At 35.6% G+C, this 62,617-nt stretch overlaps 3 protein-coding genes and 1 long non-coding RNA gene across 5 annotated transcripts in view; 2 read left to right on the forward strand and 2 right to left on the reverse strand.

The window, feature by feature from the left end:
- The window catches only part of LOC133314375 (microtubule-associated protein 70-2-like), a 6,303-nt gene extending 597 nt beyond the window's left edge, over positions 1 to 5,706 (reverse strand). The window contains exons 1-10 of one of the 2 annotated variants that reach the window (XM_061515853.1): positions 5,086 to 5,706; positions 4,868 to 4,953; positions 2,990 to 3,055; positions 2,732 to 2,902; positions 2,452 to 2,622; positions 2,201 to 2,356; positions 1,962 to 2,108; positions 1,731 to 1,802; positions 1,118 to 1,651; positions 821 to 1,014 (exon numbers count right to left, since the gene is read on the reverse strand). In XM_061515853.1, coding sequence (XP_061371837.1) covers positions 821 to 1,014; positions 1,118 to 1,651; positions 1,731 to 1,802; positions 1,962 to 2,108; positions 2,201 to 2,356; positions 2,452 to 2,622; positions 2,732 to 2,902; positions 2,990 to 3,055; positions 4,868 to 4,953; positions 5,086 to 5,290 — 1,802 coding nt within the window. In that variant the 5' untranslated portion in view covers positions 5,291 to 5,706. Of the gene's footprint in view, positions 1 to 820; positions 1,015 to 1,117; positions 1,652 to 1,730; positions 1,803 to 1,961; positions 2,109 to 2,200; positions 2,357 to 2,451; positions 2,623 to 2,731; positions 2,905 to 2,958; positions 3,056 to 4,867; positions 4,954 to 5,085 lie in introns of both variants that reach the window. The other variant, XM_061515852.1, reaches the window with a different exon arrangement.
- Positions 5,707 to 21,134: 15,428 nt separating this feature from the next.
- On the forward strand, positions 21,135 to 41,448 carry LOC133314387 (cleavage and polyadenylation specificity factor subunit 3-II). The gene is made up of 14 exons (XM_061515868.1): positions 21,135 to 21,210; positions 21,293 to 21,470; positions 21,601 to 21,673; positions 22,604 to 22,721; positions 23,197 to 23,270; positions 24,265 to 24,401; positions 25,675 to 25,738; positions 27,786 to 27,851; positions 32,154 to 32,223; positions 35,389 to 35,493; positions 36,615 to 36,756; positions 38,874 to 38,970; positions 40,311 to 40,589; positions 40,635 to 41,448. The coding sequence occupies exons 1-14, from the start codon at positions 21,186 to 21,188 to the stop codon at positions 40,755 to 40,757; spliced, it is 1,551 nt and encodes a 516-aa protein (XP_061371852.1). The 5' UTR covers positions 21,135 to 21,185; the 3' UTR covers positions 40,758 to 41,448.
- Positions 41,449 to 43,179: 1,731 nt separating this feature from the next.
- Positions 43,180 to 44,811, reverse strand: LOC133314381 (small ribosomal subunit protein uS5w-like). The gene is made up of 2 exons (XM_061515863.1): positions 44,050 to 44,811; positions 43,180 to 43,555 (listed from the first exon to the last, which is right to left on the reverse strand). Exons 1-2 carry the CDS (start codon positions 44,719 to 44,721, stop codon positions 43,397 to 43,399), a joined length of 831 nt encoding a protein of 276 aa, XP_061371847.1. The 5' UTR covers positions 44,722 to 44,811; the 3' UTR covers positions 43,180 to 43,396.
- Positions 44,812 to 48,480: 3,669 nt separating this feature from the next.
- Positions 48,481 to 50,449, forward strand: LOC133314368 (uncharacterized). The gene is made up of 4 exons (XR_009751947.1): positions 48,481 to 48,783; positions 48,881 to 48,960; positions 49,496 to 49,562; positions 50,233 to 50,449. It is a non-coding gene; the product is annotated as an uncharacterized LOC133314368 (long non-coding RNA).
- Positions 50,450 to 62,617: the final 12,168 nt, after the last annotated feature.

The raw sequence follows: 62,617 nt of genomic DNA on the forward strand, positions 1-62,617 counted from the left end.
CACTAAAGTTTGTCTTTATTCATCAAAAGGTCCAAATAACAAATATTTCGAATTCTCAACCCTTCATTCTCTTGTTTTATAAAATTTGAAATGAGTTCTAATTTGACTTTTCAATAAAACAAAGCAATCATCGTCAACACAAAACCTTTAGAGGCAAATACTAGGTTCAACTATGAGTGTTGCAAACTCATAACTAAAGATTACACAATGATATGGAAATACTAATATCAATATTCATATTCAAGTAGATTGATCAACATGTTGCCAAAATGTAGAGAGTTTACAGATAAGAAGAAATCAGGAAAGATAGTTGACCTAAGAGGACAAGACATTGCAAAATTCAAAAAAAAAAAAAACCATTTTCCTTTCTTGGTTATACATGATGACTGGGAGGGGGGAACTAACCATGCGTGACCAAGTGGATATGCATGGAATTTTGATCTTGATGGAAAACTGCAATACACAAAACTTTGATGCATTTGCCATGGGCTTTCCCAATCCACTTCAATTACCAAAATAAGAGGTCCAGGTCATAAAAAAGAAATTCTTTTAGGTAGTAGACTAGTGGTGACATTCAGTAGAGGAAAATCCGAAACCAAAGCACATCTCAGAGCCTAAAATCGAGGAAAATGAAAAATCCATGGGGTTACACAGAAATCCCTCATGAAATACTCCTTGAAAGTAACAGTAGAACACGGAACAGAATGAATAAAGTTCCCACTCCCAGCATCACACCATTTGCAGAAAAAAGCAAGTTAAATAAGCAACCCCACCCCCCCCCCAAAAAAAAAAAAAAAAAAAAGTTAATTCAAATAATTACCTTCCAGAAATTAGCTGATGCTGAGCACTGTTTACAGGGGCCTTTACATTGCTGAAACGCTTTGCTCTGTTCTCTTGCACTTTGTCCACACGCATCGCAGCTACCTCCTTTTCCATGGCAGCTACTTCCCTCCTCATCTTCTTTGCCTCAACTTCCATGGCTTTGGTTAATGTGTCTACCTTCTTTGCTAACATCTGACAGACAATGACCATTGGAAACATTTAGCTAGGATTATCATTTATAAATTAGAAGTCAAGGATTAATATCCAAAAAATAAATAATAAACTAAATGGTTACTTCAATAGCATCATCTTTATCTTTTAGGCTTTGATCTTTCTCATGACCAGCTTTCCTCAAGGCTATGACCTCTTTCTGCAGTAGGTCATACAAAACACCTGGAACACTGTCATCTTTATCCACTGTTGGGATGTCATTTGGCTTATCATCTGAATTTCCTTTCCAGTTGTCATTTGGCTCTCTCTCTTTGGTTTCTTCAAGAGATTGGTTGAACGAGTAACTTGGAGGTGTTCCATTCAGCAGAATTTTTCCCCTTTCCATTGTCCTTGTGCCACCATCAAAAGATTTAGAAGTTCCTTTGGCGTGCTTCAAAATTGTGCTAGAAGATAGGGATGGCCTCAGTTGAGAGGATGGTGTTCTCTTAGACAAGAACCCATTAGAGGTTACTTTTGAGATGTTATCAGCTCCACCTAGGGATTGACGACGAGAAGCACCATTGCTCACACTTCTTGCCTCCGAGGTGCTGCGATTACTACTATTAGAACTTCCTCTCATACTCTCCTCGAGCACTTTAAGTCGTAAGTGATATTTTTCCTGAAATTTGTTAAAAAGTTTAGCTTGAATAATGGAAAAAATAATCTTCTAAGTCAATAGATATGAACCAGATTATTACTTTCAACTGTGCTTCAGACTTTGCAGTGCGCTCAACTATAGCAAGCTTGTCACGAAGCTGCTGCATTTCTCCCTATAAGAATGCAGGTCTATAATAAGTGGAAACTATAGTAAAGTGAAGCAAAATGCAGGAAAGTTTATATAAAAAAGAAATGAAAGGAAGAAAAGAGAGAGTAAATAAACCTCAACCAGAATCAAATTGAATTAGCACAATAAATCAAAATAATATTACCTGCAAGAATCGACGCTCTTCAAGCCATTGTTTGACAGGCATCACTTTATCATTAGCATCTTTCCATTCATTTGCAACCACAACAGCTACTCTGTTTGCTGTTACCTTGGCACGGGCCAACTCCCTGTCAAGAGTTTTTCTTTCGTCCTAAAGAATGACAGATAAACCATGCAAAAATAAATATGATCTTAACTAGAAGCAAAATATAATCAAGAATTTGCAGAATATTGATATATTACATTCATCTCTTGAACTTTCCGCTGATAATCTCTCACAGCATTTGCAGCTGCTCCACCTGCAAGGACAGATTCTTCCAGCTCCCTTACAGTTTGGGTGAGCTTTTCAACCTCTGCAACCTTCTGCCTATGCATTTTGTCCAAAATTTTATTTTCTTCCTGAGAGAAGTCATGATGAAAACAGAAGTTAGAAGTTACACATTTATGGTTCTGATGTACTAGGAGAGAAAAAAATCCATACAAGATTGTGATACCTGGCAAATCTCAATCTGTTTAATTAGCTCTTGATTTTTGTTTTGGAGATCATCCACCATGGAGGCCTTAGCCAAGGCAACCTGAACAGTCCTCTCAGCTTCAAGTAGTGCCGCTTCTTTAGATTTGGTAAGACGATCTAAAGCTTTGTTATCATCCTGTAGTTTAGCAATCTGCAAGGAATAAATGGAAGAAATAAAGTCAAAAATCACTTATTATAAGCCAGCCTCAGTCCTTCCATCACTTCTTTCTCCAGGGGATTACGCAAGAACAAGGTAATACCTCTTGCCGAGCAAGCTTGAGTTCAGCCTCCAAAGGAGCAAGAATTGCTTCTATTGGAGGCATGTCATCATCCTTCTGAGCAGCATGGACCCTTCGAAGAGTGGCTTCAGCTGCAAACTGAGCTGCCATTGATGCTTTCTTTTCATCGTTGATTTTCTTTATTTCAAGATTCTGTCAGAAATATTATACTCATTAAATATACTAAAAAACCTAGGAAAACGACTCATTACTAAAGTGCATAGAGGCTCCAGGCAATACTTTGCTTTCTAGAAGAGATTCGGTTAGTTTTAGCTTCCCTTCAACCTTTGACAGTTCTTCGGTCAGCTAAAATACAAGCAAGAAGCAGAAAAGTCACATTTCAAGTTGACATAAAGCATGCAATAATATCAAGAAAATGCAAAACTAGCAGAAGTATCATGAATAAGTCAAAGCATGTAAGAGGGAAATCAGGTACCCTGAGAAAAAACAATGTAAAGAATGATTAACTGAACCAAAAAAAAAAATCATAAGAACAATCAGGTTAGATATATATATATAAAAAAAAAACCTACTCAAAAATCATCACTAGCAGCCAAAATATAATTACTATTTTATAGTAGAAGAAATAAAATTAAGAAAAGAAAAGAAGCACAATGGGGCGAGGACAGGTTGCATGTTTGGACTAGCTTATTTTGTGTTCAAAATAGCCTAAAATCTAAAGCTTACCAAGATGACTTTTGAAAAAAGAGAGGCAATTCTTCTTCACAAAATAATCAAAATCAAACATACTAGCGGTATCCTCGAGAACTGATAAGTCAAACAATAAACTCAATGACTCTAGAACATAACGTAATTTTAAGGCAACAAAACTATTAAATCTCATGACGTCAAATATAGTAGATGACAAAAACATCAAAAGCAAAATCAATATTATCAAGAAGTCAACACAAACATAGAATTAAGAGTGAATGTAGAGAATGCCATGTAAACAAGGGGAAAATAAGAGAAAACTTTCCATTGATAAGTACTACCACTGTTCTTTTTTATCAGTCATTTAAGATAGTAGCACAAGAATTAAGATAGTCAACAAAATGTTTCAAATAAAGAAAAGATATCATGAATTGTTCTTTATTGAAAATTTGAAATACTCAAAATATTATAACCACTCTGTTAATATTCTGTCTCACTTGTTAATACCAAGGGAAAGGTTAGAAAAAAAGTAATGAATGCTTCATTGGTATTTTAAAATGACAATAAAATAAAATAAAAATTAAAAAAAAAAAAAACTATAGCAAAAGATAAAAAGGAATGGGGGGAGGAATAAAATAAAGGTTTTTCTAGTTATCTAAGAACACTTGTTAAGGAATCAAAAATGAAAAGTAAATCTTTTCAAGTTTCAAATGTATTAAATGCTTTACTTTTCATTAAATACTTTCTATTATTTATTCATTTACAAGTGCCTTGGGGCACTCGTTAGTAAACCAAAATCCATAAGATAAATCAGACGGATTGCCGAGTGCAAAGTAAAGCCTAGACAGATATGCAAAACCGCAATGATTCAAGTTATGAGAGCAGAAACTTCAATGAACAAGATTGGATGGATTACAACACTCCAAGCTTTGTCATATCCATAATCGCTTTAATTAAAAAATAATTACTAGGCATTGGGTAACGGCTTTTCCGTGTATGGTCAAGACAACACAGGAAAGAGTCTATCACAATGACTTCAGAGTGAGAGTGCCAAATTTAACTGAGGCGGTTTTTTTTCAAAGGTCAAGCAAAACTGATAGAGAAATTGCTACACATGGCCAAAATGTGAAGATAGAACCAACGCAAATGCCAAAAGGGGGCTTCCAACATTAATGGAATTCCCCAATAAGCAATTAGACAAATAAATAAAAAGGATTCAATCCATTTTTCAGCTGTAACTTCAAAGTCCAAACATAGTAACCGTACACAAATATTTTCAAATATGTCAATAATATGATCATACTATGAAATAAAAATAACAATTTCTTTAATCTGACACCATGACCAGCATGTAAATTAGTAATTAGCATTATAACATAATAAAATAAATGGATAATTTATGACAATCTTTAAACGAACAGCATCAAGATCAACAAAAATAATACTAATTGAGAAATTAGAGGTGACCTCTTCAACAGCCTTTTCTCTGAGTCGTTCAGATAGCCTCAAGGCTTTGATCTCAGCCTGTGCTTCTGATAATTCCCTGTCCTTATCTGCAAACACACACAAAGAAACACAAGCACAATCAACAAACACGAAGCACAAAACAAAATTAAAAAAAATAAAAAAATAAAAAATAAAAAAATAAGCTCAAGAACTCTTCGGATCGAGCAGCATTTTCGCACCTCGAACTTCATTCTCGAGGCGATTGAGCTCCACCTTCACCGGATCCGAACCGTGCAACAGGTTCATGAACTCGTCGGCGTCCATGCTCGGCGGCCTCATGGAGCCGCGCCTCCTCGACGAACCCTTCCCTTCCTTGAACGATCCCGACACCGTAAGCGCCGCCGGCGTCGCCACACCTCCCCCGTCGCCGGAAAACTCCGCCATATCCGATCTAACCGGTGCCTAACCCCTCCTCTCTCTCTCTCTCACACACATCCAAATGCTCACAACACCAGATTTCAAATCAAACACGCACACACAACAAACATTACATATCATATACACAGAGAGAGAAAGTGCAACCTAGAAAGTGATGGTTTAGAGAGAGAGAATAGATGCTTTTGGTTCTTTCTCTCTTATTCTTCTGCTTGTATTGTTTTGTCTTGTTTTGTTTCTCTCTCTAGATTGGGATTTAAATCTGGTTTCGATTGTGTGTTTGTTTTAGAGTGAGAGTGAGAGAGAGTGAGATTTAACAAATGAATTAAAAAATAACAAAATGAGTTTAAGTGAGTAAAGTTTGCACTTTGCAGAGAGAGAGAGAGAGAGAGAAGGGTTTGTTGTTTTGTGTTAATAGTGAGAGTGAGACTGTGTCTGTTAAGAGACACTACACAGTAAACTCTACCATGCTAATAATCTAATCTTCTTCGCTAGTTTTAGAGTTTCTAAGATAAGCCGGAAGCGTAGTGCGCACACCCTGTGAGTAAAGTGGGGATCGTTCCTTATGGGTGCGTAGTACACTTGAGGTGTATGTTAGTAGCATCAGAACATAGCTGGTTTAACGTGTTTGGACAAACTACTACGAACATGTATAATGGTTTTTAATAACGTATTATTGCATATTAACTTGTTGGATTTAGAATGTCTTTCAATCGAAGTAGTTGCCTAAATTAAATGCCAATTGAAGAAAATTTGCTTTTAACTAGTATCTCAACTTTTATTTACAATATTTTCTCTTTCTGTATTTTGTTTACAATTCTTATTGAATATATTTACTTTTACTTATTATTATGATTATTTTGTTTGTGTTAAGCTTGCAAAATAATATTTTAAAAAGTATTAATTATAACTCACTTAAAATTTAACTTTACTCCATGCTATTATTATTATTATTATTATTATTATTATCAGGGACATGATATACTTACCACCATAAAAATTTATTACTCTTACAATCAATCGAATCACCGTTAATTTTCGTCAATTTAATGCTCATAATTTATTGAGTATATTGAAAATTAATAATTAATTAATAAGTGCAACTCAATAATTCTCAATAAATTATAACCATTAGATTGGTAAAAATCAACGGTCATTAATTTGATGGTATGGATGATAAACTTTAATGGTGATAAGCTATGAAGCACCGACACTTCAAAAATCCTGACGTGTCGTGTCTGACACTTTCTGACACTCATCGACACTCCGACACTTCCCGACACTTCAATACTCGTTGCAAAAACTCAAAAAATATTCAAATTTTACGTTGCATTGCATTTTGAGTTCCAACTATTAGATTCTTTAGATTATGATTACCATTTTATTGAGCTTAATATAAACATTTGAGATATTTTATTTCTTTGCAAAATTGATGAGTATTATAAGTTTAGCTTTATTTTTTTGTTAAATTATTGAACATATATTACATAAATTAAAAATATTATATAATATCAAAATGTGTCCTAACTGTTGAAATTTAATATTTTTTAGAATTAACGAGTCGGAGTATCGTGTCGTGTAGTATCACGTATTCCGTGTCGGTGTCGGTGCAACCTAGGTGATAAGTATATTATTCCCCTTATTATTATTATTGTCTAAATAGTTTTTGAGTGAAACGTATTTATGAATGAAATGATAACATCCTTTACACAAATAATGAGGATTTTTGTTAGACCAACTAAAAATTAGTATGCTTCGATTAAAAAAAAAATCATTTCTAATGGATTGAGATGAAAAATTTGTTTCGTTTCGGTTAAAAGGTGTAACCCGTCAAATAAAGTTTTACTTAGTTATTACCCTTTTTAAATGTTTTGTTTTAAATGCATTTATTAATTTTTAAACCTTAAAGTGAGTTTTTCTTTTATTTTTCATTATTGTCATGTGCAAGTGCCCAAAACTCAATCTTACCTAATGACTCAGCCCAATCCTAAGTTAATTAAGTCATGTCAGGGTTTTAAAAAATAGAACTCATATATTTTTGGATCGAATTCGGGCTACACTTAAATTAAAGTTACTTCAACTTAACTTGATGTTACATGATATTTTAAAACTTGTAATTTTTTAAAATTAAGGATAAAATATAAAATTTATTGACTTGGATTAATAGCTTATGGATAAAATGATAATATTTTTATATGGATATAATTTCTTTGGAAATATATATATATATATATATATATATATATATATATATATATGGGTTCGCTTTTTGTCATGTCACATGACAAGACTATTTTCCTGCACACACAAATCAAGTGTGGGTCTCACGCTTAAAAAAAAAAGTCAAACCAAAATCAGGATACGGCGCCATATCCTCAAGATACGTTGCCGAATCCTTGTTGCAGGAATGAACAGTGTCATTCCTGCAACATGATTCTTATATTTCCCTATATATATATATATATATATATATATATATATATATATATGGGATATATTTTTCTTATGTTGTAGGAAAAAAATTATCTCATGTTGTAGAAATAAAAGTATAAGTGGGACCTGCAGGTAAGAGAAGAGAGAAAAAAGAGTGGTGGGACCCAACTCATTTTTGTGTATGTAGGAAAGTTGTTTATCTCATGTAAAATGAGATAAACATAACCCTATATATATATATATATATTATGAAATATCTCTTATTTTAATTTTATATTTTAAAAATAGGGGAGGTTAAACTTACTACCTCCTGAGTTTACTACCTTTGCTACTGAATTATCAGCATTAGATTAATTTTTACTCCTTATAATCCTAATTTTTCCTTCACTCATGCCCTTCTTTCTCTCTCTTGATCACGCTCATCTCTCTCTCTCTCCAAATTCCCTCTCTCTCCAAATTCCCTCTCTTCATCGTTCTTTCTCATTGTTACAGAAAGTTGCCTTATCAGCTCACCACCCCTGCCCTCCATCGTTCCCTTCTTCAAGAACGTGAACCCTAACGTCATCGCTCTCGTCTTTCTTGCACCTTTTTGATATAGACCTAGTTGAACTGCTCACGCTCACCTCTCTCTCCTTTCATCGTTCTTTCTCTTTTGGTTCCATTCATCGTTCTTTCTCTTTTGGTTCCATTCATCGTCACAACCATGAACAACAGTTGTGAGCAGCAAACACTGGCTGAAAACTTCTTTTCATCACAATGCATGCCAGCAAGCATCACGCTCGAGGTAAGTTCTGTTGACTTGGATGAAATGGAGAAGGACAATTCCTCATATTGGCCAATTTATTGTGTTGTTATTGCTCTTATCATGTTGTATCCTTTGCCCAAAAATAGTTTGAGATAATGAAATATTTTGTGCACTAAAGAGTGGCCTGTATCTTAGCTTGTTCTGGTCATTTGGCTACGTACGGAGTGAGAGAAAAGAGTTAGACATCAAAATTGTAGTAAGTAAATTAGTTGACTTAGCCCCCTAGTTGACCCATTAGTACCAAACGATTTGAAAGCAGTATTCACTTTGTGCTATGTTTTTTTTTGTTATATCCTATAGATTTTGACTATATAATAGTCACTTGTTTATTTCAATGAAGGTCAATATGGAAGATGATCCAATTAATTATATTGACTTCAGTCACGATTGTGTGTAAAAAGAAACGGAATACGACGGAGTAGGAAATGACATACCTAATTACGTGGAAGATAACATATCAAATGACTTGCCTAACAATATATCAATTGTCATTCCATTATCACCGACAAAGAATACTAATATTTCCACTGAGGTAGGAATGGAATTTTCCGAATGGAAGGATATAGTAAACTTATATACAACATTTGGTAGGATAAAAGGATTCGAAATCCGGAGACGAACATCCAGGGAGGACTACGTGAAGGTAACATGTATTAGAGGTTATCCACAAACTAAATTGGAAGAAAAAGTGGGTAAATTATGTCAGGGCAAGTCAAGGAGAACATCATCGTCACGTAAGCTTGTGTCAAGCCTTCTAGGAATAAAAAAACAAACATGTGGAGAGTTACACATTTCATTGACAGCCATAATCATGAGATGGTTACTCCGAAAATTGTTGCATATCTTAGATCACACAGAAAAATGCTTGATGCTACAAAATATTTGCTAGAAAAATTCAACAACTCGGGTTTGCCAACTGAAAAGGTAGCCACCATCTTCAAAAGCCATGATTTAGAGTTTGACAGTCAAGATTGTTATAATCATATGAATACGACGGAGTAGGAAATTACCCTCTTAAGTCTTAATCTCGGTTGTTGATTTCATTTATATCTAACGATTTTAATTTTTTGATTGTGTGAGTCATTGAATACAAGTAAATCAATAATTAAAATTAAATATAAAATTTATTATCCCTACATTGATATAAAAATAAGCTCTCCTTTGAAATTTTTGTTGTTATGCACAATACCTGATTTTATACAATTGGTTTAAATAATGGTCGCCTACCAAATAATAATAATAATAATAATAATGGGTCAAATATAATGCCTGCAGTGGGGCAAATAAAAACTTATATCTGTATTAAAAAAAAAACTAATATCTGATCCTACACATTTATTGTCCTGCATGCAAGATGCTTCCTTTTTTATTTATTTTCAGTGAAGCTCTATTTTGACATTAAAAATTTCTTAAAGTGGGATTATCTTTGATTTCACAATATAACACCTCCAAAATGAGGCTCCTCACCTTAGAGTTGGAGGGTAAAGTAAGCTATGAAGTTGGTGAAAGGAAAAGGAGTTGATAAATGGCGCTCCTTAATATCCAAATAAAATAAAATAAATGGCGCTCCTTAATATTTAAAAACTTATAAATTTTTAAATGACTTTCTCAAGAAGTTTGATGGCTAGAGTTGAGAAAGCTCAACAAAAAATTAAAGTTATAATTGAAAAGGTTTAAGTTTCTCAACTTGGTTAAGTTAACTAATTGGCCTTAATTAACAATCAGTTTAAAGACTTATCAAGAGTCTCTTTGGCTTGACTTTTTTTAGCTCAAAATTTATTTTAAAACTAAAGTTAAAAATAAGCTCTTAAAAAAAATTAAGTTAAAACAAAATTAGAACTGTTTGGTGTTTAATTAGAAAATTATGCATGCCCATCAACTGATTGCAAAAATGCTTGACCCATAAAATGTTCGAGTTACCTTTAAAGCCGCTTATGATTAAAATTTATGTAAATAAATATTACCAATTGAGACAACGAGAACATTTTTACCTTATTAAACAACCTTTATATTTGAATACTTTTTCAACAACAAAAAAATTGACAATGGAGATTGATAAGTCCATGATTTGTGACTTTGAACATGTGATTTGATGTTAAAATGGTAGCAGAAAGAATATCTTTTGTTAATAAAAACTCTAAATATTGCATTGAAGTGAATTTTTCTGATTTTAATACTAATGGGCTGATTTTGTATGCTTCAGGCCCAAAATAGTGTTATTCCTCCTTGCAAAAAGAATGAAAAAAAATTGGGCTATTCCTTTGCTGATCAGAAGCTCGAAACGCACAAAGTGAGGAAAGAAAGAAAACAAGTCAGCATTAGAAAAAAGAAGGAAAGAAGAGAATTGGGCCAGAGGCAATTAAATCAGTGGCCCAAAAGAAGAAAAGAAGAGAAGAAAGTAAACAAAAGAGACAGATCAGAATCGTGAGAAAGAGAAAAGAAAAGAAACCCTAGCACAGACCCACCATCGACTAAATCCATCTCAAGCCCTCACCATCCATCACGGTTTCTTCTTGGAATCGAGCAAATAAACCGAAACACCATCTGCTTTTCATCCTAAACAAGAACCCTATCCTTCCATCACGGTTCAGTTTTTTGAATCGAATCAACCCACACAAACCCTACCCGATTCGGTTGATGACACAAAAAATGAGCTGGAGGTCGTTAGTGGCTGGAGCTGCTTTTGTGGTGCGTTGCTGAATCGTGCAAGGGACACCCACGATCGATTGGAGCGAGGAGCGTACGTTTGGAGGAGGTGATTTGGGAGTCAGCTATAAAGAAAGGGAAAAAGGCATTTGTAGGACATTTTGTTCTCTCCCTACCTCTCTTCTCTTCGCTGATTTTTATTTTGCTCTTTGGGAATATTTTTAGGTTTTCTGTTTTCATTCCTTAGCATTTTCTGTTTTGTAATCTTTGATGAGCACTGCTTCAGGACTATCGGCTGTTGATAGCTCCTGAGTTTTATTTTTCGTACAATTTAAAGTCTCTGTTTTTATCATGTTCTCTTGCTGTATTTTAGCTCATCAACCTGTGGTGATGAGCTAATTTTTCCGAGAGTTGGGTTGAAAAAAGTACCCGGAACTCACTGTTATTAGATGATGTTTTAATGTTTACATGGTTGTTTTTCAGCTTGTTTACTGTGCATGTTTATTGCTGAGTTTGTTATGTGATGATCACACATAGTCAGCTCTTAGTGGTGTGAGATTATTGGGAAATAACTCACACTAGACCCCACTGTGAGCACATGGAAAGTTGAGAGAAAAATCTCTCTCAATGGGTATGGCTTCATGGATGAAGTTACCCCCATATAACTTGTGAAAATGGTTCTTCAAGATCCTATGACAACAGTGACATAGGGATGTGCCAACTGTTGTCAGTGGAAGAAAACTGTTGTTGGAAAACAACAATTACCTTAATATTTTCGTTAAGCTGGGAGCAATTTTTGTTCTTTGTTAAAGCATCATAATGACAAATGAGGGAAGGGGAAATTGACACCCAACTCACTTCCAAACTCTGTTTTAAAACCAATTTTTGTCACTTGTTATTTTTATCCAAATCTGAAATTATTTGTCTGTTTCAAAACTTAAAAGAAAATCATTAAAAAATATTTCACAAGTCTTTTAGTTAAGTTCTTTTTTCTAGGCTATAGTTCAAAAGATTCTTTCACCAACTAAGTTCACTCTTTTAAAAAGAGAAACTTTCCACAAAAACACTTTCAGTACATTAGTTTAAAATAGTCCTAGCAATTAATTTTATTTTTTATTTTTAGTTCTGATAGCAATTACCAATTTATTTCAAGTTAGAACGCAAAGATCCTTGTGGGAACGATAACTGGGACTCACTAAAGCCCTATATTACTTGTTGTCGCGTATTACTTGCATAACTGTTAGCAAGGCAACAGAGATTAGTGAAATTATTCAAGCAAGAAGTTGTGGCGGAGAATAACGAACGCAGATCTCGTCACGAGAGTAAGAGGTCATTCCGAAAGAGTAATGAACAAAGTCGAAGATTGGTCTATGAAACAAAGGAAAAGAGTTTCTTACCAAATGTGTGTCCCTCAAAGTTGAAGATGGTGATTGACCAAAAAAAAAAAAATACTAGAAGGGGAATAAAACTAAAAAAAATATTTTAAGAGGCATTTTATTCTTCTTCATAAAAAAATACTTTTTTTATTTAAGGCTTTGACTTTAAGAAAAATAAAAAATAAAAAAAAGCCAGGCTAAACATGTACTAATTCAAATAAGCACATTGGAGGTGGATTTTGAACAGATTTAAAATCGTGAAATTTGAAGTTTCAAAACATTTTAGTTAGTTGAGCTGATATTAATGAAAACGTAATTTCAAATTTACAAACAATAAATTTATAGGTATTTTCTAGTTATATTATCCACACTCGGTCCATTTTTAATCAAGGTGAGACTTATTACTCATTTGAATTTCATTTACAATAGAAAGTTGGCTTAATATTTGGTTTTGTGCTTTCTCTTTCTTTATCTATCTTTATTAAATTTTTCGATGAGCATTTTATTTCTTTTCATTTGGTATTTGTAAGTTTAGAATTAGGTTTTCACTAATATCAACTCAAGTGGGAGATTGTTGGGTTAATGCTCTTTTATTTAAAGCCCAATTAGGCTGATTGCATAGAAAGAGCTCAAGTAGCCTAGAGTCCAAAAAGATTAGGATTAGGTTTTTTTTTTAGGATTAGGGTTTTTTGATACCCACATATAATTCCACTTATTAGCCATCAGCCTCTAGATGATTGCTGCTGCATTGGCTGAGGTAAATTAGTTCTGATAGTGACAAAATGCCTACACTCAAACCACCCCTTTACCTCCTGAGAGATAATCTAGAAGATTTGTTAGAAACACCTGAGATCTATTTGTGCTGTGATGTAGAGGAAATCGATTGAAGGGGAATACACAAGTAGTTCAGTGCAGATTTGTACTTCAAGAGGTAATTTGAACCATGATGAACCGTTGCATTTCAAATCATAATGGTCTATACGCTTCCACATATCCAATTGCGCCAACAAAAATAGGTTAAACCCCTGAACATTTTGTGTCTCTACAAGTCGTAGGGAACAAAAAAAAAATTGAAATGAGAAAAGAGAAACGATTCTTCAGACCAGAATTAGATAGACAAAATTTTAAATTTTGAATCATTGTGAAAAAATAAAAAAAATGGCATGGAGTGAAAGAAGAAAGAAATATTTCTCTAAAATTTAAAATTTGATCTAGTAAGTGGAAAGAAAGAAACTAAAATGGAAACAGACATAAAATTTATTACTTTTAATTTAGATAAACAAATCAAAAATTTAGTAGAGAAAAAATAGAAAGGTTTGTTGAATGGGAAAATATAAGAGAAAAAAGGTTAAAATTGAAATTACCTTGAAATTACTTTAGACATACATATAAAAAATTATGAAGTTATTTATATGTTAAAAAAAGTTAAGATTAAAATATCTTATATACATGTAAAGCCAATGAAGACAATTTTAGAACCACATTAACACGCGAGGACGTTTGGTAGAGAAGAAAAAAAATTTACCAGGTAAATAGAATTACTGAGGAAATTGTGGTAAAGTAAGTTTGCTGGTAAAGTTGGAAAAAAATTGTTTGATTAGACGAAATATTATCGGGTAAATTAATTAAAGTTTTCTTTTATCCATTTTCGCAGTCATCTAACAATACCACATTAGAAGTGGCATTTCTGCTTGTGTTTGTCGGCTGTTTTTGCTCACAATTGATAAAGAATGAGCATTCAAGTTTGCTTGCTAAATTTTTAAATATCTTGAACCAAACGTGAATAAGAAAAAATGTCACTTACAATTGCTTGGGTATCTCGTAAGAATACCCGAACCAAACGCCCTCGTAAGGAAAAAAAATTAAAGTATTTGCCAACTTAAAAACAATAACTCAAAATGGTTATTTTGAGTTTAAAAACTAACGAGTTTAATAAATAATTTTGAAGTATTAAGGAATGACAATTTGGGGTGATAGATTATGTTTGGGTCAACGCGAATTTGATATAAACTTCAATACTCTCCGTATGAACTTAATCGTGTCAAAACCCTTAACATTAATACGGTGTATTTATTACGTGAATCGACACAATGTGATATGGATAATCCATCAATCTCACTTTTCAAAAGAAAATTACTTAAATAATTTTAAATTAATAAATAAAAATGAGATAATTAGGGGTAAATATGTAATTATATACTTATTTTGTTTATCTAGGTTGAGATAAACACGACACAAACATGAATACTTCTAACATGAACACGATTTTTTCTTGATCACTTTTCATAGCCAAATAATAATTTTCCTAAACCCTAAACGCGACACAAGCACAACTTGATACAAATACGAAAAATTCATATTCTGTTAAGGGGTTTTAGATCTGAGTAGAAGAGAGATAAGAGAGATAAGAGAGTTTTGTCCAATTTTTCTTAATTTTCATATGCCCCCCTTGGGCCCTTTAATATGGTTTGTGATCAGCAATGTTCATTACATGATAGTTACATGAAAGTAAACTGACTACTCATCAATAATGATGAAAATGGGCTTAAGTTACTATTGAAAGTAATCCACTAAGTATGCTGGTTGTCTCTTCAACCTATTGGGCCTCTGATTAGCAAGCCCACAACTTGGGGTTGCTACATTCCCTTCTCCATCAAGACAAGCCTTGTCCATGAGGCCTGATGGTCCCAATGAGTCACAGGAAGAAACAGCGCGTGAATGAGGCTGGGCATGGGAACCTGCAACACAAACAGTGGAAGGGATAGTGGGAGGTGAGCTGTCCGACACTAATGAAGAGGGTAGAACTGGCAAAGCCATCTGATTGGCTGAGGGGGAGATAAGAATCTCGTTCCTTGTGTTCTGATTGGGTCTTGTGTCGGTGGAGTGATAAGTGACACTGTTGTCTATAATGAGGGTAGATGGGATTGACTTAGTTGTGTCCCTGTGAGTCCTTTCTTCGATGTGTGTGGGCGCTGGCACAGAAACCATCTGGGAAGGAGAGAAACCTCTGAGAATGGACTCATCCTCCCAAGTCGAGTCCTCCAGTAAGAGACCGTGCCACTGTACCAGAACCTGAGGGACATGGTGTCCTTGCCTCCATATGGTTCGGCGAGACACGATGGCCAAGGGTGTATAAGAGGGTGGGGTGGCTGGCAAATAAGGGGTGAGATCATGAACCTGGTATGTGTGTGCGGGAAAGAAGCGGCGCAATAAAGAGACATGAAAGACTGGGTGCACTCAAGATCCAACCGTTAAACGCAAACGGTAAGCAACCGGACAGATGCGTTCCAGAATTTCAAACGAACCATAAAAATGCAGACTCAGCTTTTGAGTGGAGCGACAGTGGACTGACAGCTGGCGAAAAGGTTGGAGACATAACAGAACCAGGTCTCCGATTTGAAAGGTAATGTCTTTCCTTTTTCTGTCTGCGTGTTGTTTCATCAAAGATTGAGCCTTTTTTAAATTGTTTTTCAAGGACGTCAGGATCGTGGAGCGCCGATGGAGATCTGTATCTACCGCTTCCACAGATGTAGAACCCAACGTATACTCCAAGAGGCAAGGTGGTGACTGACCGTATGTGGCCTGAAACAGAGAAGTACCCATGGACCTGTTGTAAGCGGTGTTGTAATGGAACTCGGCACAACTCAGATAACGATGCCAGGCAGAGGGATTGTCATGAACAAAACACCTCAGGTACTGTTCCAAACTCCTGTTGACCCGTTTCGTTTGGCCGTCGGACTGGGGGTGGTAGGCCGAACTATAGTGTAATAGAGTCCCCTGAAGCTTAAACAAAGTCTTCCAAAAATGACTAAGAAATAGTGGGTCACGGTCTGAAACAATCGACTTGGGTGCACCATGGAGCTTGCCCACCACATCCCAAAATATCAGTGCGACCTTCACTGCTGAGTATTTGGTGGGTAGGCAGCAAAGTGGGCTCCCTTAGTAAGTCTATCAACAACCACAAAAATGGCAGTAAAGCCCCCTGAAGGAGGTAGATGGGTCACGAAACCCATCGAAAGGTCGGACCAGATAAAATCGGGGGTGGATAAGGGCTGTAGGAGACCATACGGGGAATGGTTGGGGGATTTAGCTTTTTGACATATTTCACATTCTTGAATGAATTTTTGAACATCCTGTTTAATGTTTTTCTAGGTAAACTTGGCACCTAGCCGTAGCAAAGTACGGCGGACACTAGCATATCCTCCGAGTGTGGAAGAATGGAATTCATGAAGCAGCAGTGGAATTAAAGAAGAAGCAGCCGAAATGTACAGACGGTTGCGGTGGAACAAAAGGCCGTTTTGTAATAACCAATGAGGCCATTTGGATGAGTCTGTAGATAAATCATGTAATATTTGTGTAGCATAGGGGTCAAGGTGTAACTCAGACTGTACAATGGAATTATACTATGAAGTAGGAGTACTGATAGCCATGAAGGAAGGGGAAACCATCACCGAATTCCCTTCGGGTAGACGTGATAAGGCGTCCGCCACCACGTTCACTTTACCAGATTTATATTGAATAGAGTAATTAAAACCCAGCAGTTTCGCAAGAAACTGTTGTTGCTCCGGGGTTTGAATCACTTGTGATATCAGGTGGTGCAAACTCTGGTGATCAGTCTTGATAATAAAAAATGACCCCAATAGATACTGACGCCATTTTGCAACCGCAGCAGTAATGGCATACATCTCTCTAAGATAAGTAGATTTAGATTGCATCAGCTTTGAAAGCTAGCGACTGAAAAAAGCAATGGGATGGTTGTTCTGCAACAAGACCGCTCCGACACCTACCTCAGAGGCATCAGTTTCGAGGACAAATGGCAGGGAGAAATTCGGTAAAGCAAGGATTGAGGCAGTTGTGAGTAATTGCTTCAAAAGTTGAAATGCATTGTCCGTCAAATCTGTCCAGACAAAAGCATCTTTGGCCAGCAAGTCAGTGAGGGGGGCAGCTACCAAAGCATATCCTTTAATAAAACGCCGATAATAACCGGAAAGGCCGAGAAAAGCTCAAAGTTGAGTCACCGACGATGGACGTGGCCAATCGCGCACAACTTGAATCTTAGAAGGATCGGGAGCTACACCAGCAGCAGATATAATATGACCCAAGAATTGAATTTCCTACACTGCAAAGGAGCACTTTGTCAGTTTAACAAAGAATTGAATCTTAGAAGGGTTTTAGATCTTAGTAGAAGAGAGAGAAGAGAGAAAAGAGAGAAAAGAGAGAGAAGAGAGTTTTGTTCAATTTTCTTAATTTTCATACGCCCCCCTTGGGCCCTTTAATATGGTTTGTGATCAGCAATGTTCATTACATGATAGTTACATGAAAGTAAACTGACTACTCATCAATAATGATGAAAATGGGCTTAAGTTACTATTGAAAGTAATCCACTAAGTACGCTGGTTGTCTCTTCAACCTATTGGGCCTCTGATTAGCAAGCCCACAGCTTGGGGTTGCTACATTCTGTTCGGGTCATGTTAAAAATTTTCACTCCTAAGAATATCCTTAACTTATTTCAAAGATTTTGGATAATATTTTTGCAAAATAGCTTAGAATTGTTCATGTAAAAAAAATGCCTGAAATAGCCAAATAATGTTAGGATACTTTGTATTCTTAGAAAATTAAAAAAAAAAATATTGAACACCAAAAATAAATCTCTAAATTGTTGTTAAAACATCGATTCCATAATAAATAAAATTAAAATTAAAATCCTACCCCACGAGTCCTCGTGAAAAAAATAATTCTTTCATGATAGTATAAAAATTACGTGTTTAAAGTAATTTATTTTAATAAAAACGTTTGAATAAAACTTTAAATTAAAGAACCATTTAAACATATTCAAATAATATATATATGGAAAATAAAATTCTCCTTTTATAAGATAATTCTCTTTTTTTTTTTTTTTGGTAAAAGATAATTCTCTTTTTCTCCAGTTAGGGTGTGCATGACAACCATTCTATTCCTTAGCACTGTTTCTGAAAAGAAACAATTCTTTTCTATTTCTGTGTCTTAGAATAGTTTCTGAGAAAAAAATGTGTTTGATAACATGTTATATTTTTATTCCGAGAATGAGAATTGTGTTTTATAACACAACAAATAATATAATACAAAATTATTTCTTTTAAATATAATTTCCATATGGTGTGGTTGCGGAGGTGGTGGCGGCAGTAGTACGGTAGTGGTGCGTGGAGATGATTGTGGTGGTGGTTGTGGGAAATTTTTAATATACTCCAGGACCATCATGGTCCTTCCACTAAAAAATTGACACATGTATAATTTTTTGTTTTTTTTTCTCTCCTCTCTCCTCAACTTTTTCTCTCTTTCTCTCACCTCCGCCCCACCAAATCCTTTATGCACCGGGACCACAAAAATATAGCTCGTAGTTGTGACGACAGTGGCTGCGGCGATGGTGGTGGTAGTGGTGGAGGTGGTGGAGGTGACGACAATGGCTGCAACAATAGTAGTGGGGATGGTGGTTGGTGGCAGTTATGATTGGTGGCGGCGACAGTGGTAGCGATGACATGGTGGTGGTGGTTGTGATGGCATCGTGGTGGTGGTGGTGGTTGTGACAGTGGTTGCAGTGGTGGTAGGTGACAACGGTGGTGGTGGTGGTGATGACGTGGTGATGGTAGTGACAGGGGTGATGTAATGGTGGTAGTGGTGACGGTAGTGGCTGTGGCGATGATGGTAGTGGTTGGTGGCGGCGGCGGCGGCGGCAATGGCGATGACGGTAGTAGCTGCGGCAATGGTAGTGGTGGTTGGTGATGGTAGCGGTGGCGTCGTGATGGTGGTAGTGGTGGCGATGATGGTGGTGGTGGCAGTGGCATGGTGATGGCGATGGTGGCAGTAACGGTGACAGTGATAGCAGTGGTTGCGATGATAGTTGTGGTGGTTGATGGCGATAATGGTGATGGTGGTGGTGACGGTGACAGTGATAGTGGTGGTGGTGGTGGCGGCGGTGGTGACGGTGGCATGATGGTAGTGATGGGTGGAGGTGGCAGTGATATCGTGGTCGTGGGGGTTGGTGACAATGCCACTAGTGGTACGACGGCGACGGCGACGATGGTGGCCGTGGTCGTGTCAGGATGATGGTAGAGGTGGAGAATGATTGAGAGAAAAAATGTTTATCATTTTGTGTCCGGGAACAAAAAAGCAGAAATTTTCTGATTCTTTTTTCTGTTCCCCAGCACAAAATTAAACCGGTTTATCCCGGAAAAAAAAAATCGATTTTACCAAACGAGTTTTCTATCCATTTTTATTTTCGGAAACAGAAATTAAAAAAAAAATGATTCCGGAAAGGTTGTCATGCAGACCCTTAGAATTTGTTTACATGCACTCAAATTTTTTTTTTTTTTTTTTGTTCTCGCAATGAATTTGGGTTTGTAGGAAACTTTCCTCTACTCCAATAACATAAAAGTATATATCTATCATCTACCCAAAAAAAGTATATATATATATATATATAGAGAGAGAGAGAAATATTTAGTAGCCGGAGATAAAATTATCTCAAACAGCTTTGTACGATTATGATTTAATAGCCGAAGATAAAATTATCTCAAACAGCTTCTTGAAAAGTGATAAGTCCATATAGAGAAAAAATATTTCTCAAGCTGCTTGAGATATATTTATCTCCGGTCACCCAAAAACTACGTTGTTTTGTTTATTTATTTTCTTATATCAATTGATTCACCTCTCCGGTCACCCAAAAACTACGTTGTTTTGTTTATTTATTTTCTTATATCAATTGATTCACCTTTGAATGATTATGACTCTCCTTTTCTCTCTCTTCCTTTGTCACCATTGATCCATCTTCGTACATTTATGATTTAGTAGCCGGAGATAAAATTATCTCAAACAACTTAAAAAATGATAAGCCCATATATATATAGGATTCGTTTTTTTTGCAGTTACTGCAGATAAGTTATGTGCAGTAAGCCCAATACTACGTCATTTTGGGGCAGAAATCATGGTATTTTTGTAATTTTAATTTATTTTAGAGTTATAATAGTGTTTATATTTAAATTTTTTAAGATTTCAATATCAAAATGACGTCATTTTGGAAATAAATGTAGATAACTTATCTGCATTAACTGCAGAAACATTTTCTCATATATATATATATATATATATATATATATATATATATATACTTTCTCATAGAGAGTGTTTTTGATATATATATATTTTCTAGAGGTAGGATATTCTCACTACCACTTTTTTCTACTACCACTTTAATCACTATTGGATTCAAAAGTTATTTTTTTTTTCTGTCTCTTCATTCAACTTTTTCTCTAATGCAATGGTGATTAGAGTGGTTGTGAAGTGGTAGTAAAAAAAAAGTAGTGAAATGGTAGTAAAAAAAAAAAAGTAGTAAGAATATCCTAATTCTATTTTCTAATGTTAAGTGGAAAAAGTTTTTTTCATATCATCCATAAATAATATATATATTTTTTTTTTAATTTCTTAATAGCGGAACTCGTGTATCTTAAATATGTGTGCATGAAAACTCATGTGAAACGAGAAAAACAAATGCCATATATAATACAGTAGTCTAACTATTGTGTTGGCGGCGTTGGTACAATTAAACTTGGGAGAGTGAGTCTACACTCTACAGTACAGTACAGTGCTGGTTATACACTACACAGCATCAATGGCCATTGAAACTCTAGTGTTGGGTATCTCCTTGTTCCGTTTTCTTTCATGTGATGCAATCACAGCACGTTTTTCAATCTCACACTTACTTGGTTTGAATTGCAGGGGCGGGTCAAGAGGTTGGGAAGAGCTGCGTGATTGTTAGCATAAACGGTAAACGAATCATGTTCGATTGCGGAATGCACATGGGCTATTTGGACCGTCGTCGATACCCTGATTTTAGTCTCATCTCTCACTCTGGTGATTTCGACGCTGCACTCTCTTGCATCATCATCACTCACTTGTATGTATCACCACCCCTTAACTACTAACACTCCCTCTTTTGATTCGTGTAATCATCGTCTTGCAAATTATGCTTCCGTGAGTCACAGAAGGAATGAGATTTTTCCTTACTTTTGTGTTGTTGTTTGCAGTCACTTGGATCATGTTGGAGCGTTAGCTTACTTCACCGAAGTTTGCGGGTACAGTGGACCGGTTTATATGACGGTGAGTCAGTGCTATTAGGTGTTTGATGAAATGTTTGACTGAAACTGAAACTGCCGGGGTGGTTGTTTGTTTGTGGTGTTCGAATAGGATGGACTTTTAATTAGAGGCTCTGGTATTTAAGGTTTTCGTGATTCTACTTTGGCGTGAGAAATTAACGTGGGGGCATGTGCGGTGTTTACTGAACGTGGAAGGTGAATGATTTTTGGAATTATGTGACTGCTAAGTTTTCTCTGCGAGAGAGGAAGGGAGTTTAATGGGTTAAAGGAAATCCTTAAGTTAATTCAATTGGAAAATATCTGGAAGGAAAAGGTGTTCTTGATTCAAGTTTTGAATTTTTTCTAGAGAGGAAATATCTGGTTGAATTTTTTCAACACGATCTCCTAGCATGACACGAAAAATTTGTGTTCGGATTGACCCGTTTTCAAATTCGTGTTGTTTGCAAAAACTGAGACGAAAAAATTTATATCGTGTCGCGTGTCAACTTGCAAACACGAAATTGACCCCTGTTAATATTTTTATAAGTTATGTGTCGTGTCGTGTCAACACGCAAAATAAGCAGATCGTGTTTGTGTCAAATATTTTGACCCATTTTCAAATTCATGTTGTTTTCGCGTCAAATTTGTGTCGGGTCGTGTCAACCCGAATTGTAACCCCTAGTTAAAAATGGTTGTTATGTTTTGACCTGCTCTGGATTATTTTTACTGCATATGCATGTAGTCTTGTTCTAATTTTTTTTTTTAGTCTTTTGGTACTGTTTTGGTCAATGCTGACTGGTGGGGTTTCTGGGATGTAATGAATATACTAGAGCTTTGAAGCCAACATTATTTGGCCAAGGGCGTTCTGATGGTGCTTTGAATATTTAAGCATTGGCTTCCAGGTTATAATTTTACAATAGTAAATTTAACATGACTTATATTTGATTTTAACCAGTACCCAACAAAAGCTTTGGCTCCTTTGATGTTGGAAGACTACCGCAAGGTAATGGTTGATCGTCGGGGCGAGGAAGAGCAGTTTAGTGCTGATCATATTGCTGAGTGCATGAAGAAAGGTAATGTCGGATCCTCTTTTCCTTTAATGTATCAATATGTTGGTTAAACAATTATTACTTTTGGTTTAGACATGCCACTAGGAAAAGTTGTGTATATTCACACTTGTCAAGCCTCTCAGTGAACAGCAAATTATGTAATGTATTAACATTAGCGGACAGAGAGTTACTTCGTGTTGAAGTTTGAATTGTATGCAGCTGTTATGCTACAAGTATTTTGATGGGGGATAAATATTCTTTATCTGGTCTATAAAATATGTCATTTGAGTTTTATTTATTTATTTTTTAATTGATAACATTGACAGACTACAATTTTAAAACAGATTCATAAAAAAGATTCTGCTATACTTATCAGTAGTTTGATTTGCGTTGAACACATCAAAATTTCATCCAAAATAACCACATACCTCTGACAGTAGCATCTCAATTTCATATCACTATAATAAACATTTTAATTTGGTTTGATTCCTGTGTACAGTTATTGCTGTAGACCTGAGGCAGACTGTGCAAGTAGACAAAGACCTGCAGATACGTGCCTATTATGCAGGACATGTAAGCCTTTGAACTTCATCTCGGAAGCCATATCTCATTTGCATTAATAAATTTAACACCAGATACCTTGGTGAATCTCTCAACATTAGAGTTCTTGTTTAATTTTTGTCAATATAAGATAGTAGAGCGTGAGATGGCAAAAAATTGGCAAATCAAAACTATATGACAAAATCAGAACAAGATGAAAGTGTCTGATAGCATTCAAGATTAGGATTTTAAGACTAGAATGGACAGCTGGTAATCTGTGTTCTAAGATTAAAAAGTTAGTTTAATAATATCAACAGGTGAGGATAAGGCTTAAGGATTTAAGGTTTTTTTACCTTAAAAGGAAGAATGGTTTTCACTGTGGCAAAGAAGGAAAAAAGTACCAGGTTCTGTTGTCTGGCAGTGAGCAGTTGCCTGAGAGTCTTAGATATCAGAAGAAGAACAAGACCTTCAAAGTTTTTTTTTCCTGATTAGTCCACTTGTGGGAAGGGAAGCCTGAACAGTTGCCTGATCTTTTGATTTTGCTCCTGGTAGTACTAAAGGGAAGCCTGGTGCTATAAAGCTCCTGCTAATGCATGAGGTCGAGGGAAAGGTTGGACCCACTATTTCGGTCTATTGGAAGCAACCTTACCTTTTGTCATGGTTACTTTCCCTATCCAGGTCGTCTCTTCCAGTTCCATTATACATCTGTTTATGATCTTATAGTTAAGCATCACCACTGATTTATTGAAGCTTTTGACATTCTTCTACCCATAGCAAAACTGATATGTCTGTAACATATCGTACCTGATAATGCAACTAAGAATTATTAATCATGTCATGTGAAGTAGCATTCCTTATAACATAATTTATCATTTTATTTCAGGATGTACATGTAATTTTTTTTTGTTATTATGGCTACTTTCTATATCTAGTCTATCTTGATAGCATAGAATCTTGTTCTTTCAATACCTTAAATTAATGTTTTAGTACTCTCAGCTGATAATTCCTCCAATTCTGATTTGTTAAGGTTATTGGAGCAGCAATGTTCCATGCAAAAGTGGGAGACACTGAAATGGTTTATACAGGAGACTACAATATGACACCAGATAGACACCTAGGAGCAGCTCAAATCGATCAACTACGACTTGACCTTCTTATAACTGAGTAAGAACATCATTGATTGTGTAAATGCATGTTATAACGATGTTATCAAAATGTTTTGAGGGTGATAAATGATATTTTCTTGCTTGTTTAGCGTTTTAAAGTATATTGATAGTATTAGTTCATTTTCTACAATGAATTTGAATTATGAATATACTTTTCTTCGGTAACAGTATTTTCTTTAAGGTATATGATATGAACCTTGGCTTAGCCTCACTTTAAAAGCTAGCTTGTAAGGTAAGAGACCCCAAAGCTCATATAAACTCCACACTAGAACCTTATCTTTCCGATGTGAGACTCCAAGTCCCATACCTTGCAACTGGATCGGAACATCCCATCACGCTCTGCAGCCCTGGCTTGATGCTAATTTTTTACTAGCCCTAGGTGAATATTGCAATGCTAGCGTCACCAGTCGCGCCACTTGATTGCAATTGGTAGACATAGTGGAAGCTCTAATACCATTTGATACGAATCTTGGAAAAGCCTTATTCCAAAAGCTAGCTTATAAGGTAGGAGAGCCCAAAGTTCATATAAACCCCACATCAAAACCTTATGTTTCCGATGTGGGACTCCAAGTCTCATACCTTGCAACTAGATCATAACAGTATATAATTTTGAATAATACTTTTCTCTTAACTGAATTTTGAATATTGTTAATCTCATATTGATAACACTGTTAGAAATACCATTCCTCGACTTGCACCTAGCAACTTAAACTTTTGGGAAGATGGCTTGAATGTTATCAAACCATATGCGACCAAGTGGTATCAGATCAATAATTGTTATACCCATTTTTCATTATTTAATTAATTTCAATTTTGAGGTCAAATGCATTATGCCACCCTAATTTATTATTCATATTACAGTTTCTACCCTAGTTGAAGTAATTGATTTGTTAGGATTTGATATGTATTATTTTCCTTAATTCCCTAGTTTCTCAGTTTCCTTATTTTCTTAGTTTCCTAATATCAGATATTGTAAATTCCTAGTTTCATATTATGAGAATCATGCATAAATAGAAGGTGCTGCTGAAGATTTCCTCAGTCAATTCACAAATCCTTTTGTACAGTAGTTTTGAATATCCAATCTACAATTGTGTTATGTTATCATGATGCAGTAACATTCATATGTATTTTCACAGTTTTTATTCTTCCCCTATTGAGTAATGGTTTAATCTGGTTTCAAATGCAAAAAACCTATTTTGCGTTTACTGCTTGCAGTTATTAGATGGATTTTCCTGGACACAGTTTTGTTATTCTAACAACTTTTATGTCAGATCCACGTATGCGACTACAATACGTGATTCAAAATATGCTCGTGAGAGGGAATTCCTCAAAGCTGTATGTATTTGATGCACTTACTCTGAAGAATTCATACACTACATATGTTTATGCAATTTTTCGTCTTGTTTTCTTTCAGACATCTATTTAAGAAAAAAAAAATTTGATCTCACTTTCTCAGTCCTTTTTTTAGTTAATTATGTCTTACTTTCGCTGTTTGCATTTTACATTGACCTGCCATTGATTATATTTGAAGTGATCCTTTTAGTATTTTTGGAGAATCCTTGGCTTGTACTCAGAGGATGGACCAATATTTGTTGATTAGATCAAGAGGTTTCGACTGAAGTTAAAAGAGGAAAGATCTTCTGGATGTGTGCTATTTATGCTCCAATTGGTGCATTTGGTTGGACATTGTTAGAATACTAGGACTCGTAGTGATTTTGGAGTTTTTTGTTAGTAATGTTATTGGATTGGGCTTGTTGACCTATATTAGTTGTTTGATTTGGTGTTAGTGGTTTGTTTCTAATACACAGAGTTTCTCGTGATCACTTTCTGTTTCAACATAGTCCCTGCATTGAGATAGGATTGTGTAATTGGCTTCTATTTGATTTTCAGCTTGTGGTATTATCTGGGAGTTCCTTTGCTAGATATGTCAATGGGCTAGAGGAGTTTATTATATTGATTTTCTTATCTCTTGTTTTAGTTACATTGTTTGTTTTTTGTAAGGAGGATGGCTTATCCTTAGGTTATGTACTCTCCATCTTTTATTAAAAAAAAGGAAAGGAAAGAAAAGAAAAGAAAAGAAAAGGGAACTTTATCTGGGAACAAAATTTGTCTGGATTTGGGTTTAACTAGTGTTGCATGTGTAAGGTTCATCGTGTGATTGTGTTCCCCTTAGCATATTTTCTAAGGTCTTAATGTTGATGATGGAGGTGGTGGAATATTTGGAATCTTCTCACAGCTGAAGATAATTGTTGACATTATAGGGATAAGATGGAAACAGAGAAGAGACTCTGAATAATCGATATTGTGATATGAGATTGATACAAAACATTAACCTAACAATCCTATTTATGCTAATATTATAAGTCAAGTACTAGTCTAATTCAACTAGTATGAGCCCAGTGCAATAACACTACTGGCTACTAACATAATGAGATTCCATAAGCAATAACATTTGTAATATTCTAATAGTGATAATGATTTAATGAAATATTTGGAATAGTCACATAGCTGATGATGATGGTGGTGGCATATTTGGACTAATCTCTTTGTTATCATTGGTGAGGAATGTGTTGTTTCTGTATTTGAAACACAGTTTAGAGGAGATGGCAGAAGTTAGAAACCAGGCTTTATGGTGATACATTGTCTTTGTGGGATTTGTTTACTTAGTTTGAGCTTAATGCTAAGGAATTGATTTTTTGGCTTATTCACAGTGCTCAGCTTGAGCCAGCCAATTAAGTGGGGTATCTTCAATAGATATTCAGGAAGTTTAGTTGGCCCTTTCTGTCAATATATACATTTTCTTGTAGTCCCTTTGTTATATTGTTTTAGGAGGAATCCTTTTCTTATCCTCTACTCTCATCTTTCCTTTTGTCTCGATTTTTATGTGATTTTTCTGTTTTTTTTTTCAAATAAAAAAATTGGCTCATAACTTTTTGTTATTCGACTGCATTCTGCATGTATGCTTGATCCAAGATTTGTTTCTCCTGTAGCTTTTATGATGAGCTCTTTATGTATCAAAGTAAAAGCAAAATGTTTCCAAGGATCCAATATTTATGATTGTTAACGTTTAATTTTAAGATAAATCTAAAATATTTTATTCAATAAAATTTATTATGACTAATTTCTATGTTAGATATATTGACAGCTGTAGCATTTTTTTTGTTCTTAATAAGGCATAGTCCTTGTGTACATTTGGAAGAAAGCAGGATAGTGCTGTGTTAGGTTGGATTAGCATGTAGTCATGTCAAGTTACAATTTTTTTTTTCTTTTTCCAAAATTTTCTGCTTGTGTCTCTTTTACTTTATGTTTTCGTTTAGATTCAAGTTCTCCTGAGCTACAGTTACTCTTATGTTGGTACTAAGTTTCAAATTGATTGATTTAGGTTCATAAATGTGTTTCCGGTGGAGGAAAGGTGCTTATTCCTACATTCGCTCTTGGAAGAGCCCAGGTATTCTGATTAAGATGGCCATTCATCTCACTGATTGTAATTTATATATCTGTTTAGGATGAAGTGCAATCAATTATTACACCTTTCTCTTCATAATGATTCCATGATGTAGTTATGATTTCCGCTTCCCATCCCTAAACCCTCCTCACAAAAGACAAGAAAAAGAGAGAGAGAGAGAGAGATGAATAAGAAATTAGGGTTACTTCTTACCAGTACTTTTCGGGGATTCTAAGATCTTAATTCTGTCCTTAATGTTTTATGCATTTTATACAGTGTGCGTTTATTGGCTTTGTATTTGTAATTGTCTTAGTTGAATTACCTTAATATAGATACTGCATCGTTGGCAAGATATTGTTTCCATGGCTCATCATTCTATAATGTTAATTATATTCCCTTGCTGTTTCCTTAATTGAATATTAATTATTTTATATATCATAAAAAATGGATTTACTGAAAAGCAAAAAGTTGGAATCCCTTCCCAAAGGTCTTTTTTAGTGACTTTTCCTATTATATTTTTAAGTCTTCATCTATCCCTTTCAGAGTGCATTTGGATAAGCTTTGAGAGTGCTTTTATGATGTAGCTTGTGTTAGAACTTTTTCAAAAGATTCTCCTTTTATCTTTTGAGTAAAGCATCAAATCTGCTTTCTTTTGTGTTTTTGCTTTTTAAAAATGCTTCTCCAACTATCTTGAGATTTTTTAGAAATATTTTTTAATTAAAAAGTGCCCAAACAAATGGGCTCTCTTAGGCTATCTTGTATTTGATACTTGAGTATCTGCTGGTCTTATTTGACTAAATCGCCTTTGGGAAGTTTCTATCATCTTCTCCACTATAGATGCTATTCAAACTTTCTGTTGGTTACATTCATTTTTAGTCTTATATTTTCTTGTATGTCCACTCTAAATTGCCATTAATTATTTTTAGAGATATAATACAAAACCATTCTTGTGTCTTCACCTAATAGCTTAAACTTTTGGGAGTTAGTTTATGAAACGGCATAAGAGCATCTATGACCCAATCGTCTAGAGTTCGAACCTTGCCGTCCCCAGTTTTCTAATAAAGTTAAATTTTAACACAAGGTAGGTGGGCATATGCATATTCCATGCTTCAAGCTCAAATGGCTCTTGCATGAGGGGCTTGTTAAACATATATAATATAAAAAAACCATTCATGTGTCTTCACCAAAGAGCTTAAACTTTTAGGAGAGTTGGTTTGTGGCATGCTACCAGAGCTTCTATGACCATGTGGTTTAGAGTTCAATCCTTGCCGTCTCTTATTCTTCTAATCAAAAAATAATTTTTTGCACAAGGTAAAAGAGCTTGTGGATTATCTCTATGCTTAAAGCCCGGATGACTCTTGCGTGAGGGGGATGTGTTAGAGATATAATACATAACCATTCATGTGTCTTCTCATGATAGCTTGAGCTTTGGGGAGATTTGGTTCATGACAACTATCATAGAGCATTGCTAGTTTTATAGTTGTTTGGTAGAAGTTTCCATTGAATTTGATAGGCATTATGTGATTATGAACAACATATGAACTATTTCTCCATTTTATTCGTCTAGCTTGAATCCTATGTGTGATATCCTATCAATCTCAAGTTCCAAGAATAAAAAATAGTAATTTTAAATATTTAAAATATGTAATTATATTTTTGATCTATTGACATGTTTTTGAGAAACGAGTTAGTACAACTTCAACATCAACAACACCTTTATTCCAAACTAATTGGGGTTGGTAGATGAATCCAAATAAAAGATACGAAAGGGTAGAAAATAGATATAAAAAAAAGCGAGTTAGTAAATTTAATTAAATAAAAAATGAGAATATAATATCTAAATTATTATAGAAAAGTGTACAACTAATTGTATTTCATCCAAAAAATTATTTTTCTTAAAACTGTAGATCTATATAGGTTGTGTAAAGAACCTTGGGATACACCACCCCAAAAGCTAGCTCAAAGGGTGGGAGTGCCCAAGGGACTATATATCTCAACACGTCCCCTCACACAAGAGCCCATTGGGCTTGAAGAGTGGACAATGCAACAGGCCCAACCTACCTGTGCAAACAAAGAAATTCCACTTGAAAGAAAGTGAGGGGCGGCGAGGATCGAACCCGGGACATGAGGCTCTGATACCATGTAAAGAACTTTGGGATACACCACCCCAAAAGCTAGCTCAAAGGGTGAACACGCCCCCTCACACGAGAGCCCATTGGGCTAGAAGCGTGAACAATGCAACAGGCCAGCCTACCCGTGCTGTTAAGAGTGTTAGTGTTAATAGTGTAGAAGTCCCACATTGAGTGTGTCTCTTTGTATTCTTCAATTGGTTTGCTATATAATAGCACCAATGTTGTGTAGTTTAATACAATAAGGATTACTATCATTTCCTCTTGTATCTATGAGATTTAACATGGTATCTAGAGCCTAACAAGAGGAATCTTAATCCGTTTAACTTAGTTCTATTTTCCATAATTTCAATATGGTTATAGAGAGATATCACCCTCCTTGAGGGATTCCCGTTGCTATTTCTTTTTCGGGTTTTTCTTAGTATGCTCTGTGACTGCAGCTTAGATTGATCTGTCACATCAGAAAAGAATGATCCTTGGGAAGTTGTTGGGTTGACTACCGTTGTCGTTGACCGACCACCGTTGACCGCGTCGTCCACCGTTGACAGCCGTCTCCGGCGACTTTTCCGGTGACTTTTCCGATGACTTTCCGGCGACTTTTTCGGCGATCCACCACCGTCTCTGATGACTTTTTCGACGACCCATCGCCGTCTCCGGCGACTTTTTCGATTCAGCGAAGCTTTGTTTTTCTTTAATCTTCTTTCTTCCCAAGATGGAGTATTTATACTATTCATCATCCATCTTGAGGGGAAGCACTGTCCATGTTGCTGATGGTCATTCCAGCACAATTGTCTTTGCCGATGATAATTCCGACACTGTTTAGAAGTTCCTCTTGAGGGGGAGCACTGTCCATGTTGCTGATGGTCATTCCAGCACAATTGTCTTTGCTGATGATAATTCCGGCATTGTTTAGAAGTTCCTCTTGAGGGGGAGCACTGTCCATGTTGCTGATGGTCATTCCAGCACAAATTGTCTTTGCCGATGATAATTCCGGCACTGTTTAGAAGTTCCTCTTGAGGGGGAGCACTGTCCATGTTGCTGATGGTCATTCCAACACAATTGTCTTTGCCGATGATAATTCCGGCACTGTTTAGAAGTTCCTCTTGAGGGGGAGCACCGTCCATGTTGCTGATGGTCATTCCAGCACAATTGTTTTTGCCGATGATCATTCCGGCATCTTCCATGTTGATATTCATTTCGACGCCATTTTTAGCACATTGTTGATTTTTGGTTTCTCATTTAGGAGATTTATTTTGATGTTATGTTACTTGGTCTTTCTTGTAATAAGCTTGTAGCATAGTCAAGGGAAAACCACGGCTGCTCACCAACTGTTAAATGAAATGTCTGAGAGGGATCTTGATGCTGATGTCCTGGTCAGCTCAGTTGTCTTTGCCGATGATAATTCCGACACCATCCATGCTCTGATGTCCATTCCAGCACTGCCTCTTTATCAGCTCTTCAGACTGATGGTCATTCCAGTTGATTTGTTGTACTTAGTCATTTCATTTCGTTGATGTAGCATTGTTGTTTTTGGTTCCTAATGAGAGTATTATTTATGTATCAAGCTTGTAGCATATGATCTATATGCTACAGCTTGAGGGGGAGTGTTAAGAGTGTTAGTGTTAATAGTGTAGAAGTCCCACATTGAGTGTGTCTCTTTGTATTCTTCAATTGGTTTGCTATATAATAGCACCAATGTTGTGTAGTTTAATACAACAAGGATTACTATCATTTCCTCTTGTATCTATGATATTTAACATGTGCTAAGAAACTCCACAAGAGAAAGTGGGGGGCGGCGAGGCTCTAATACCATGTAAAGAACCTTGGGATACACCACCCCAAAAGCTAGCTCAAAGGATGGGAGTGCCCAAGGGACTATATATCTCAACATGTTATATAATTTATACTAATTTAATATTTATAAAAAATATTGATTATTTAGCGTATTTCCTGTAGTTCACTTATAAATTCTATTAAAGATGTTATAGTTTTTAATATATTTTAAAATATTTATTAAGAAGGATTTTTATTTTTATTTTAAAATCCAGTTTGACCTAGGTTGGATTAATAAACCATGAGGGACTTACTATTCTGGTTCAGTGAACAGTTTAATTATCAAAACATTCATTAAGATTTAATGGTTGTCTTATATTTATCAAGTTATTATGATATGTAGGAACTATGTATTTTGTTGGATGACTACTGGGAACGCATGAATTTGAAGGTTCCTATCTACTTCTCAGCAGGTTTGAAACGTCTAGTGTCCTTTTTTTAAAGATATTCTCATTTATGCCTAATATCATTGCATTTTTTTTGCTTTTTCATATTCTCAAATCCTACACTGAAATTTAGCTGTTGTGGCTTATCTGGTTTTTGAAACTGAAGCATGTGTTCTTAATTATAGTGATCATATTGGGGATGAGATTTACCAAACTTTTGCAATCAATTGCGATTGCCGCTTTGAGACTCAAGGGTAGAGGATTCAACTAGAACACGAGCAAGGGGCACATCCAAATCAGAAGGGGGTTTGGTTGGAACACATAGCAAAGTGGACCAAGCCCTATTAAAATTTGAGACAATATTTGATCACTTGTGATAGAGTACTCTGGGGCAAACCATACAAGGTCAACATCATAAAGTAGGTATTGGGCTGCTCAAGCTCCTGGGCAGGAGTAGCAACCGGGAGCAGAAGTTTGTTGAAATCATTTTAAGCCCCATGAATCTAGCCCAATTGAGTGGCATAGAGTTGTCAAACCTCCGAGGAACAATGACATTTGTTAGGTTTTGGCATACACCATAAAAGCTGTTAGGGATGTTATCATAAAACCATTCATGTATCTTAAATCTTCATCTCACATATTAATCTTTTGGGGTAGTGGGTTCATGACATGGTATTAGTGCCTTTGTGATTAAGTATGTAGAGTTTGATTCTTGCCACTCTCATTCTTCTAATAAAAATTTTGAGTTTCAACACAAGGTATATGGCTTGTGCATTGTCCATGCTTCAAGCCTAATGGGCTCTTGCATGAGGGGACATACTAGAGATGTTAATATAAAATTATTAATATATCTTCACCTAATAACTTAAGCTTTTGGGCTAATTGGTTCATTATAGAGGCATTTGGTGTCATTGGTATAAAGGACTTTGATGCCCATTTGAACTGTTTAGGTGCGGGCATCAAGTTGGTTGCGGTAGCGAGGTGGTCCACATATTCTTGACTGCTAAGCTAGAGCTTGATATCAGAAGCCCACGTGTCATGGTACCATTTTACTTGTCATTGGATAGTGGAGCATTGACTTAGTTGGTGAAAACAGACGGCGTAGCCTTCGTAGGGTCACTAGAGGCAGTGGAGGCCAGGTTCAGTGGAAAAGGGTCAATACACAACTAAACAGGGGTTGCAACTTGCAAGGGCAGGAAGGAACATTGTAGAGGAGGGAAAACACAGAAGGACAACATATTTATGGGGAGAGGAGAGGCTGGCAAGTGGAGCACAACAAACAGAAGCCCCAAAGAACCTCCCACGTGCTGGCACACTGATAAGGACCTTCAACACTAAAACAGAACTAATAACACATACAAAGGAATTTTTGGCCTGAATAATCAGATTTTATATATCCATGGAAATCAAGAGACAATTACAACAAAATGAAAATTAAAATGAACTAGAAATAACACTAACAGTAAAGGAAATAATAGTAAAGGATAATGTGAGACAAATGGAGAGACCTCACTCTCTCCCAGGTTCCAATCCAAGTCCAAGATTCCCCATGCCCTGCTTGCTCCTTATTTAACTACTTCAGCCCCTGCGTTGATTCACACCCTTCCCACAACTGATTTCGCCATAACAAACTATGGAATATTCTTTACTGACTCAGCATGTTTATGGGCCTTCGTTATTGGGTTTGTATCACACGCTTTTGGAGAAGCGTGCGAGAGAGACTCACAAAGAACATCGAAGGCACATGGCTTAGGATCTGTGCAAGAGATTCTGACTAGTAGATCGGCCAATGGCGAATCTGTCCATCGTGATTTAGGTTGGAAGGTCACCAGGAGACTGCCAAAATGATTACACCGTAGTGATTGGCTGGCTAACCTGAGTGGAGAACACCAGTGAGTGATGGGTCCACTGGGTAAACACAGTTGAGGATTACCTCTCCTTCGGGCTTTGATAGTTTGATACCATGTTAAGAGAGAGAAAGAGAGAGGCATTTGTAGCAACGTGTGCATGATACCCAGCGATAACTGAAAATGTATAGAAATACAGTAATAAATACAAGGACCCTAATTACTATAATTACGTGATTTGATTTTGATTTTGCTACACCGATACAATAAACCTAGACACTATTTACCTAGTTTCCAAGAATTACAATATATGATTTACACAACAAGAGAATGAACTTTATGTGGCCTTCAAACCTGCTAAAGGTCATTAGTATTGTCCCTAGAGGGTGATCTGGATTTAAAAAAGAGGGCCAGCAAGATAAAAGTTACCCCATTTCCGAGAATGTCTACAAAACTGAAAGATGGAATTAAAATAATAAACACCAAAAGAATCTCTAGTCTAGTCCCAACAGTGCCATTAAGCGCTTGTGAAATCCAATCCTAATGAATTAAAATAAGGAAACTTCCAACTCTGAGCTTTCTTGATAATTAATATTGTTGTATGTCTGTTCCAAAGAATGACAAAATCATGTGAAGGATATTATCTGCAAATATGCAGCTGATGTAAAGGGGAAAGCCCAAAAAAAGAGAGAGAAAATGATTCAGAAATTGAAGCATTCACGTGAATGATTTCTCATAAAGACAGTGTAAACCATAGGTATCTAAATTAAGATGACCTTTATAAAAAAATGATCAAATTGATATATGCTGCAAACCATAGGTATCTAAATTAAGAAACCTTTATATATGCTGTAACTTTATATTGCTAACATATTCCATATTTTTGTGAAATCCATGCCATAGAATAGTATCTGAATTAGTTATCTGTATACATAATCTTCAAATTTTGTAATTTATAATGAAAATTTTCGATTATTTTTTTCAGCTTTCCTTTTCATTTCCACAGAAGACAGCTATACTAACATAATTGCAAATTTACAATTATCTCAAATATATTAATCAGAAAAGATATAATATGGTAAGGACTAAGGAGTATCTTTTAGGAGCATGCACTATAGGAGTAAATTATATATTATTCTTCAAACGAAAGCCTCTTTTGCTGCACTCTATTCCTGTGTGTAATAATTATCATTGTCCTGTGAAAAAGAATCAGATTAAGTTAATATGATACAGCTTAGTATGTGACTTTTTGAGCTGTCTATCTTCCCCAGTGATGTTCCTCCCATTATTTGTTGGTGTCTATGCTTTATATTAGAACTAACTACTTGAATATGTATTTTCTCAGGATTAACTATTCAAGCTAATATGTATTATAAGATGCTTATTAGGTGGACAAGCCAGAAGATTAAAGATACATACTCTACACATAATGCATTTGATTTTAAGAATGGTAATTTCGATTTTTTTATATTTGAATTCTCAGGAATTTCAAAATTTCATCTAGCTTTCATATGTGCGTTCATGCAATAATAATTTGCAATGATTGGGTTATGCTGTGATACAGAGCCTTGATGTTGGAGCATTACTGTGGTTAGAGATTACAGTTCCTTATATTCAATAGTTTGAACAGTTTGTTTATATGAAGAAATCATTTTTCTGAATGATTAAGGGATTTGAAGGTGGAAAAGAAAAAATGAAAAAAATTTCTTGACAGCACAAAGTGTGGGCTTTGGGGCTGATTGGGTTTTAAAGATTAAAAAGCTCGGTAAGAAGGGATGTTGGTAAAGGGTTTAAATGTTGTGGGATAGAGGAGTGGACTTCATGGCTAAAATAAGAATAATTGATTGGCAGCTGTGGATAGTACCCTAGAAGGCAAGATGGAATAAATGTATTAAAGGTTTTATGAGAAAACATGTCTACCACCAGATCATTAGGCATGACATCCATATGACACATCTTTTGATGATACGGAAATATAAATATTTTCATACATGGTTCTAGAAAATCTAAATTTGTTGAAAAGAAGAAATAAAAATAAAAATAAAATTAAAGTGTGTGTGTGTATATATATATATATATATATAATGATGGTGTTTGCCTTTCTTTTCTTTGTTCATTTATGTCCCATTTGGAGTTTGCCTCTTTGCTATTTATTTGGGTTCATTGACCGCCACCCCAACTAGTTTGGGATATAAGTAATGGTGATGTTGATGTTAAATGATGGTGTGTCCTCTAACTTTGATGGACAGGATGAAGAATAATGAGAAAATTATGTCCTTTGTCATATAAGGCCTTGATCGTTCATCTTTAATCAAATTTGTATCGAGGTTTCGAGGTCAGATGGTGAAATATTGAAAGAAAAAAAAAGAAACTAGAAGTCCTAATGGAGTATCATGTGAAAATAGAAATTGTGCTCTGTATTAAATTTTTTGTACAGTAAAAACTTAATCAAATCTAGTCATAAATGAAAATTTCATATGAATTTTATGAAAGTTGAGATTGAAGGTATAATTTGTTGCATGGATATATATCAAAGTTCCATGTCTCACTCATCTGGTTTGTATGTTGTAGTTCACAAATTTGAAAGGAATATGATAGATGCTCCTGGTCCTTGTGTTCTTTTTGCCACGCCTGGGATGATAAGTGGTGGATTTTCACTTGAAGTTTTTAAGCACTGGGCACCGTCAGAAAATAACCTTGTCACTTTGCCTGGGTACACCCTTATCTCTTCTCTTTCTTTACTTCCTATCTTTTTATGTTAGCCATTAGATAAATAACATGATGAGCGAAATGCAGATAAATGTCTCTGATACGACATCTTTGAAGGTGTACTCTAGGAAGTAAACCCACTGTGTTTCCCCTTTTCCCCATTTAAATCTGATCCAGTTTTAATTTCCCACAATTAATGTGTTACATTCCGAAGTTTATAGATATCAAACTGTTTTAATGCTGCCACATTCACTTAATGATATATAGCTCTTCCTATTAAATCTTAATAAATTTGGTTAAAGTTTTCTCTCTTGGATAAAGTTTAGGAATTAGGATTAATACAACTTGGAGCTTGGTGGTAGCAGCATACAAATTGATATTTGATATGACTGACATATTTTTTAGAAGGAAAGAAGATTTGAGATGCAATTGATTGCTGTAGATGGGTATGGGTTTGAGATTGATCTTTACATCATGGGGATGATTCACATGCTTGTTTTGGATAAAAGGGAACAAATTTTGGTCGCATGCCTTTCCCTTATATTATATGGCGCACAGCAGGTGGACAGCATGAATCAGGGCTTGTATCTGTTATTTGTTTCTTGTGTGGGAAACTGGAAACTTAAAGGCTTCAGGTGGCTCTAAGCATCCTCGTAGATAGCTTTATTTGTTGTCATATTTTTTGTCCTATTTTGGCAACAAGTATTGAGGTGAACAATATATAAGGCAGTTTGAAGACACTGGTTTCCTGGGTTTTAAATTGTAAATAGTTTTGATTTCGGCACCTTTTGTTCAGAGACCCTTTTCTCTTTCTTCAGAAGACCTTTTCAGTTCTCAAGTGTGTCCTACTAAAGATTAACTTGGGATAAGAAAATTTGCGTGGTTCTGATTGGTGGTTAAGAGACATGCTGGGTTTGCAGATGTTACTGTAGTTTACTTGAAATATTATCTACCATAAGGTCAAGGCATTTTAGTATGTGGTACTTAACAAAGTATTTAAACTGATGACCTCCTGCAAGCTATGTGACTTTTCGAAGCCTGCCCTGATATATTTAATTGTGTTGAAAGAGTTCTGAAACTAGTTGTCAATTGTTTTTTTCATTGCTTGATGACTTAGTGTCAACGGTTTGCTTGTTTTGTGGTAATATAGGCTGTCATTCTGCACATGAAGACATGGTGATTAGTTTTCAGGGCATTGGTAGTGTCAAAGACCAACTCTCCTGAAAGCCTAAGCTATTATGTATAGGTACAGACATGTTTTATAGCTCTAGCAGGTAGGAAGGACTATGATTAGTGGAGACAGTGCTATGCTTGTTTTACTGTTTGGTGTTCCTATAACAGATGGGGATGCTGGAATTTTAGGCTCAGATTATACTATGTCTCTGGGACTGTCTTTTATGTTCCTAGTGCTACCACCTTTGTGTTATGAACTTGGCCTTTTTGGTGGTTTTTCTATTTTCAGATGATCAGAGAAACAGGGTTACATAACATACCATTCCTCCTTTTTTTCCCCTGATATATCTTATCCCTTCTCTTCAGTATTTTTTTTAACCTCTTTGCCCAGTATTATTATATGGTTAAAGCCGTAGATTTTAAGAAGGTTGAGATATGCTTGCACATAGGAAGCCCCTTTGAGTTTGGAAAATTTATCCTTTACTGAAAACAACTCTCCTTGTACACATTTTTTTTTCATGTCTCTTTCCGGTTTCTATATTATTGGTCACGAGAATTGAAAAGTTATTTTAAGGTTTCTGGAACAGGAGGTTTCCTCTTTAATCTGGGAGTCCAGATTTTTTAGGGCTTAAATGCATCATCTTGTTGATGTTATTGGTTGCCAATTAGAAATTACTATATGAAGATTTTTATTTTTCTCTATTTATTTATTTATTTATTTTTGTACATTTTTTTCTTATCTTTAATTTCTTCATTTTGTGGCTTCATCTTTCTGCACTATGTCACAACCTATATTATGTGCATGGACATGCTCCCCTTCCCCATTCCTTTTCCTTAGTTATTATTTTTATTTATTTATTTATTTTTTAAAGAAGAACATGTATAAATCCACCCTATTTTGATGTACTTATTGTGTTCTATAAATCCATTACTTTGTTACTCTTGTAGGTATTGTGTGGCTGGAACAATAGGACATAAATTAATGTCAGGTAAGCCCACCAAAATTGACCTGGATCCTGATACACAAATAGATGTGCGTTGCCAGGTACGTTTTATCTCCTACCCATTTATTTACAAGGAGATATATCTTGTGTGCAAGCAATTCAGTATTTTTATGAACTTCAGCATATAGAATATAGATGTTCCACTTGCATAGACAAGAAGTGTTAGCAGCATATGGAAGTAAATGAATCTGCCTCGTGATAAAGATAATATGATAATACTAAAACCATAAAACGAGCTTCACTTCCACAGATATTATATCAATGTAACTTCTTGAGTTTGATGTGATGAGTTTGCATATGACTTGTTTTGAGGACAAGTATACAATTGAAACCATTTTTCTTTTTCTCTTTCTTCGTTGGATAAACAAAATCTTACTTCTTTTGCTTTTGACATTATTATAGTGTGTAAAAAACTGATCTTTAAGAAGTTCATGCTGCACCTTCAACTAAATGCTTTTGTCGCCTACTAAAGTTCCTCTATTTTTCTTAGTATTGATTTGAAAATTTATGCGCTTTAGAAATAAGGGCAAGAATACATTGTAATACTATGGAAATTGTTAAAGAGATAGTAATATAAAACCATTGAAAGCCCATTGCTTTAACAGTTTGAGCTGTGAGGTGAGATGATTGTTTACCATGATATCAAAGCCTTCGTAACCATGAGGTTACGAGTTCGATCTCACCGCCCTCCCCTTTCTAGTGGAATTAAGTCAGCTCAAGGTAGAAAAAAAATGGCTGTGCAATATCCTCGCTTCAAGCTTAAAGAGCTCTTGCATGAATGGGTGTTGTAAAAAACCATTTCAACCCAAAACCTTAAGGTGTTGAGTGAAGGCCTTTTTTAATGGTTTATATTATTCTCTAACACATCCCCTCACATAAGAGCCCTTTGGGCTTGAAGTGTGGATATTGCACAGACTCAAATTTTTTTGTTTACCTTGTGCTTATTTTAATTCCACTCGAAAGTGGGAGGTGGTGAGGATCGAACTTGTGACCTTGTTGTTACTGAAGCTCTGATACCATGTAAAGAACTTAAGAACCATTTCAACCCAAAACCTTAAGGTGTTGAGTGAGAGCTTTTTTAATGGTTTATATTATTTTCTAACAGGTGTGTTAAAGAGATATAATATAAAACCATTGAAGGCCCATCACTTAAGAGCTTGAGCTGTTAGGTGAGATGGTTTTTTATCAGAAACCAATGCTTTTCTAGTCTTGAAATGCTTGAATTTTTTATTTTTTTTTAAAAAGAAAAAGGCAGATAGTTAAAAGTACATTTTATATAAATTTGAAATTGAAAAGTGTGTAGTACAGATTAGCATGGAAGGTAATTGAGTCAGTTCATTTAGTTTCTGGGATAATTTTTACTATTGTCTTGAATTGACAGGTTCATCAGTTGGCTTTTAGTCCTCACACCGATTCTAAAGGGATAATGGATCTTGTAAAATTTCTCTCCCCGAAGCATGTTATACTAGTGCATGGCGAGAAGCCTAAGATGGCTTCTCTTAAAGAAAGAATTCATTCTGAACTGGGGATTCAGTGTTATGATCCTGCAAATAACGAAACTGTATGCATTCCTTCCACTCACTATGTAAAAGCAGAAATCTCTGGCACTTTCACTCGCTACTGCTTAAATCCGAACTTCAAGTTTCAGAAATGCAGTTCGGTGGATATTAACTCTACTTCGATAGGCAGAAACTTAATGCCTGAGCTTCAAGTTGAAGATGAAAGAGTAGCAGAAGGAGTTTTGGTTGTGGAAAAAAGCAAAAAGGCAAAGATTGTACACCAGGATGAGCTTTTGCTCGTGTTGGGTGAAAAGAATCTCGAGTTTTAGTTTGCATATTGTTGTCCGGTACATATTGGTAATGGATAGCTTAATTGACAAGTGCTCTCGGCTCCAATTCTTATCTTCAAAACTTTTTGGTAGTGACTTATCAGGAGGAAACACGATCTTGGAGAACATATGCAAATGTAATCATTTCATGCATCTCCCTTGTGAAGCATTATTGTTCTTGCAGGATTCAGGAAAACTCTGTATAGCATTTTATTTCTGCTGTCTTTGGTCAGCAGTGAACAAGAAGCTTGCAAGGAAACTATTTTCAGCAATGTAGAGCATAAATATTTGGCCCATATATTTATGTCAGAGCTCTGAAGCATGTACATTAATCAACACAACGATTTGATAGAAGGAGAATCAGTTTAAACAGAACAACATCATTCTACTTTTCTTTGCAGGGAGTTTGATTTGAGAATAGACTTATACTCACACATTGAGCGAATGGTGGAAACGGATTCCAACGGGTGAGTTGATGACATTGTTCAGGAATTTGGTAGTTTCTTGCTGTCTGTTTTAGGCTTTAACAAGATTCAGATACTATTTACTCTTAATATAGCTTCAAGCGCTCATGATGCAGGAGAAAGGAAATTGTTGTGATTGTTTACGAATTCTATACAATTTTTGTAGCGATTATTTTTATTTATTTTGTGTTATTCTGAACATCTACATGTTAGCGAAGAATTATGGATCCGTGTCAATCAATGAATCGTATTTAAGTTTGGTTTTGTTTTTTACTTATTTATTTCAAAATTGCCCTTGGTATAACTGATTTTCACAAAAGTAAACAAGACCTGTGGTGTTGTTATCAAGTGTGATTATTTCGTTAAAACATTGAGGAAGGTTATACTTACAATTTTTTTTTTACAACTTCTTACAACCATATCTTAACACCGTTGATTTTCGTCAATCAACGGTTATCATTTATTATGAATTAATAATTAATTTAATTTACAATAAATGATAACCGTTGATTGACGGAAATCAACGGTGTTAAGATATGGTTGTAAGAGGTTGTAAAAAAAAATGTTCTAAGTATAACCTTTTTCTAAAATATCAGGCAAGAGAGCAAGTGATATTTGTATTAGACTGATCATTGAAAGAGTAGTTATTCAAGCAGCAATTTTAGAAATAATTGATTCTTCATATCAAGCACCAAACTGAAATGCCTGCAATGGCACCAAATAAGATTTTTCAAATTTAAAATTGAGTCATTATTATTTTATACGAAAAGAAATTATATTTATAATTTTAGTCGTTAATTCTATTTATATTTAAGTGCTTTAATTTTTGAGTTATTTGAACTTGAATATGAATGGATTAAATTTGAGTGCGGCACTTATTATTTCATTGAAAACTAATACGACAAAAAGTAATTTATTTATGGGTTTTATTTTTCTTATGTTACATGAGATAAATTAAATTGTCTCATACAACACACTACAAAAAAAAGTAGGTGGGACTCACTACAAAAAAAAAAAGAGAAAATAAAAAAAATTAATTCCACTCACTTTAGTGTGTGTTGCATGGGACAATTTGCCTCATTAAACATAAAAAAATAAAACCTTTTATTTATACTGTGTCACTTCTATATTTATTTTTACTCATTCATTTTTTTCCTTTTTAAATACTCACATAACACTGAATATGTGCTCGAAAAAAAAATATTTACCGTGCATAGCAATTAATAATTTTCCTTTTTGTAGAAATAACTTGCCCCTTAAAAATTAGTATCAAGTTTTGCCCCCGTTCTCCTAGATTCAGACTTAATAGAGCATTTAGAAACTATCTCGATAATGACAACATGAAATTTCACGACTAGCTTACCCAATTATTCAAAATGGTTGGGCATCAAACCCTGATCGTGTAAATTGACTCCCTTAATTGGTGTAATATTATAAAGATTCGTTTTGCGTGCTGTAATTTTCTTTTATTCTTTTTTCTTCAAGAAGTATAGACCTCTCAAAATATTGTGTGTAAAAAAATGTGTTGCGTTATATTAAATGACAAATACAAACCCCTATATATATTCATTCACAATCACAATAACATGCTAAAAGTCACCGACTTTTGCTCATGTAGGTTGCCGACAAACTTTTCAACATAAGCAGAGGACGTAAAACACTTAATTAAGAACACATGCATTGTCTGATGTACTTAGTAATTCAGTAGCAAGAATGTTTTCTATCAAACACATTTAGAAGCTTGCCTTGCAATAATGATTCTAAGAAACAACCAAAATGCCTTTGCAACGTTCAAAAATTGTATCAAAAATAAAATGAACCTGGAGCAAGGGGAGTGGTAACTGGTAACCATTCACGAGTACGGTGAAGAATATCGACTCAAATAACGTTTTCGTCAAAAATTCATTTTCAATCTGTATGATTATTTCCACTACCACCAACTCTCTGAATTCTGCCATTTAAATCAGGAAGAAAACTTTGCTATTTGGAATTCAGCAAATATCCATTAAATTAAAACTCAAAAGTTTGAAACAACCAAATGCATAAAAAGAAATATCCCACCCCTCAACAAAAGTAAACCACAGAAGCAGAAAAATGTATAAGAACTAGTTCTTAACATGCTTAAGATAAAAAAAAAAAAATGTTTGCATATCCCATAAAATCAAAACTTGTAACTCAAGCCTCCACCCTTTCTTCCTCCAAGATCAGGGCCTTCCCTGTGGGTTTTGCCAACAGATCTGTATACTCTTGGAATGGTGACTTCGAGAAACGAGTCTCCTTCCAGAATTCAGGTGTCAGGAACCCATAGGTTTTCAGCAAACACTCAAAAGTAGCCTGAAAAAACATCACAGCCAAAATCATTGGTAAATAAACCACTAGCAAGGGATTATGAACATATAGATACATGGGTAACAATTCCATTATGCATTTCCAATGGCTTAAAAAACACAGTTCAATTATAACCCTAGAGTAAAAGGTAAAATCATATCAGATTCCATTGCCCAATAATATCAACATTACAGAACATGATGCATTCAATTCAAAACATTCTTATAAAATTAGAACCATCAAAACACAAAAGGACCTCCAAGTATGACTTCAATAAAACAGAGGTAAAAAGATAAAAATTATAGATAATTACATAGTCCCATAATTTCCACCAAACCAGAACATGAAACATTTACTTCAAAACATTTATATAAAAATAAGAACCATTAAAACATAAAACGACCCCTAAGTATAAATTAGAAATAAAAACAATCAACAATATAAATTAACAATAATTGAATAAAAACTTGAAGTTGCAAAAATGAAGAAAGAAACAAAACCTTAACGAAATTGCCGAGGGTCTTGGTGGATCCTCTGGAAGAAGTGAAGACATCCTCAATTCCCGCAAACTGAAGAACCTTCTTGGGCACCCTAGCAGCAACGATTCCGGAACCACGAGGCGCCGGAACCATACGGACGGTGACGGAGCCACACTTTCCGGTGACTTTGCATGGAACGGTGTGAGGCTTCCCAATCTTATTACCCCAATAGCCTCTCCTGACAGGAATAACGGACAGCTTAGCAAGAATAATAGCGCCGCGGATGGCGGTGGCGACCTCCTTGCTACACTTAACGCCGAGTCCCACGTGGCCGTTTCCGTCGCCGACAACAACGAAAGCCTTGAACCGGGTTCGCTGACCGGCCCGGGTCTGTTTCTGAACCGGCATGATTTTCATAACCTCGTCCTTGAGGCTGGGACCCACAAGGGTATCGATAATCTGATACTCTTTGATTGGAAGAGAGTGTAAATAGATCTGCTCAAGGCTTCGGATCCTTCCCTCTTTCACAAGACGACCCAATTTGGTCACTGGGACCCATTTCTCTTCCTCCTCGCGCCGGCCACCGCCTCTTCGTCGCCCGCCTCGTCCCCTGTCGCCGCCGCGCCCGCGACCGCCGAAGCCACGCCCGAATCCGCCGCGATCCCCGCGGTCGCCGCCTCCACGTTCGGCCATTTTTGGTGAATAGAGATAGAGAGAAAGAAACAAAGAAGAAAGCGCGGCGCAGAACAAACCCTAGTTAGTGAGAAATGGAGATTTGGATTTTGGGTGTTGTAGGGTTTATATTTTGTAGGGTTACTAGCGAGCGTGTGCGTTTGGTTTTGAGGTTTGTTCCAAACCGGGATATGGAATTCTTAATCTATGAAATGAGAATTGATCTATCCACACCACCTAGCAAGTTGTATGTTAGGCTTTTTTTTTTTTTTTTTTTTTCTAAACTTGCAAGCAGTTTGAAGTTTGAAGTTTGAACAATTGGGGAAGGATATTGTAACAATCAAGTTATGTTACTACTATGTTACTACCAATCAATCTCACCGTTAGATCGATTATGTTAATTCAACAGTTATATTTATTTCCATCTTTGTATGATCATGATTTCTCAAATTTAATACTTTATATTTATTTTCACCTTTGTATGGTTATGATTTTCCATATTTAATGCGTTCACTTTAAATATGGGAAATCATAACCATACAAAGATGGAAATAAATATATCCGTTGGATCAACATAATCGATCTAACGGTGAGATTGATTGGTAGTAACATGGTAGTAACACAACTTGGTTGTTACAATATCCTTTCCCTGAACAATTTTATCATTCCCTCGTAAACGTAGGGCATGTTTGGTGTGATGTATAAGGTTTGATAGTATAAGCTTATATTATACGTCATCACATTTTCACTTATTTGATGTAACCATTGTATAGTATAAGCTTATACAGCAGAACCCCTTAATATATCAAAATGATGTATAACTTAATCAGGCCTAAGGGGGTGAGATTAGGCCTAATAAGGGGTTAATGTATTAATATTGCTTACAAGTACAATTTTCACTCAAAATGGAAATTTAACTGCAACTAGGATTTTGAAAGTGATTATTGTGAACTTGAATTATGAAAGCATGGTCAATTTTGGTGGATTACGTTTGGTAGCTGTTTCAAAATTGTAATGTTTATCAATGATTGGAAAGTTCATATCATGGTTAATGAATCCTCTAATCAGTGGAGTCAATTACATCTGAGGTACCTAGGATAGCGAAAAGCTCGAGGGAGTTTCCTCATATGGGTGTTTTGACGAACTGTATAAGGGGTACCACTTAACATGATATGTATGAAAAGCATGATGGAATTGATTAGCTGTATACATGACTGTTTAGTTCCATGTTTTTGTTGAGTACGTTTTAGAAGAATAGACCTTGTGACACTTGATTCTAGGAAAGTATTTAGACAGTATCTATAGAATAAGCGAATATGCTAAACATCTCATATAAATATGGCAATTAGGAGTTAGTACATCAGAATTTTTGTATCCCTTACTTCTGTCCATATAATTTAGCTCCCTCTATAGAGTTTAAAAACACACAGCTTTCATTATATGTCTCTCCTTTTCTCTTACCTCAATCAGGTATTTCGAGCTTAATTAGAGGTGGCTCCTAAACCATGCGTGCTTGGTGAAACCACTACTCATCAATGTAATTCTTTCTTTTCCGTAAAATAGTATCAAATATCATACTACTCACTTGATTGATACTTTAATTTTTTTTTTTACCTCTAAGGTGATGGACTAAGGTCCTTAGAAAATAAGAGCATTTGATGGGAGGCTTAATTAAATTCTCGGTATTGAAGCTTTGTGATTTCATGAAGACTTTTCTAATTTGTAATTTGGAATGTGATGTGTTCTGTTTTACTTGCTTGATTTTCTGAAGGCTACCAAGTTATGGAATTCTGTTTGTGATGTTTATCAAGTAAGGTAATTAGTTTTGAAGTCTGAATATAAGGAAAATATGTGATGTGTTTAGTTAGTGAACTGAATTTTATCATATGTAAGGAATAAGTTAGGAAGTGGTTGTAATTCCAATTTGTAACATGTAAACTGCAAAGATGAAATATTTGTAATTGAAGATCAAAGTTAATCAGCCCCTCTGTTTGCGCAAGTAATAGGCAGGTGTTGTCTAGTTTGTTTAATTTGTCTAATTCGGAATCGTGAAACACTGTTTGTGTTACCAATTGTGAAGTAACCTTGTAAATTGAACTGTTAACTTTTCAATCAATTATGCATAAAACTCTAGAGTCATCTTGTAGGTAATGACGTGCATTTTTAGTATAGTAAGTATAGCAGGTACATAAGTAAGAGGACGACATGTACAACTGCTGTTAGTGCAATTTTTATGACTAAACTATCGGGACACAAAGGATAAAGTAAACAAGATGATTATATGGTATTATGTATGAATATATAAAAGGCAGGGTGACATATTATTGATATTGACACACATAAAGAAACAAGGAACATAAATAATAACGTTAATGGATAATCACAAATGTATACAGGCATAGAACCAGATTATATCTTATTTAGGCACTAGAACAGGATTTCTTTGGGTCTTAAAAGAGATCATGAAAGTGGAGGCCTAGGTGGCTGTTTTCTTCCAACTATCGAGTATAAAATTTATATAGTAAAGAAGTATTTTGTAAATGGATTTGTCTAGTTTTCCAACTAATTATGTACTAAAGCCCTGAGCTTCATTATAAATTTTTGGATAGCTGGAGTTTCTTTGTTTAGTAAGATTATATGTCGGTTTTACTCCCTCTTTGTTGCAGTATGATCTTTGATGTTGTTTAAAAAGAAACCAGACATTTGTTTTTGTTATGATTAAGCATAGGAAAATTTTTATTCCCTTCCATGTGAGTAAAATTTTGTTACATGTATCTAATGAACATGTAAAGTACAATCTGTTGGTAATACCCTGAATTAATGATTGATGACATGTATAGATGCCTATCTGAATGTAATATAATGTATTGCATGAATGCAATTGTGTTAGGCATTCGACTTAAGCAGTTTTTCGGGATGGTAGGACGAAGTTTGGGGACAAACTTCAAATTTTGGTGGGGAGAGTGTAACAACCCGCAAAAATATTAAAAACCATTAAGAATCTAGTACTTATAAAACTGTTCATATCAGGAATTTTAGAGGAAAATATCCTTTTGGTTAAGTTATTTATCTTTGTTTTCGGATCTTGCCATAAGGAGTAGTGTAGGAAAGATTAATGGTGAGTCATCCGAATTACTATATTTATTAGTGGGCTTCAGCCCAAACTCTTTGGATTGAATTACTATTTTTATTCTTAGGATGAGATAACTAATAGTTTAAAATGCAATTATAAATGTGAATGCTTGCTATGAATTCGAAACATAAGTATGTGTAGGATAGGATCAATTTTAATTACAATATATGTAAAAACCCTAGTTACTACCTAGTGGGTACATGAAATAATAGTTCTTAGTATATTGCATGAGATAGGTGATCCATTAGGAAGTTAATTTTTGGACCCAATGATCCTTTAGGGCGACGGCCTAATCAGCCCAAAAATCCTTTATCCCTTAGCCTTTAACTAATCACTTAATCATCCAAGTGAAATCTGCATGGTTGATCCCCATTGGTCAAGTAGTACCACATGTCAACATCTATCCATCCTTATCTCTCTATTTCATGCGCCTAGTATAGTGAAAAAGCAAGTTGATTGCTTGTCATTGTATCCAAAGTCTAAGTCAGCCTTAGCTACTCCATGCACCCAATGAGAGAAAAGAAATCTGGTTTGTGCCACTTTGTTCAAAGTCCAATCAGCCCTCACTTTATCCTCTCTCTCTCTCTCTCTCTCTCTCTCAGCCGCAAGTTCAAAGGGAGAGACCACACCACCAAAACTTGCATTCCTTCTCTCTTTCTCCATTTGCTTTCAGAATCAAACTCAGCTTTATCCTCTCCCTCTCAAAGTCACAAACACAAAGAGAAGAATCTCAACACCTAAGCTTGCATTCCTCCTTTCCTTCTCTCCCTTGATCGGCCAAACATCAAACATCAAGGAGATAAAGTACCTTCACTAATTTCTTGTCACTCCCTACTTCACACGGTGTTGATGGAGCTCCTTTCCCTTGCATGTAGCTAAAAACCCGAGTTCTTGCAAGGAAGATCACTATACTTGAGTTTGGACCACTCTTTCATTACATGCAAGAACAAGTGAGCATTCCCTACCTTATTTGTTTTCTGATTTCGGCGCGTGAGAGTATGAGTGAGCTGTTCCTTATTTTGTTTTTTGTTTTAATTCCTTGGATAGTGAGAGTGTGAGGGTGCTGCTCATCCCTTGGTGGCTGTTTTCCCTAACCGATTTGAGAGCACTTGGGTACATGCAATAAGGTATAAATCGCAAACCAGGCTTTCCCTTTCATCCTCACTGTTTTGATTTTTTCTTAGAGGTATACAAGGAGGATGTCTTTTGTCATTCTCCTTCCTTCCATTCTGTTTAGTTGGGAATCACCTTGGACCCTTGGTGCATGCAAGCATAAGACCGTTTTTTTGAGCTTGGAAGATAGCTCTTCATGGATTTCAGGACTGTTCTTTTGGTCTAGCAAATTATTTAGCTTCGCATGTGTTAAGAATTATTTGGACAGCAAGATTAAAGCCTAATTAGCGCATGCTTAACTTAGGTGGGTGATGTTATGTTAAACAAGAATGGAAGCACCTAGTGACCATAAACTAAACCTGCATACTTAGGAAACTTTGATTTTATCACTTGTTAACGATTAGTAAAACTAAACTTAATTCAGAAAATTAATTGGTATTTGAAGCGTGGAAATCCGATTGAAAACCAAGGATTAAGAGGAATGGAAATTCTATGTAATGTATAGGAAAAATAAGAAATAAAATTCTGATTTGATATGTTGTTGTTTAGGTCTGCGAACCTCTAGGAAAGTGGACGAATTTGGTGATACGTTTGATTAAAATTTGTAAGCATCAAGGTAAGTGTTTGGTGGATTAACCTTTTGTGACTATTAATTTAGTTCATGATTTTTTGATTTGTTGCTCATGTGTCTTCATAAAATTCTATTTGAAGGCATGTGTAATATGAATTTGAAAGTAACTTGTTGGAATTCTATTTTGGAGACACTTTATGTCCGAAAATTTGGTGTCATAGTCATGAGACTGTGATTTTCTGATTCTGAATTCTGGTCATGCTCATGAACATCATAAATCCGCATTTTTGTCATGTGTGTGCGAAGCAAAACATAGCATTTCATACATCATTATACATGCAGTTTTGGAAACCGAAATATTTGATGAAATGAAGCATATGTTTGAGCATGCATCATATAGGCATCCCTCAGGTACCAGGGAGAAGGAACCGTGGCTCAGTTCGCATAGGCTTCAATTGGAATTCCCCTCTGTTAGGGCCAAATAGAATCTCTATTGAGTTTAGTTAGTAGTATATGCACATTAATGCTATGAACATACAATATTCTGGCGTTATATACGCATTCTGTTACATTTTGGCATCTGTTTGGAAATTATTGGATGGTGACAATTTTGGAAATTCTGTATCTAAATTAATATCGTTGCATTATTGGATTTTCTGCCACACTACTGAGATTTTCTCACCCCTTTTGGGGCTCAATTTTTATAAAATTGCAGGAGGACGTAGAAGTATTTGATGGAATATGTTCTTGGAAAATTTTTGTTCGCGTTTAATTGTTGTTTGTAATCTCTACTATGAGTCCGCTGTTTCTGGTTGATTGGGGTGTTGAATTCTTGAACTTGACGTAATATTTTGGAGACCGGCATATTTTGTAATCGTGCTATGCCATGTGGATTATTATTGTAGCATGAATTTTATGATGTGGTATGGAACATAGGGAACCATGATACTTTATGACTAAGTGGTTTGAAATTTCAGCTCTTAAACAAGTTGAGTTTGTTAACGGTAAAGTATGAATTATTTGGCTAAAAATGTGTATGAGAATGATTAGTAACAATTACATCTTGTGTAGTGGAAATTTTTGGGAGCAATCTGAGTTCAATTAGCCTATGATAATAAGTTTTGTTTTAAAATAAATATAGCATGTATTAAATTCGGATTTTTGCACTAATTTAACGTGCATCTTGCGAGTTATGTTTCTGGAGCCACAGATCTCCAAATACAATAAATTTTATATGTACGTAAAGTCCCAAATGTCTACTTTCTTTGTAACAAAGAAAATTTTCAAAAGCTTGTAAGTTCGATTTTATATGATTTTTGTAAAACAGACAGTTTTTCTGGAACATTTAATATTTCAGCTCCAACGTTTTTTTTATCCCTAGCTGCTTTACCTATGTATATGATTTTAATACAGTTTTTTATCACGCGACTTAAAAATACATTTCCAGAATAAATTACGTTATCGTTGCGACTCTAATAAAATTTAGCAGGCATCTCCCTTGAATGCATACAGGGGAGGGTGTCACACCATCTCTAACTATCAATATTTTATATAAATTATTATTTTTTTGCAATGAATTGTGTCCTTAGTATTTTAAATTTTACAAATTTGTATTTACAAAAATTAAAATCAAATTTAAAAAATTAATTATAAAAGAAAAATGATGAAATTTTAATTTAATTATAACATGGTTTAAGGGTGAACATAAAGTGAATCATTCACTTGGCTTGCTTGTGATTTGAATAAAAACTTTTAGCATGGTATGATTGCCTAGCAGATGCTGAGGATAGCTGAAGTGTGATGACATTTGTTTAATATTTCAAAAAGTTTGATGGAAGGAGATATTTAATTTTAAGTGTTACATCTTACTCTCTCCACACATTTCAGTTAAATATTGTTTAAAAACCATGATATGAACTCAAGCTGTTGGGCTTCTTTCTTTTAAAATAAATTCCAATTATCAAAATTGTTTTATTCAACAATAAAATTTTCGTTAATAGATCTCCCTAGTGCCCCATCTGCAGCAATGGAAATTCCTGGCTACGTTCATATATTATAATGTTCAAACTGAATGACCTTTCTAAAGAAAATAAAAGTTCTGTCTTGATAAAATGATTTATTGTTTGATAAGTCAATTTGTGAAGTTATTCGTCTGAAACTTCAAATGTTTTTTTTTTCTTGCAGAAAACACCAGTATCAAAATGAAGTTAGAAAAGTGATTATATGTAAAGCTAACTGTGTGGATGTGTATATGCTCTGCTGCTTTGATACTTTTAACATACTAACATGGAAAGTTAGATAAGGGTAAAATGAGCAAGTTAACTCAAATTGCTAACATTTTTAAAGGTGGATTTGATGGAAAAAAATCATAAAAGATAATTGATAAGAGAAAAAGTATAGGGGTGTAAGCGATAAAAGAGAAACCAAAGGGGGTTTTATGAACTTTTCTCTAATTTATAATTGTCCAAACTTAATTTAAAATAAGGAAAAATGTTTCTACGATTACTGCAGATAAGTTATCTACATTTATTTCCAAAATAATGTCATTTTTATATTGAAATCTTAAAAAATTATAAATATAAAGACTATTATAAATCTGAAATAAATTAAAATTACAAAAACATCATGTTTTTTATCCCAAAATGACGTCGTATTGGACTTACTGCAGATAACTTATCTGCAGTAAATAACTGCAGAAAAAGTCAACCCTTTAAAATAATTACCAATCTCTTTCTATGTTCAATTGCTAGAATGGAGCCTTCAACATAAGAGAGCAAATCCAAACTTCCAAAGGCACTTTTTGAGGGTACGGTAGTGGGCTAATCAGGCCAATGTAGAGGCCCACAGACTCATTTTATAGAAAAATTACTTTTGTGCTTATTTTGCTCCATTGATGCCACGCGGTTTTAGACATTTTCATGTAATATAAGGGTATGCATGACAATCTTTCTGAAATCATTTTTTTTTTTAATTTCCATTCTCGGGAACACAAATGAATAAAAAACTCGTTTTGTAACATGTTTTATTTTCATTCCGAGAATTAGAATTGTGTTTGATAACACAATAAAAAATCATTCCTATTAAGCATAAAAAAATTTCGAATCATCACTTTCCTTTTCATATAGTGTGGTGGTGATGGTGGCAACGACGGCGGCAGTGGTGGTTGTAATAGTGGCGTTGTGGTGGCGGTGGTGTCATGGTGGTGGTGGGGGGGTGATGGCGTGGTAGTAGCGGCGGCGACGGTGGTGGAGGTGATGGCATAGTGGTGGTGGTGATGCAATAGTGGTGATGGCATGGTAGTAGCGGCGGCGACGGTGGTAATGGTGACAACGGCAGCGGTGGTAATGGTGGTGGTGATGGTGACGGTAGTAGTTACGACGATGGTGGTGGTGATGGTGGTGGTGACGTAGAGATGGTGGTAGTGACAACAATGGCCGCAACGATGGTGGTGATAATGGTGGCGATGGTGGTGGCAGTAGTGGTGGTGATGGTGACGACATGGTGGCGGTGGCGATAGTGTGGTGATGGTGGCGACATGGTGGCGGTGGTGATGGTAGTGGTGGTGGCAATGGCGTGATAATGGTAGTGGTGGCAGTGGCAGTGGTGGTAATGGTGGCATTGTGGCAGTGGCGGCGGTAGTGGTGACGGCAGTGTTTGCTGTAAGAACCCGCACCGCTAATTAAGGAAATTAATTAGATAATTATGAGATAATTCTATAATTGACCCTAATAATTATTATGAGGCTTTAATAATTATAGAAGGTGGGTAATAATGTTGAAAGTCGCTTTTCGGACGAAAAGTGCAGATACCGGTTATGCTCGCGGTATAAGTGCATACCGGCGAAGTATCCCGAAAAATTATGAAAAGTGAGTATATATTACTAGATTAATATGTAGGACTGTGATTTCAAGTTTCAAGTTAAAATAATGAGAACTGGTGCCAGAACTGATACTGGCTATGGAAAAGCGCGTACCGAAAAAGTGCTGCGAAAAATTAATAAAAATATGATAAATCTTAGAAAATTGAGTAGGTTCTGATTCCAAAGTTTGGGATCAAATTGCTAAGCATAGCAATTAGCGCTAATACAGTGCGATTAAGACTTAATGAGGCTATATATAGGTGTGCACAAGTTTCTAGGTCAGAAACTTGACACCCTCTACGTGAAAATTGGTTGAGTGTGAGCTGCCACCTTCTCCCCTTGACCTTCTTGCATGAGAAATCTCATAAGCCACCTCTTTTACCATGGATTCTTCTCTTTGAACCTAGTTTACACTTGAGAGATTGCATTGTGAGGGGGTGTGGGTGCACATTCTGAGTTTCCAGCCACTGTGAGTTGGTGTGGGTGCTGACCTTGCTGGTTTGGGTGTTGGGAAGCCATGGTCATGGCATTTGGAGGTCCAAGTAGTGACCTTTGGTGAAAAAGAACCAACCTTGATCATCATTTTCGTTTTACTTGAGAAGTCAGACTTTGGAGCTTCATGCGAGCTCCAAGAGCATCATTCCTTGCTGTTTTAAGCTTTGGGTAAGTTGTTGAACCTTTGATCATGAGTTTTAATGGGTAAAAGGGAAGCATTGATGCATGAAATGAATTAAAGTTAATAACCTATGGTTGGGTAATGTTAAACACACTTAAAAACGTATGTTTAAGCTGCTGGAACCTTGAAATGAACAACCTTTGGACGGATATCTCGCGAAATGCAGAACTACATTCTGTCGCGAAATATCCGGATATTGGGACAACAATGAACCTGTTCGGTAAAAAAGATATCTTGAGCTACAGAGCTCCAAATCGAGTGCCGTTTGGACCTATGTGAAGCTAACACATAGGGATACAACTCTGTAAAATTTCGTAGCCATTGGATAAGTGGTTTGATCGAAGTGTCATTTTGAAGTCGCGTTTTGGTTGCTGGAAATTTCGGTTACAACAGTCACTTTGCGTAAAACATAACTGGAGTTATACAACTCCGATTGAGGCGTATAATATGTCGTTGTAAATCTGGATATGTCTAGTTTAACATATTAAAATCTTAGAATTTTTAGTGAAGAGATGCAATTAAAGTTTTAAAAAGAGTAAACGCAGTTTAATGCTTAAGGCTTTGAGAAAAGCCTGCAGTAAGCGAAAATGAGAAAGAAAACGTATTCCTTTTGACATGAAATTATAGAGCATGAGTATTGATGTTAATTATGGTATAAACAGACTGTGATTGTGCTGTTTGGTGACCTTGAGCTAGCGTGCACTCTTGGCTTGGATAGTTAGCTTGCGAGGTAAGCTTTCGTGTCCTCGGTTTAGCCATTGTTGGTTCCACCATTTTCCATGGGGGGATGGTTGTATGCATGATGTGTTTTCATGTACTGTTTTATTGAAATGCTATGGAGCTGTTAAGTGCAATTGCTTATGATATGTATGTAGTGTTACGCCTACAGGAGGCCAGAGGGCGATCCTGTGGGCGGGTGCAGCGAATGGCTAGTACCGTGTGGGTTTATGGATTCCTACACTTCTCTGATCAGTAGAATAGTTAACACACATCTCATGATTATATGCTGCATTGCATTATTTTGGAAATTATATTGTTAAACTGCTTTTGAACTTAAATTGCACATGTAAGTGAGCTTGGGGTGAAAGATCCTTGAGGACCCCTTGTCTTACTGAGATTTCTTGTTTAGAGATCTCACCCCACGTTTGGGGACGCTTATTTCAGGTTCAGGTAATTTGGGGGCTGATGCCTCTTGCGGCAGGAGGCCGGAACTGAATTAGATTATGTTGTTATCATGTTATTATGTTGTATGCTGACATGATGTGGACTTGGTTGCTGTTTATGTTCTCTGTCATTTATGATTATTGAGTTGAGACTGCTGTTGGGCTTGTGCCTTATTTGGTGAGCATGTGGTTTGTCCATGCCACTTTGATTTCCGTTTGGTTTAAGTTTATCTGTGTTGTATAAACTACTAGATGGTCCGACCTACGTGTTGTAGTTCCGTGACTAGAAACATATTTATGATATTAATTAATGAGGTATTTCAGTTAGCTGTCTTTTGCAATTACATACGAGCGATGTTTTTATAAAAATGGTAAAGTAATCAACTTGGTTAAGTATAACGACGTCATAATTGAAAAGAAAAAGATATTCCGCATTTTTAAATTAAGCGTGGCTTAATATGATGACATGTTAACAAACCAGGTTAACACGGGGTGTTACATCTGCAACGATGGTGATGATGATGACATGGCGGTGGCGGTGACAGTGGCATGATAATAGTAGTGGTGGCGGTGGCGGCGATGGTAGTGGTGGTGACAGCAGTGTCTACGACGATGGTGATGGAGATGACATGTGGAGATGGTGGCGGCGGCGGTGGTTGCGGCAACGGCGATGGCATTAGTAGTGGTAGCGTGGTGGTGATGGCAATGACTATGATGATGATGGTGATGGTAGTGATAATGGTGGTGACAGTGATGGTAATAGTAGTGGTGGTGGTGGTGGTGGTAATGACAGTGGTACATTAGTCAACTTAATGAACAATAGTCTTTAACTTTTATATGCTGTTTATTTCAATTTAATTGAACATTAGTCTTTTGGCTCACCTTTTATTATTATTTTATTGGTACATAGCTCACCTATTATTTCTTAATTGAAGTTTAACTCAACTTAAAATTTATGAGTAAATTCAATAATTTCACGAGTACATGAATTGACCCTAAGCAATAGCTAAGCTTCACAGTAGGGATGTTCATCAACCAATCCAAACTGATTCAAACCGCAGTGATCGAACCGAAAAATCAATAACTGAATAAATCGAAAATTGAAAAACTGAAAACCGAAAAGAAAAATCACAAATTTTAATTGGATTAGATCAGTTTTCAGATTAGTTGATGAAAATCGATCCACTCCAAACCGATCTAATATATTAATTTTCCTCTACCTACTTGGGCATTTCCCCAATCATATCCCAAAAATTTATAAACCCAAGATATATTAACTCATCAACTAAACCCAAGAAAAAACCTAGACACATCTCATTAACAAAATTTATTTGTGTAAAGCTTCATATCTCATTGCTAATTTTTTTTTTATATTATCGTTTATTGATGCTTTTGTATTTCAATTTTTTTTTACAAAGTCAATATATACAAAAAATGTTATTTGCACAATAATCATGAAACAAATTTTAGGATTTTCAAAAAATCAAAAATCGATCCAATCCAAACCGAATTTTTTTGAATTGGATCGGATCGGATTTGAAAAAAATTCAAACCGAATGAATGATTACATGATCAAATCAAAGAGATTGGATCAGATGATTTTTGCTTCCAAAACCGATCCAATCCAGACCGCGAACACCCTCTACTTCATAGCTATATGCCTATATAACATTATTTGCCTTATGATATTTGGCCCCATTAATGACATATTTTATCTCTATTTTTTTAATATATATTATTTTCTACCTCTTATTAAGTTTTCCTCGTAAAGTTTTCTCAACAGAAATTTTGAACTCAAACCTAACAGTTATCAATAGAAAAATAAATACAGTATGTAAATGAACAAAATAGCTTATGAAAGAGCCCGCTTACAAGTGACGCTGCTATATGGAAAGAAGAAATTGGTCTTTAACAAACAGAATCTGGACTAATGGTGCTGAACAAGGACCAGCCATCAACAACTATTACCTTTCAGAAAATGAGAATGAAAGTATGAGTGTCGATGCTTTATTCTTCTGAAGGTAGGAGAAAAGATAAAACAATTCGATACCGGTTCTTGTTCCAATTGCAAAATATCTAGTTGTTTTATCAGCTGTAGCAAAGAAAGAAACTTCATAGAGGTCGAAATATGAGGAACTAGATACACCTAGATACTTTTTTCTTTACAAATCGTTTTTAGATATAATTGAGGGCAAAGAGGGAAGATTTCGCGAGACTCTGCTTGGCAAACGGGTAGATTATTCGGGGCGTTCTTTCTTTATTCAAAAAGGCTTTTCGCCCTCTATGAGTAGAAGAATAGAGACAATGAAGAATGTGATGCACTTGCAACATAATTAGCTCTTCAATTTGCATATAATCGTAGCTTATATTTAATTGGGAGACATCAATACCCCATCAATTTAAAGGTAAATGCAAATTGAGAAACATTATAATCCATTAAAAATTCAGATTGACTAATTCCCAGCAAGTAGTAAAAAACAGGAAATCTATAAAAATACTGTCAGCAATGAAAGTTTGTCATTGCAGTTTCTAATTTTTTTTGTTGATAAACCAGAGCTAACTAACTTTAATATGTAGATGCTTCCACAAATTTAGTTTTCTTCAGACTGGAAGAGGGTTCTTGTTACATCTGAGGTGCCCATATCATAATGGGCTCAAATTTGACAGAACCTTGAAATTGGCCTTCTGATAAAGGTTCATTGCTTTTCCATGAGCCCCACAATTTCTGAACTTTCAGGATTGTTTTCATTGAGTATTTAAATTTTTTATTTATTTTATTTTTTAAGGAATAGTTTCATAATTTTTATTATTTATTTAAGAGCATTATCAATCCTAATTTAATTTGTTTATTGAATAGAAAAATATATTGAAAGGTGCGACACTTCTAAACCCTTATTCATTCTTGATCTCGATAAAATACAGTAGGCCCACCAAAGGTTAAAGTCCAAACACAATAGGCCCGTAAAGGGTTAAGGGCTCAAGTAATGCGCGATATCCATGTCGCGCATAAGAAATTAGAGGCGCGAGGCTTCGTCGCGTCCAAACCGTCTTTAATATAACTTCATAGTGAAAGAAGTGATCAAATAGGTAAAAGGCCACCGCACTATAGAATCAATACACAAGAGACAGCACCAGCTTGCCACTACTCTATCAAGATAGCTTGATATAATGGGATAGGGCCAGAGCAACATCAGCTGACCCTGCAGCCCATCCACAGCCAATCAGAAGATACATCGCCTGTCAAAGGCGGTATCTGATTCACTATATAAGCAAAAGGTACAAACCTAGGTATGATAATCTAATTCAGTAAGAATATCACATAAGCCTGACTTTGATACTGGCTTGAGCGTCGGAGTACCATTGTAGGTACCCCATAGTCTGGATCATCGCGCCAAAGGAGAATCATACCCATCGTATCATCAACAACTATCAGCAGCCCAGAAAACAGATAACCCAACCCAAATTCTTCTCACATCAACCGTGTGTGATTAGGTCCTATACATATTGACCTGCCCATATTGTATTGGCTCGATCAATTCTATTTACCCAATTTTGCATAAGCTTCGGCTTCACAATTAGTTCCAATAATTACACGTCAGTTAAAACATTTGTTTTTTTCCCAGCTTTAACTGTTGTCCAGAAGGATATGATGATAAAAGTTCACCATCCTCCTTAGTGGGTAGAGGCGTAAATGAGCTGGGCCGAGTCAAGTTTTAACTTAAACAAGCCAAGCCCTATGAAAAATATTTTGAGCTTGACTTGACCCATTAGCCTGGTACGAGCTAAATTTTAGGCTTAACTTAGCTTGTTTTTGAAAAATTAAAAGTCTAGCATGAGCTTGACTTGACTCATTTATAATTACAAAATCTATTTTTTTCAAACTCACGTACATCCAAATGTTGAGACTATAAATACATCAAATTTTGTATTCCTTCATGATAACTCTCCAAAAGAGAGTTATTTTAGGGCTTAATTGTGATATTTTGGTACCATGATTGCATATAATTCTCTTGATTTTATATGATTAATGCATGAATTCTATGATTTCATGATTTAATTGAGAATTATGTTAATTATGTGTATTTGGATATAAATGGGTATTGGAAACATTTAAATGCACTTGTTATTTTACTGCAGGTCAATGCTGTAGCATCGGAAAGCGGTGCTGTAGCAGTGCAGATGAGGTCAGCAATGCATCATCACCAGCAAGCTATGGATCCAAGCCCAATTAGCTAGAAGAAGTTTCTGAACGTGTAATCAGAGTCCTGAGCTGGCTACGCGCTTTAAAACATTCAAAGGATCACCATTAAAGCTTCATTAAATCAACGATTACATTTCCAAATTCAGACATGAAACACGAAATGGAAAGAATCTGATGAGATATGCTGCAGCATTATGCGCTGTCCCTGATCAACACTGTAGCAAATAAGGAAAGAATCTCAAATCAGCACTGTAGCAAAACACAACTGTATCTTCAATCATAGCAGCAGCAAATAAGGAAAGAATCTTCAATCAACTGCTGCAGCAAAACACAGCTGTATCTTCAATCATAGCTGCAGCAAATAAGGAAAGAATGCTTTGTCAGCATTACAGTAAAACAGAGTGTCATCCTTATCCACTCACACGACAGATTTGAATGAAGATTTACATGGACCTGAAGAGTTGTTTGAGGCCCAGAATATCAAGTATATAAAGGAACGAACCCTACACACAGAAAAGAGGCAAGGAACGCTACACATGCTTTAGACATTCAATCAGATCCTAGGGAGAGAAAGTGGGGGAAACACAGAGAGAATTTAAGGGTTCGTTGAGAGAGATCCAAGGAATCAAAAGGTGAGGCTAGGGTTTGGTAGAGAGATCATCAAATTCGGTGGATCCCTGCACTATTCCGACGGCTGAAGCAAGGTTGATGGTGGTGGAGCCTACGGTAGCTGCGAGAGCAGTGCTACAGCAACGTCCCTGTTTTCTTTACTTTAGTTTAATGGAATCTTATTCTTTCTTTGTTGTTTCTTCCCACCCAAGTATGGGCTAAATTGTTATGATTGGGTGATAGAGTACCCTTATTGTGATGTAATCAGTTTGCCTAAACTTTGCTATATGATTGTCCTTTTAGTTGTTTAATAAAGTGCTTATTTTTATTCTTGTTGACTTATCGAGAGAGAGCTGCAAGATAATTAGGGTTTGGGCTATAGAGATATAGGTGAACTCAGAAAGTTATTAAGCATTGTGGTTTAACTAATTTATTTAGTTAATTATGGGTAGAGAGATCATTCACACCATAAAATCAAATAGAACTTGCACTTAATGATTCATAACTATGTTGGCCATAGAGATGTGGGACTTAGTATACATGTAGAGTTGGTGAGAGCCCTTGCATGCATTAGTGTTCTGGTTACTGAATGGATAATTGCTGTAGCATGGTTACTGCATTCTGGTGAAGTTGCAATAATGGGGAAATTGATCCCAATCTATCTTTAGATACTTGGAAAACTCATTTTGTTACTACATTCTTATAGTTAATCATTAGTCTTAGTTATTTTATCTCTTAATTGTTAAATTAGTCATTAGCTTATCACAAATCAATATTGTTACCTTGATTGCTTCACATTGATCCCAACTTTATAGTTTTCTTCGTGGGAATGATATCTGGACTCACATCCACTTTATTACTTGTTGACACGTGCACTTGCGTAATGTGTGATTGATAAAGGGGTACACAATTGCACAACAAGTTTTTGGCGCCGTTGCCGGGGAAAACTTATAAAGTTAGTTTCTTTGTGAAGTGATACTTGATCCTTTTTCTTTTTGTTTTCAGGTTTTGCAGGTAGTACATGAACAATCTCCCTCTCTAAACAGAAGTATACTTTGATCCAACAATTAAAGGAACACTTCAAGTTAGGAAGAGGCAGCAGTGACAGAGCATTGCTACAGCCTAACCTGACATGTCAGAAAGAATAACAGGATTTGGTGTTGATGGACGAGGTCTAAACCAGGACGAAATCTCAATCAGGGCACATGGAATGCTAGCACTCAACCATCTTCATTCTGCCATTGTGCAACCTGATGTTGCAGCAAACAATTTTGAGTTTAGACCAGTGATGTTTGACATGCTGCAAATTATTGGCCAGTTCAATGGGTTGCCAAGTGAAGACCCACATCTACACTTGAAAAACTTCATGGACGTGGCAGACAACTTTAAGATCCAAGGAGTTACATTTGATGAACTGAGACTGAAGTTGTTTCCGTATTCTCTCTCCAATGGAGCTAAGACATGGCTTAACACTCTACCACCTAATTCAATCAGAAGATGGGAGGACCTTGCTGAAAAGTTTTTGATCAAATTCTTTCCTCCCACCAAGGCAGCTCAATAGAGGAATGATATAGCAATGTTCCAGCAATTTGATGGAGAATCACTATATGAAAGCTGAGACAGATTCAAGGAATTGCTATGGAGATGCCCCAGTCATGGCATACCCGAATGGATCCAGATGGAAACTTTCTACTATGGGCTGAATGGAAAAACTAGAGATATAGTAGATGCATCATCTGGAGGAGTCCTCTTGGACAAAACGTACACTGAAGCATATGAAATCCTAGAGAGGGTGGCATACAATAATTACCAATGGCCGACAGAGAGGTCAATTGCGCAGAATGATGCTGCAGGATTGCTGGAGCTCGATGTTATATCTTCATTAGCAGCACATATATCCTCTCTGAATAATTCAATAGAGAATCTCAATGTTACTGCCAATGCTAGAGCACATCAAGCACATTCAATTTATAATGCTGTAACATGTGTTTTCTTTAATGGCCCACATGTTTATGATGATTGTCCCCAAAATCTTCAATCTCTCTGTTTTGTAGGAAATTAAAACATGAATGATCCATATTCAAACACCTACAACCCATATTGGTGGAATCATTCAAATTGTTCCTATTTTGAAGGGCAACAGCAAAGGTCAGTGTATGCTACAGCACTGCAAGATCACAGACCACCATTCCAGCAGCAACAACAACAACAGCATTACCAGCAGCCTGGACAGCAAGCTGACAACTCTGATGCGCTGGAGAGTATGCTAAAGGACTTTATGGCAAGAAGTGATGCTCTTATCCAAGATCAAACTGCATCAATCAAGAACTTGGAGAATCAAATGGGTCAGTTGGTAGAAGCTGTGAGAGATATATCATATGAAACACTGCCCAACAACATTGAAGATCCAAGAAGCATTGGATATGAGCAAATCAAAGCTGTAGCATTAAAGAATGAGAAGGCAGTAGATAGACCAGAGGCCATAGAGAACTACCACAAGCTGAAGGAGGAAGTTGAAATTCAGAAGGAAGGAGACCAGGTTGCTGTGGAAGATGAATTAAAAGAACAACCTGTTGCACTTGAAGTTGCTAC

This window comes from Gastrolobium bilobum, unplaced genomic scaffold (genome assembly GCF_033153095.1).
Source record: "Gastrolobium bilobum isolate Gb01-03AN ecotype WA unplaced genomic scaffold, APGP_CSIRO_Gbil_v1 utg1171, whole genome shotgun sequence".
NCBI classification, from domain to species: Eukaryota; Viridiplantae; Streptophyta; class Magnoliopsida; order Fabales; family Fabaceae; genus Gastrolobium; species Gastrolobium bilobum.

What these genes read in the sequence shown, in the direction of transcription:
- LOC133314387 (XM_061515868.1), top strand. Translation starts at nt 21,186, where the DNA reads ATGGCCATTGAAACTCTAGTGTTGG. An exon ending in GTGCCTATTATGCAGGACAT is followed by an intron (nt 23,271 to 24,264) that starts GTAAGCCTTTGA and finishes TGATTTGTTAAG; the next exon opens with GTTATTGGAGCAGCAATGTT. An exon ending in TGCATTTGATTTTAAGAATG is followed by an intron (nt 35,494 to 36,614) that starts GTAATTTCGATT and finishes TGTATGTTGTAG; the next exon opens with TTCACAAATTTGAAAGGAAT.
- LOC133314381 (XM_061515863.1), bottom strand. Translation starts at nt 44,721, where the DNA reads ATGGCCGAACGTGGAGGCGGCGACCGCGGGGATCGCGGCGGATTCGGG. An exon ending in CCCTCGGCAATTTCGTTAAG is followed by an intron (nt 43,556 to 44,049) that starts GTTTTGTTTCTT and finishes ATGTTTTTTCAG; the next exon opens with GCTACTTTTGAGTGTTTGCT.